This window comes from Chelmon rostratus, chromosome 18 (assembly GCF_017976325.1).
Source record: "Chelmon rostratus isolate fCheRos1 chromosome 18, fCheRos1.pri, whole genome shotgun sequence".
NCBI classification, from domain to species: Eukaryota; Metazoa; Chordata; class Actinopteri; order Chaetodontiformes; family Chaetodontidae; genus Chelmon; species Chelmon rostratus.
Window position 1 is genome coordinate 10,096,710 of NC_055675.1, and position 60,248 is coordinate 10,156,957.

Here is a 60,248-nt window from a genome sequence, read left to right on the forward strand (position 1 = left end):
TGGTGCTTATTTAGAGTATTTTGTGTAATGTTGGGTATCTTCATCTACCTTAGAACACTGGTTCATATACGATCTGTTTGGTATGCAACACCTTAATTTCTCTTATCTTAATTATGTCACATTAATGAGAAAAGAAAAAAGTACAATATTTCTCTCTGGATTGTAGGCCTGGTGGCATAGAAGTGTAAAGCATCAACTGGAAACAGTCAAGTAAAGCACAGGTACCTCAGATTTGTACATAATATAGTACATTCCCTACCACTGCAAAGGAGTTAATGCCATGTTTTGTCCAATTAATCCATCATTTGGGTGTCCACACCTAAAAAATTAAACATTAAAAATAAACAAAACATTAAAACCTTCTACAGATTCAAATTGGTCTCTGCATAAGATGTTGAGCTCATGCTGTATTGTTGTTGAGAAAAAAATAATAATGTGCCTGGCCCTTTAAGAGAACAGTCCTCCTCGCAACCATAAGCTGGTGACACGCAGCGGACCAATCATGTGGTTTGTTTTGGTCCCGCCTTCTGCTTCGTCTATCTTGACACGTGGAGGGGGAAAACACAAACCCAGATAAGACATGTGACTGCTTTCAGCGCTCAGCTCAGCTGATTGGGAGCCGCTGCTAGATAGAGAGATTGCACCCACCCAGTTACCTGGGGTTGGTGGGATGAAGAGTCTGTACTGTCAAGGCAGGAAATAGGTTAACAAATGTAATTGTCATACATGCATGTCAGTGTCCAGCTCTGCCTTTATTGATGTACAATTGTAAATTACACATAACAACATAAGATAGCATAAGATAACATAACATAAAATACATAGTAGGGTTCAAATGTGCTTGAATGCATCCAGGTTTAATTCTGGCTTGACAACAATGTATTGATGAGCATAGAGCAATTTTCTGTTCAGCCCCTGAGGGCATCCATTGTTGAACATGGTGTCCTCGTGTGATAGACACACAGTGACAGTGGAATAAACAGCAGCCGTGGCTGGTGACCCTCATTGCAGGATGAGGGCACGCCTACCCATGGCATCACTAAAAAGGGGAAGGAAAAAAAAAAAGTACAGTGAAATCAAGCCTCATCTGCAAAAAAAGGGGTCACAGAGTGCAAAACAACCAGGCAAGAATAGTGAGACTATTTGATCCTTCGTGTGAGTCAGATTTTTCCCAGGAGACAGTTTCTGGATGAAAGCAGATGCTGTTGCTTTTGCGTGGAGCCTTGGTCAGCCCGTGCAGGATGTTATGTTTTCACACTGTCCCACTCCTTTATTGTACAGCTGGTAACGTGTGAAGTGTGATTTTTCTCAACTTGTCACAAAATTCCCATGCACAGTTTACTGTCGGACCAGCAAAACAACCCCTGCTCAGCCTTTCTTAAGCTGCCGCTTGACGGCTCCCAACCCCCCATCCACACCAACCCCCTCCAACTCCAATCCTGCAGCGAAAGGGACCCCACCCAAAATTTGGAAGAAGACATCAGATGGTGGTTGTTTTTGTGTTGCTCACTCTCTTTTTCTCCCTCTCTTTGTGTGTGCCCATTATTTGCCAATCATTGAACATTCAAGTAGATTGCTGCATAAGAATGAACAAAAACAACATAATTTTGCAGCAATTTAGCACCAAATCTTGACAAACATTAAAAATATTGACTAAAAATGGAAAGGTACACCTACTGACTCGTTGCTCATATAAATATTGCTCTTCCTTCAACTGTATTTTTGACCCAGTGGTACTAGTATTCAAGCAGAACTGATGTTATCTCATAGCTGCAGCATGAAGAGTCATGGAGGTGTCAGTAGTTAATATGTACTGAGTAATTTAAATGAACACAACTTGTATATTGGCAGGAGATTTTATATGATTTCATCTGTTGTTGACTGATGTTTATGTATGTATGATTTGAAGGACACAGCTGTGCTATCTGAATAATTAGCAAAAAATACCTCATCATTAAAGCGCCTTTTGAAGAATAAAAAGCCGAAACAAAACAAAACAAATCCCCACTGGAAATAAAAAGTTTAAAACATCAGTTTTGCAACAGTTTGATGTGGTACTCAGACATTTAACGCAACTTTTCAGAGGTGGAACCTTTCAGAAATTAATTAGTCCACTGTGTGCTGCATTTGAAAAACAAAGAAATGGAAAAAAAAATCAAATCGCCCATAAGCATTTCATCGCTTTTTTTCTCCCCCGAGTTCCCTTTATCAATAACTAATTAATGTTCCCTAAACAACAGCTCCAAGAATAGTGCATTTCAATCACAGTCAGTTATCTCATTGCCAGTGGACTCTGGGGAATACAGTCGTTTTTCATCAGTTTAACTGTGGTTTGGTGGAGTGTTTCTGAAAACAGAGCTGTTAACCACATTTGTGTTGCAAATCGGATTTGTTCTCTGTTTTGGCAGAGAACATAACATGATGCGCTGTCAATGCACGAGATTCAGAAACACAAACGTCACGCATTGTGCAATCTCATCCACTGTTTTAAGTCATTTGCTGTCTTTTACTTTCAAGTGCACAGCTTCAACCCCTTTGAAGAGGGAAAACAGCCTTTTGTGTTGGCGCTGAACTCAGAACTTGTCATCTAAACTGAAACTTCCAGTGCCTCTAATGTGTCAGCTGCGGTGGCAGACAATGTGTCCCAGCCCATTTTTATTCCAGCATTTTTCCCCAGTGAGGCAGTCAAAAATTATCCACAGTGAGTTATTTCTGACTACGCGCTGCCAGCAGAGGTGATAAGGCTCTGGATGTTGAAATTTTTCAAAGTTCACTGCATAATGATACAATTTGCTTTGTGCCTTTTTCCCTAATGGTGCCTGACGTCCAGACGCTTTGTCTTCAATCTTCAATCCGTTCCACACCCAAACAACTCCTTCAGTGTTTGTGCTTGTACTGCGTGCACTTTCGCATCGCAATTTTATGGTTTCGATACCCTTGCCATTTAATTATCTGCCTAAATCCTTGTTTTAGGAGGCTGTTTTTCACGTAAATTGATTGTGAAATTTCATGACAGAGATGCCAAGTTTTCACAGGTTATTGAAAACCTGTGTCCGCCTCCACCCCCTCCTCCTCATGCCTATTCTGTCAACACCTCTTCATTTTAACCACAGGTACAGCAGGGGCTCAGCCAATGAATGTAGCTCTCCCAGAGTTCATCCAAAGGTAACACATTTGAAGCCCAGATCCGCCCCAGGGGAAACACTTCCTTACGATTCTGCAGATTTTGACACATTAATGTCATTAAATGAAACCCAATGCAGAAGTAATACCGGGCATGTTTTGGATGAGGCATTGTATGGAAATGTGTTGCCTTGTGTCTTTCAATTTGTCTTCGCTGTTTGTTTCCAGCTGCGATGGCAAGTAGAAGTAAATGAACACTTAATGATTACTGAGCAGCAGCGGCTCAGGTGGTAAACAAGCCATTTGTCAGGCAGACTGGCAGCCGATGACACCTGTGCAACATCCAAAACAATCCCTAGATCTAATTTGCAGGTGTCCTTTCACTGGCGTCTAGCTGTATATCATCATTGTTCCACTGTTAATGTTTGATATCGCTGGCTGTACCTTTTAATACTTGAAATCTGGTGTGATTTCACTCATCGTTTGTCGTGGTTTGATTGGACCGCATAACACAACGGTCCGATTCATTTATCTGGGTGAGTCAAAGACAATTCAACACTCATCCAACAGGCTTCAACACTTCATCATTTAGAATCCACTCCAAGAAATAGTATGAATTAGATGACGACGACTCCTCGTAGACACACTCATTTGCACAAACTTTTCCGAAACTGCTCCAACTATACTTTTAGGTTGGTCTTGCAGTTACAATGTTGACCACAACAGACAGCTTTTTGCATCCCTAGTGACAAAGTGCTCTTGAACAAACAACCAGACTGTCCAAAATTGTTCCAGTAGCACCTCTGTGCAGAGGCATGTACCTATGTCTGGAAAGTTGATATCACAGGTGCGATCAGCTGACTTTGATACGGTGAAGTATGACAAGACAACCAGACAATCAACCAGACAGTTTTGCCAGTTTCGGAGTGAGCAAACTTGAAATGTCAGTCATGATCCTTGACTGGACGGGAAAGCTCAAGCAATGTGGGTTAAAGTTGAACCAGGAAGTTGTTTCGTAAACTGTGATGATGTTTTTTTTCCGCTCCTTTTTTTAGACCCTCTCCTTTTATTTTAATTACTTGAGTATTGGCTGATTCCACAGCCTGGAATTTAAGTCCAGGGCTGTTACCTTCAGTGGTAATGCAGGAAGTAGTGTTCCCTTTATTTAGCTGGGCTGAAAACGAGGCTGTGGAGGTCAGGCTGGTGGACTGGTGTGTAGCCAGTATGACTTTCATGCAGGTTTGTCTGACTTTGTGAGTATGTGCCACATGACTTGCAATTAACATTTGCATTTTGAAACCACAATCTTCCTCTAAGCTTTACCGAGCCTAACTATAACCTCATGTATTAGCCACAGTCACAATCTTTCCCTAGCCTTGACTTAACCGTACTTGCTATGCACAAATATTGCAAAAAGCAAGATTTTTTTAAACGTTTGCAATAAAAGTTTGGTTTGTTTTGCTGAATAGTCATCTGATGGTCTGAGTTCTTTGGACTTCTCTTTAGCTATATTGCCATCTTCCCAGATCTCAACAATTAACTTGGTGAGTACAATATTATTCATGCCAATAAGAATGATGGCCAAAACGATGATGATAAGAAACCAGAATTATCCTTTTGCAAGAAGAACTAATTCTGGTTGCCATGTGTTACATAGTCATGAAATCAATTATCTTTTTATCTGTTTTGAATAGGAGAATTCGAGTTTTTGACTTTGAGATGCATATTGGTGAGCATGTCGTTTTGAGGTTGCTCAAGCCTTTCTTGTTGTTGTGTGGGAGAATGAAGTGGATGCACGGTGGTCATCTGTCCACTCACTTGCCGCTCTCCAGTTGAATTCTTGTAACTCACTGTGCAGTCAAGTGGCAATAATGGGATTTTGGGAAGCCCGTGTCAGATGTGATGAACTGCTTCCCTCTGTTAACAGGGGGTTCGAGGGGGGCGGAGGGGATGACATCTTGATGAAAGATATGTCTGTGTTTGTTTTTTTGGGGTGGGGGAGAGCAAGTTATTCCACAAAAAAAACTGAGGCAGTTAATCTTGTTACCTCGCAATGTTGACATGTTTTGAGCTCTGACGGAGCTCAAAAGTTCAGGTGCCACCATACAAGATGTACCCCAGCGTGTGCCCCTGCACTTCTTCATCCCTGCTTTTATACAGTTCCTCTTCAGAGATGTCACACAATTTTCTAAATACTTCATTGGCTGCTAAAGTGTTGGTAGGTAGGCGCTGTGCAGTGGATTAAAAAAAGAAAGCAACGATAAATCATTGAAGGAAGGAGACATGGATGGAAATAGAGTTGGAGTTGCTCTTGTTTCTACGGTAACTGTCGATGGGGAGGTACCAGGGATGAAAGTGGAGGGAAAACAAACCTCCCCGCTCCGATGGCAACAGCACAGCAATTGGTTCGCGTTTCCTGCGAGGACAGGAAGAAAAAAAAAACATAACAAGGTCCCCTAGTAGCCCAGGAGACACAGTTCGATGTTGCATCAGAAAGCAAGAGGCAGGGCGAAATGAACACGCGCTCGCAAACATGCACACTCAACGGGCGCGCACGCACGCACACACACACATACACACCAGCTCGCTCTCACACACGCACACACAATCACATGCTCCACTTCACCCTGCAGCAGCCCCTCCCGCCCCTGCTCTCTCACTCTCCCGCCAAAACATCTACAGCACGTGAAACCTGCCTAGAAACCGAGGGGAAACTTCCGCCTTGCTCTGATTGGCGGAGCTCCCTAGCAACCGCTTATGCTCAACCAGCCAGTCAGGCGCGTTGTGTGAGGCACACTGACCCAATGAAACAGATTATTCAGAGGCGCGGGCAGGCACAGTGACCTGGTAACAGTCAGGAGAAGAAGTCAGTGAGACGCTGGAGGGAGAGAAGACAAGCTCCCTGCGATTGGCTCGCAGATTTCCACTTTGTTCTGATTGGCTCGATGCTCCCCTCTTTGCAGTCATTCATACATTTCTCTGCCTGCCTCAGCACTAGCTGCTCCGTTTCCTCCACCCTCAGCCACTTCGTTCAACTTCCAGAGTGGCCACCCTGCCCTCAAGGAAATCCACTGCCCAAGGTCAAGGCAAAGACTGCGCTGCTGAAAAGGGATTGGTTAAGACAAGCAGGAGCAGAACAAGATCCTAGTAACAAGTCTACCTCATCATGTCAGCACGGGATTAAAGCTTGTGATCAACAACTTGTTAAACAACACAAGTGCTCTTCCTGTTGTCGCTGCTGATGAGCTTGTTATTGTGCTGCTTGTAATGGACACGGGCCAGTGAAAGGCGTAATTAGCTTTTCACTTAATAATGCAGCGTTTGACAGGGCTGTTCTCCGGGCAAGATGCAAGATACAAATTAGCAAATGGTTAGTTTGTTTTGAAAAACTTAGCTTTTGAAGACAGCCCAGGCGAGCTTTGCAGAATCTCCTTAAACATTCCAAACTGCTTGCTCCAGTAGTGTGGGGAATTAATGTCAATACCCTGCAGGATCAGGAGTTCATATTGAATAGTTAATGAGTTGGGGGAGAGAAGGACTGAAATAATTCTGCGAATCGAGCATGCCATGCATACTGCCTAATTTAACATAACTGCAGGCAAAATCTCACTCAGGCAGGAACATTGTACTGCTATGATTAGTAAAAACAACATTACCATCCAACGCAGAAATTGCTCATAGCTCCCTAACAAATTAGTTTACTCAGGTTGGAGGATGAATCTATATTAGAGAATTTATGTTCCCTTTCAACAATAAATGCTGCACTGTGTTATTTATTCCGCACTGAATGTTTCATTTTAAATTGTGATTTGGAGCTAATAAGTGTTTTCAAGCTCTTTACCGATGGTGCAATGGACTGTTTGTACTTTATTAAAGCTGGCTGAGAGAGTGCTTTTCCTGTAATGATGTGAAGGAAGTGTCACTCAATGCTTGTGATGCAGGAGTCAAGATATGAATGAGGCAAAGAAAGCTGCAGTCAGGAAGTGTCTCTTTGGTTAGAGGTGATGTCAGAGGATTTATTGACCTCTAATGCTCTCACTTGACAGTTTCTCCAGTGCACCTAGCTAAAAATACTGCTGTTAAGTAATAATAAAATCTACATTGAGGCTGGGGGGAAAAACAGAAAGGACGGGAGTTCCTGAGGAGTTCTAAGATCAGTCAGAGGTTGAGTTTACACCCACAGAAATGACTGATGTGTATGTTAGCTCAAAGCAATTTAAGCAAAAGAAGCTCCACATTTTGAGAAATATGCTCAGTGCCTATAATATTCAGGAAGTCGCTGCTCCTGGCCAATAAACACAGAGAGCTTTATCAGAATTTTCTTACTTTGGATAGAAGCAGACTAGCTGTTTGCCCCCATTTCCAGTATTTGTGCTAAGCTAAGCTAAACGGCTGCTGGCTGTAGCTTCATATTGAATGGGCAAACCTGAGAATTGTATCAATCTTCTCACATAACTCTCGGCAAGAAAGTGAATTCTGCCCAAAATACTGAATTATTTCATTTTCTAGCTCAGTGAAGAGTGTCAACAGTCCCCTGGTAAAAAGAGGACTTTTACCCGCTGTTGTCTGCCCTGCCCCTCTGCATCTTGTACGTGTGCATATGCATTTGAACTGATTCAGTATGCATGCTCTGCTGTATATGATAGATGCTGACTTTGTTCCCCAAATGAATTGCTATTAGTAGTCCCCTGGGTGCTTGCTAGCCTGAGGAATTGCGGGATAAAGATCACACTGCGTTTGCAGTCATCACGGGAGGATTTCTCATAGGACTTTGGTGAAATCTTAGATGTGAGTTTCTACCATATACTAGATGTCAAGATGAATATTGGCTTGTGGGAGCTGAGCACAGTCTACACCGTGTGTGCGCTTGAGATTAAAGGAAGCCTAGAAAGCCTTAACTCATAAAATAAATCTGAAAGTTTGATCTTCAAAGTTGAAATGTGAACCGTCAGCACCCGAGGAGATTTTGCAGACCTTGCTGTAACAGGGTCACCACTAAACTCTTTTATTTCCTGCACAGACTTTTATCTAGCTTGCTAAAGGTCTTAGTTTCTCCCTTTGCCAAGGCCCCATTAATGTCAGAAGGGTTGACTTGAAGACAAACAACCCTTGAGGGCCTTTTCAAATGGCCTGGAGCGTCTGATGACTCACCTAATTTAAAGTTGTGTTGCAGGGGGGCATAAATCCCCCCTTTCAATACGTCTTTCACCAGTCTTGGCTCTTCTCTGAAGCCAATATGTGTCATGATTTTGAAGATTTCCTGTTTTGTATTACGTCATCCCACCAAGCTACAGGGATTTACATTTCCTTGGGTTTCTGGGGGGGATCGGTTCACTGTGCTCATCCGTGAAATGACCTATTCAACTTTTTTTGTTTGGCGTGTAGAGGATCGCCTCTGCTGTCTGTGTGAAGCTAATTGGATACAGCAAAGCACCAAGCCGGGCTTCACAGCCAAGGGGAATAATTCCAGGAAATAAAGCATAAAGGTATTGTCTCCATGAAAAACAGCGTGCGCTCAGCATTTTAAGCACATCGCCATCGCCGGAAAGGACTGCCAGAGAGAGCAGAAAAAAATGAAAGATGTTGGACAGGTCTCTGAATAGGCAGCAAAATCCTCTCTCTTCCCCTAAACACTGACACAGACACTTCCTGAGTGTTGATTCCACAGGGTGTAGTATTATCATGCAAATAATAACTGCAGCAGGAAATGCCATGGAAGGGATTAACATATGCAATATTCATATTCATTAAAAGAAGTCCACAGTGTTTGGCTATAGATCTTCCAAATACTGCTTATCATCTTGACACACTGTGTGCATACTTGCTATAATGGTATAATTAAAAGTTGAATATACTCCTCGTGTAAAGAGAATTTTGAATTATGCAGTACAAATATGGGGAACTTAGCTTTAATTGCATCTCGTTTATTCATTCATCTCTGACCTACATAGCATCTTTTCCCAAAAATCATTTATTAACCAAATCAATTATCCCATCTTGGATTAGCAGACATAAAAGAACCACAACATCACCTCTCTGACATGGTTTAGAGATACAGCAACCAAAACCAATTGAGCAGCTGCTCCTTTCTTTGAAATCTCTGTGTCTTGCGCAGCTTCCTGGGCAGCCCTGGTGTATCTCAGGGGGGTCAGCAGCTCTGAAGGATCTCCACTGCTGAAGATTGCCTGGAGGTGTGACAGCCGCCCTCTGATCTACAGGCGCCTCTGAAGATCTGAGCACAGACTTTGCCCAGATCGTCAGTCGCGAGCACTCCTCACATTAAAGCGGTGGCACTTGAGCGAGCCACGCAGGCACACAGCGTGAGCCCTGATTTCCACCGTCTTCCTGAAAATAAAGAACCGGAGAATATCTTGGAGGGAAAGGCAGATATACTGTAACTAAGTCAGTCCTGGGCATGTTTTGAATAATTTTAAGGCTGTCTTAATTAGACAGCCATTATCCAGTAGCTCAGTCGTCAGTGCACACTAGCTCTCTCTGTGTGCTGGTGCAAAGCATTTTAACTAACACCCACCATGCTTCACACCTCAAATGCTACAATATACTGAATGCAATTTTGTACCCCTCAGCGGCTTTGCTCAAATTTGTCAATTGGTGTTAAGAAATGATCCAGTTACCACACAGGAATTTTATGCTTGCAAGATTCTATTTTCTGGTCAATTTAAGAAGGATGGAGGAGGCTGCATGACTGAGCTGCAAATTAATTCTACTGTCTTTACTCTGGCTTCCTTCCTCTTTTCCCAGAGGCTTTCCTTTTTTGGGTGACTGAGCCTTACACAGCTCTCTGTCACCGCTGCATGTGGCACATGGGCACCAGATGTTTGCAGTCTGTGTCCCGGGATGGTATTGGTACCAGAATACCCCCGGTGTCATGTCGACAGATGTGGCTCCATTGCAGGCAGAAAGTTTGACAAACACACCTGTGGTCGGGACCACCTGCTTTTGACGACCGGCACATTCCTGCAGCTTGCAGTCAGTGGAATTAATGGGTTGTCCTGAATTCACTGTGTGTGTTGGAGGAGTGGCTATACCACACTCCAAATATTGTTCCGACAAAGATTTGGAAAAAGTCCCTACTGCTTTAGACCAAGAGTCTACAGCCACACCAATTGCCGTTTTCCGAATGCTAATATGCTCACAATGACAATGCTAACATATTGATGTTCTGCAGGTATTATGTTAACCATGTTCCCCATTTTAGTTTAGAGTATTCGCATGCTAGCATTACTATTTAGCAAATGGTCATTGGGTAAAAATCAGACATACTAATTTTGTGCTCAGCTGGTTGGAGGGTGGGTTTGTGTCTGGCAGGCTGAGCCCCGGCACTGGCAGGGGAACGAGAGAGGAAGTAAACAAACGCTGTAGTTTTTAATGTGCTTTTAGCTGCTCTATTGAAGAACATGGGTCACGCCAGCATCTAAAGCGGACGAAGACAAACTGGCAAAACTCTTCTCCCCAGAGAATGTTTGTTGGGTTACTTGCTCAACAGCAAGACGTGTATCCATGCAGCAGAAAAGCTAATCCGACTTGTTCAAAGCCTGTGGCTGCTGTGTTGCGTCACAAGCTATTCACTTCCTTCATCGACATAAAGGGAAAGCTAATGGTGTTTTGATGACTTAAGGCAGAAACCAAAAACTCTAAATCTTTGCCTTTTGGTGTGTTATTTGTGTCTCAAAGAAGAACAAATGATTTGCAGATAGATATGTACGCTGCAGCGGACAAAAAAAATTTAATTAATTTCAGTTGGACCACCAAAGTTGTTACGGTTCCACCCGAGGGGCACTTGAGTTCACATCAATCCACCAAGTAGCTGTTGAGATAGTTCAGTCTGAGCCACAGTGGTCCATACCATTAGCCTGGCCATGAATATGCTACCTCAGGCCACGACATATCTGAGAGACACCAAGTGGAGGGATACACGGGAATAAATGTTGAAGATCAGTCTCGAGTTAAGAGAGGACGCCGCTTGTGTTCAGAGCTTGAGCATAAAATATGACGACTTAATGAGCCGTGCTCAGGACCTGTCTTAGGATTTTCAAGAAACGGCATCAAATATGCATGAAGATGTTTCCACGGCAGACGTGTTTAATTGTAAGAGATTCCTCCTCTGCCTCTTTAATAATAGAATACACCAGGTAGGAACCTAACTAGCAGTAATGGCTGGAGACACTGTCTCCTGCTCAGGGCGTTTTTGTGTGGATGAAACGATCATCATGCAGGAGTGCTCACACACTCAGACAGCGTGGTGACAGCCTTGCCTTAAATTCGGGGGTTCACACGGGCGAATATGTCTCTGCCTACTTGTGAGAGGATGCGCAGATTTTGGCATAGTGGATGTGAGCTGCAGCTGGCTGGTCCTCCATAGCCAGCAGTCACAGTCGTTCTCCTCATCTTCCCCCAGCTACCGTCCCAAGGGAAGCAGGAATTGACGTGCCATTAAAGGGGCTTTGAAGAGAAGCAACTGTCAGTGCGACTGCCTCCACTTTTCAGCAGTGAAGGAATGGAAATACAGATCTAGGTGCAATGAGGACAGAGTGAACAGCTTTTGGAAATACATCTCAATGTGTCCGTGTGCAACAGCGAGCGGGAGATAGGTGGAGTTGTCTTGGAGGCAAAAGCTGTGATGGAGAATTTAAAGTGCTTTTCTCAGACAAAAGATAACAAGAACAATATGAGTCATACAGAAAGTATGGCTAGTTACCTCTGATTGTTTTCCAGACATTTTCCATTGAACACAGAGATACAGCTGTAAATAAACCTACAGGAGCAGCAATAAAGAGTATTTTTTTGAAGTCATCTTGTCATAATTTAGGATGTATAACATATAGAGGAGTTTTTGTCCTGTATTTCAGTTTGTCCTTGACCTTTGTGACATCTTAAGGACGGTACTATCTCAAACACACACACACACACGCACTGCAGGGGAGCCAAGCGTAACCAAACCCACAATGATGTCATGTGTTCAGTAGCCGGTTAAGTGACTCGGCAGAGGAGGTGACCTCATTTCCTGCATGGTTAAAGGAGTTTTGGGGACTTTCTCTGTTGTTCTCAATGTTGTCATTCAAATTAAAAGTGCACAAGTACAAAAATTATGCAAATGTAAAAATCAAAAGTTTGATTTGGATTTCTTGAGTCTTCCCACTCACGCTAAACATGAACTGCACAGTATGTTCATGTCAGGCACATTGTGTGTCTGCAAAATGGTATTTATGCAAATGTCAGAGCTGTAGCCCGCGGACCGTAGCATCAACAGATTGGACGTCGTGACGGCATTTTATGCATGTCACAAAAAGTAACACCAAGGCCGATCTTGTCTCTTAAGCAACGGCTTTGAAAATCATGATCCACATCAAGCCAGTTCATGTCATGGTAAGCACTGAAATAAAGACAGTCGCTTAGTAGCATTCACGCTGCAACCTTCACGGCTCATTTTGCATTCTGTCCCCTGAATGATTTTGTTCATTGTTTGTCTGCCGAGTCTCTCTGAATAAGCATGCGCCCCACCCCTCCCTACGAGCGCCACCGCCACGTCTGGTAACACAACTGGTGTGGGATCAAAGGAAGTCTTGTAAACAACCCGTGAAAAGGGTTATGTTACGGATGACACCATCACTTAATTACAGTGTCTTTTACACAAAGCCGGGTCTTGCTTTTCGCCGCCACAGAGGGATATACAGCCGTGGATGCAGATGATGCCAGCCGTTACTAGGCTGCATTATTTATACAGTAAAGCCAGTAAAACATGTTTAATAGAGAATTAAACAAACACGGGTTACCACTGCAGTAAGTAGCTCATCATGAGACCTCTGACTGGATCGAAGATCCTGCCATCAGTTTAGCCTCCTTTGATGCTTTTAAGTCCACGACTTAAGATACAAGCAGGTTTCAAATGCTGAAGGAGGATTGGGAGGTCTGAGGTCACATGCATTATATGACCTTTGACCTTGTTTGTGTGACTGTCCTCTCTTGCAGAGGATGATGTCAGAAGGCTTGGGCCTCACCTAGTTTCTCACAAATCTGCACAAAAACCAAATAGCTTCTGATTTTCCTAACAGCTGCATTTCTTATTCAATCAATTGAAAGTGAAAGTGTACAGGGACATTATTGTATAGCACGTCGTCATGATCCGACAGTCTGAGTGACAAGCTATTGCCTTTGCATTTCCAAACAAATTCTTGTGAGGAAGTGAGAAAAACACACATCTACTCTTGTACTTTCAGAGGTTAATTACAGTACCTGCTGTGAAAACCCTGTTTAAACATTGGAACACGATGTTCCATGTTTTTTTACTTGTTGTCGCTTGGTTGATTTGAGCTTCAACCCCACTGTCATTTGAGAGCCATCTATAACCCTAATCTTTAAGTCAGCTTCTCTTGCAACATTCATGACAAAACCACAGGAGTAGTTGGTCTTTCATTCACAGTCCTCCTCATTTCTTAATTATGTGATGTTATATTTAGTATTGGTTTCATATTTTTAGTCTTAGAGCTGTTACAGGGCAGCTACATTCCCAGAAGTGAAACTCATCTGTCCAGACTGGACATGAAAGGTCGCCACAACCTCCACAGACTGACTTCTTTCTTCCTGAAACCTGCAGGTTGTCAGAGCAGGATGTTTTTTTTCGAGTGCAGCGCCTTTGAAGTCCTCGCCCTGATTTAGCAGGGAAAGTGAATGCTTGCTCAGTAGAAAGTCAAGGGAGAGGCATGCGGGTGGACAGAAATAGCAGCAAACCTCTTTTAGGTGGGTGGACGGGACTTTGGGGCAGCGACCGAGGCAAACAATGACATCAGGATCGCCTCCCACGCACACTTCACACACATTTCAGCACACGGCCTCCGCTCCTGTGGCGATTAAGGCCTCGTCACGTCAGGATTAAATGATGTCATCTCCTAAGCGGCTCTTCTGCGGTGGCCCCAGGGACCCCTTTGACCCCTCGGGAGCCACCTGCAGTTCACAAACATCGCCAGCGTGCATGTATCACAGGAGTTCACAGGAAGGGCCGCAGCCCAGATGGCCAAGAATGATCGTCAGAGGTGCACAGGGCCTGCATCGAGGCATCACAGCATTCCTGGTGTGTGTTGTCAGCCCGGGCAGGGGAAATCCACCACAGGAATGACAGCTACTTTGTTTGTTTGGCGGCTGAGACCAGTCGGGTCACTGAGTACAAGAGCTTTGAGTGCGATTTGACTGCTAATATGGTGGCTGTGGCTCTGAGTTTTATGCTTTGTTTGATTAAGCTAACGGACCAAAAGAGACAAATTCAGTTTTAACTGCGACCAATCAGAGTCTGCCAGAAAGGTTTAATCAAAGCAGCTATTAAAAGTAAGTGCGGAAGCTCAATGTTGAATTTTAGAACAGTAGCTTCACAAATTAATCTCAATTTAAGGTCCACTCACAAGGTTTTTCCAACGAATTAAACTGACAGCTGGGAAAAAATAAGTGGATCTTTGGTCAAAGGAATAGTTTGAAAGACTTTTTGTCAAATACACTTATTTATGCTTTCTTGCCAAGATTAAGATGAGAAGTTTGATACAACTCTCATGTTCAGAGAGTAAATATGAAGCTACCACAAGCAGCTGGTTATCTTAGCTCAACATAAAGACTGGAAACAGGCGGAAACAGCCTCTAAAACTCACTACTTAACATGTCATAGTTGGTTTGTTTAATCTGTCCAAAAACTGAACTGTAAAAACAACACACTGGGCTTTTAGGGGCCGTATGAGTGAGATTATTTCTTGGTCAGAAGCAGTTGAGCCTCTGAGGCAATCTGACAGCAGCAACAAGACTCCAGGAAGTAAAATCCAGCCGAGACATAAAAATACTATGAGCCTATGTAATTTCTGCTGGAGTGGCAATGAGAGTGAGTACAACAAGAAAACATTAGTACAAGTAAAGAAGAGTGGCACACACAGCATGTGAGTAATGTCAGTAAAGCAGAACTATCTATGCAAAATTAGCTCAGTTTAGCCCACATAAGTTACCATAAGCTGCTGGTCATACCAGACCAAGTAAGTGTGTAGCAGCAGCATCCACTGAATTGAGCAAATGTGTGCTTAATTGTTAATGACACGTCACTTTCAAAATGAATGTCTCAAAAACTACGTGGGAAAAAGTGTTTGAGAGCCCAGCTTGTTAAACAGCTAATTTGGCAGGTGTATACCCTCCTCTAGCATAACTTGCTTTGTCTTTTTAGCTCTTGAATGCATCAAATCTGCATTAATGAGCTCAATGTTCGACCACTTGCAGCGCCGAAAAGCACCTCATCCAAAATCTTTTTTTATGAACACTTTATTTATTTATGAACACCATAAACATTTACAACTGCAGGCCTGATGGCTCATGATACGGCGAGAAACTCATCACTATTTGTTAATGACGTGCTCGCTTTCTCAAAAGCCATCAAGTCTGCAGTTAATAATGTTAATAACTCATTAAAAAGGTCATGGTTTTCTCACTTTCTAATAAGCCATCAAGATGAATTAAAAGGCCAATGAAAAAGAGGAGGAGGAGGAGGGTCCACCGCTTAATGGGATTTTCCTCAACCCGAATGGTTATGAATGTCTTACTACTGATCTACAAACCATTAATACAGTAAATGATGTAATAACCATAAATAAAGCCAGTAGTTAAACCTTGATGAATGTCTCTCTCTTCACTGACTGGAATGCCTCGAAAGTTTCCCCAGCAGCTCTGTGCCAGCGCTGCAACTTGAGGAATGAGGAATTAAGTAAAGGAACTCTGAGAGCATTTAGCATTAGGTTCCTCGGGTGCCAGAGGTATCTCTGCATCTTAATTAGTGCTCCTACGATCCATCCAGTGTGCGTTACACACCGCCCAGGGGTGATAGAAACAGGCCCACTCCTGTACAGACATCAACGCGTGTCTAATGAGTCCATCAGCCTGACAGCACGGCATCCCGGGGGACCCTCCGATCATGATTATCAGTGTATCACAGATGAATGTTTCTGGATTGAGAATGCCATCTGTCACCACATCTGAGTGTATGTTTACCAACTAGGGGAGCCAGGTAATTCACGTGCAGGCACACCTGTTTGTTGTTTTTGGTGAATTAAAGCAACTTCCCATCACACGTCTCACCTCTCTCGTTTCCTCCATGTCCTCCGAGTCACATGTGTGTGGTTCAAGTCTGCATATGTCAAAAGCCCCCAAGATATGAATGATTTACATCGCTCACATGCACATGCAGTATATTAAGATGTCAATAATTGATGGTTCATGCCGTTCGTCACCAACACAATTTTCGCACATCAGGTGAGCCAATCATACTGAAAATGATGTATATCAACTTAGCTTTGCGTTTCAGGTTGAAAAGCGGCCCCTGGGGAGGCACAGCGAGGTGCAATTACTCACATAATATAAAAAAGCTGTTGCACGCTACACATCAGAAACCTCTTCTGCACTCACAGCACTTCATGCTGAATGGTTTTAACCCTCGGATTCTGTCAACACTTGTTCCTTTCACCCGGAGTACGGCAAATATTTTCACCGCGTCTGGGTTTTCTGCTGCAAATCCTCAGCCTGAAGATGGAGAGCTTTTCATCAGTCGACGTGACTGCTAGCGTGTAAACATCACATCACGTGTCAGCATCAGTTAGTAATTTGCTTTAATTTTGCACGGTGAACAGGTGCAGCCCTCTCTACAGTGGTGGAAATCTTAAAACCCGATCAAAAAAGCGGTGTGTGCGTGAGGGCGTGTTCGACTGGATGGTTTAACTGAGCACACCTCGCAAATTTCCAACATGTGTCCATTAAAAACTCCTTAAAAATAACAGTTTGTTCTCAACAAACCCGATCCTGCGGCTTTATTAACATATCATTGGCTAAATCCTAATATCACTATGTCATTGTTATGTAACATATAATGTTTCACAACAGTCAAAGGCTTACATGGATGCTAATATTCCCTCAGATACTCAGCATGAAAGTCAAATGTTTGTCCTAACTTTGATTAAAACTTGCCGATGTTGAATGTATTGCACCCAGTCTGAACACATAAAAGATTAAAGAGAGGAATATTAACTGCAGAATTTAAAAAAAAAAAAAACATCATGTATTTTCACAGCTACAGTGTGTTGGAAGGAGTGAATAACAGTGCGCCATGTGTTACATTTCCGCAGAGCTTATCTGCCATGCTGCCTTGTTATTGCTCATGTTCGTATTCTGCACACATTCGTGGACAGTTGTTCTTTCTGCAGTCGAAACATGTGCTCTGGTTTCTGGTCGACTTCCTCTAGGTGCGAAAGGGAAGCCTTCTGCGCCCCGTGATTCAAGTGTGTGACATACGAAAAGCAATCATATGATAAGACAGATGCTTATGGTTTCAGAAAGCTCTTTTTGCCCAGATACAGCCTGAGAGTGTGTGTGCGTGTGTGTGTGTGAGTGAGTGTGTGGCGGTGTGGGTGGGGGGTGGGAACTTGTTTACAGCTCACACACGCTGCTTTGAGTCCTCTCGACAGGGGAAGAAAGACAGCGTACCAGAACTTGGCAGAGTGAAAGTGCAGCACACTAGCGGTGAGTTTTCAGGGATAAAAATACTGCCAGTGAGCAGCCTCGAGCTCAGCGGTGAGACTAGAGGTACAACAGCCTTTGGGCTTTGAAGCATCACTATCTGTGGCAATCGGCCCACTGCACTGAAGTAGGTTAAACCAAATCTCCATAATATGCAAATGCCCGGTAAGTCTTCAGGTTCAACTTTCTGGAAAGTAAGGTTACCATTTTATACCATATAGAAGTGTTTTTGTTGGAGGTATATATGTGTGGCATGTCTTTGAACACATGTCTTCTTTCTGAATCCTCTTTGAACAAAACAGCATCCACATTTTTACAGCCAGCATAAGGCTTAGGGGCGGATAAAAAACGCCAGAACCTAAACCGCTGAGTATAATACATAATATAATGCATTTCTGGAGAGAGAGGGGGTTTGTGTGAAGTCAGGGAAACCTTAAATGAGCAGATCCTCAGGGTGAGGAGCTCAGCGAGGGACTCTGTGCCAACCAGCCCCACAGCCTGGCAGCTCTCTGCTTGATTGGTCTCACTGGGCAACTGGGATAGAGGGCAGAAATCCCATCTACATACACATGCATGCACACAGGCAGCATCGACATGCAGGCCGTATGTGACCTAACATAAAGCGATGTAAGCTCATGCTTTAACAACAAGTTGATATTCTAAAAGGGAAAAAAGCCAGTTAAACAGCACATAAAAGATGGCACAGCCGTATCCAAACGCACACAGACACCCACATATTAAAAGACATAACACCCACATTCAAACGCGTGACACCCACACACATTAAGAGTCTCGCACATCACAGCTATGAGCACAGCGCGGGGGGGCTGGGTTCACATCGCCTGCGTGCTCTGTTCCTATTCAAAAGCTAATTCTTCTGCGCAGTGATTCAAAGCGCCTGGCCAGCCACCTGCGCTGCTGATGATGAGGGAGGGAGGACAGGAGGAGAAAGAAAGGGAGGAGGGGAGGTAGCAGTGGAAGAATGACATCACCTTCCCTGAAATGTCACCATTATCTCAAGCCTCGGCTTAGAGGTGACATCATCCCCTCTTTGCCCCTCCCCACTCGGTTGGTGTGTGTGGCGAGGGAGGATGTTTGTCTGTGCGCGCGAGCGAGTGCAGGAGAGCGTTTTAAAGGGAGGCGTGAGTGGATGTTTGTCTGCGCTCGCTCTTTCATGCCTGTAAACCGACGAGAAGCGCAGCCTTCTTCAATGACACTTAAACGCTGATCACCTCATTTAGCTTAGAAACAATTGCAGGCAGTGTTTAATGCAAACAAAAACTTGATTCAGCTGTGCTTTGCATGTGGATTTGCACATTTTGCTTAGAATCTACAGCATATAAGTCGCACTATTAAGAAATTGTCAATGACAAATTAGCTCAGAAGCTGATCGGCACCTGCGGTTCCAACACAAATAGAAACTGACCAAAGGAAATCACAGATTATGCACAGCCAAGTTGACCTGAAGCAATGCTTTGTTTTAATCTGAAACAAGATAATAAAGCAAGTATAAAACTCTACAAACAAGTCAGAGTCGGTCTATAAAAGCACACAGAGATTTTAACCATGATTTAGTCTTCCAGAGGTTTGCCGTTCTCACAGAAAACGCCGACGGACTATTTTGCTGCATCTGAATGGTGTTCAGCTATACAGATATTTGGGGTTTTCTTCTTTCATCTCAATCCAGATACAGTCTCACTAAAGTCCACAGACCTGGCTGTTTCATAGGGACCATTTCTTTGGTAGAAAGTGGTCAAACTCTCTCTTATTTTGGTGAACTCGCCCTTTAATCACTTCTGAGGCTTCCACGCAGGGCTTTCTCCATGCAGCCTGCCCATATTCCCTCACTGATGGGTTAAGGCGCAAGCTCCTGCATCCTCGAAGATCCTCTATGCTACATATTGAGGTCTCAATAATACAAGTGCCTTATATTAATGTCTCGCAAACCTTCCTTACGACTTAGGGCGGTGCACAGATGCACACACACCACCTAACAACCCCCTGTACCCATCAGGCCGCTGCTCTGAGGATTGACCTCTGTCCTGTTATTACACTATCTGATGGCGTGTGCAGCTGACGCTCGTGAAAGCTGCCAAAGCATGCCAGCCATGCCATCGCTGTGCGCGTCCCAGCACTCTCTCTGGACGACGTCCTTCAAACGCCTCATTCAGAGCGCATCAAAGCAGAACGGGGATGGCAGGTAAATGTGTCATCTCGTATCTAATTGGGAATGAATGGTTTCTCAGGTCTGCCTTGTACTGTCACAACGGACAAAGTCTGCGCAGTTATTTCTGGGTCTCAGTATATCAGGAGGGAAACCACTGACCGCCAGTTCAACTCTCCGCAGACTCTCACCCCGTGGTGTTGCTGGAAAGCAAAATAAAGCCCTGAGGATGGCAACCAGAAAGTTTTAAGTTACCGCCACCAAAAATAACTTATTCAGGCACTTATAACAGGTGTACGACCTGGAATTTAAACCTCATGAGAATCATCCCACAAAAAAAACACATGTTTCAACAAAATCCATTCTTGTCTGTAGAGCAGCGCCATATGATACATCTTACTGGAAGCAGCGGTTAGCTCACAGTCTCTGAATGAAAGCTGCTAATCAATATGCAATATATGTGAACAATAGATGAAATATTCTTTTTTTTATTGCTGTTTTCACTGTCTTGGTTCACTTTCATCAGCAACGTTTCCAGCTGCAGCACTGAAGACACATTCTTTGTCCTGTCACTTCTCTGTTTTGCAAGCACACTTTTTTAGACCCTCTATCTTTGATAGACTTGTGGAAAGTTGCTCTGCACTGGATCAGTAGTAAAGTTCACCTTATGTCAAATTAAATCACCTTTTTTGTTTTCCCGAACACAGTCAGTGATTTTCTGTTTGCTCGTCTACTTTAGACACTTTAAGCGAGCATTTTGCCTGTTCAGCCAAATAAACCTTTAAAAGCTTATCAGTTAACACTACATTTCCACCTCATTTGAAAGTCTGTGTGGACACTGAAACAGTCCTTTGTGAGCTTTCTGACCTGTGCTGTTTACCAGTCTAACCTGTCTTTAATGACCTGCTGTTTTAAGACCCATTTAACCACCACTGCGACCTTTACTCTTTCCTCTAGGAGGCTTAATTGTATATCATTTCAAACAGCGGGTCTCTATTCAAAATAGCCCTTTAAGAATACGAATGGGATATTCTTGTGCACTTTGTCTTGTTTGCTGGGCTTTAACGTGGGGGCCCCTGCTGCTTCTCACCTCTATTGTCATGCAGACCAGGTTTATAATCCTCTCCTGGCCCGGGCCACTTCACACCTCGGTGAGCACCGTGGACTCCCGCTGAGGTTGGATGGGATTCGGTGACCACCCCTTTACGGGACACACACATGCACACTCACACACACACACGTACAAACAAGAGAGGCCTACACACCTGCTACCCAAACCAAACACTCCCCTGCGTTCTGGTGTCCGATCTCTTTGTCTCGCAGGTGTCCGTTCCCCCAGTCAAAAGGTGAACAAACAGAGAAACAGGGACAAGTCGTAGCTAACCATTACTCAGAGAAGTGATGTCAACAGCACTTTGACCTCAGAGGTCACTGCTAGAAGAATGTGGACTTAATGAGCATCGGGGGAAGATAAATATTGCAGACATTATTACACAGACAGAAGGTGGGGCACAGATTTCTATAACGAGCTGGTAAGAGGAGGTGGAGGGGCAGACCTATAAGATCAAAGCATACCATGTCGAGCTCTCAGGGCGTGGACGTGGGCCATTAGGGTGGGACGCTTGGACAGGAGTGGGAGTCATCAGATATTTTCTAACACTTCATCCCTCATAAAAGAGCAGCCTCTAAAAATAGGGGCATGTCCAAATGACGTCTCCGGCAGGTTAAATAACAACATTTGCTCAAGCGCCTTCAGATGTTCTGGGTAAAAGTGTCACGGCGGTAGAATATAAACATTCATTAAGGTTTCTGAACATGACAGACCATGTTTTATGCATCATCAGATAATTTGTGTTATGAATCCTCTTGTGGACAAAGGCAGAACTGCTGCTGAAGCACAGCAACAAGGCCGGGAAATCCAATCCAATAATATACATAAATATGTCTGTAAAAGCCGGTCTATGTTATTCTCATTGTCACTGAATCCCATGAAAAGAACAGAGGCAACAGCAAATTCTTTATACCAACACTGAGCCATTTTCTTGACACTGTAAGTACATTTTGATGATACTTTTGTACTTTTTCTTATGATATTAAGTTGTATAATCGAGCATTTCTACATTCAAGTATTTTTATCCCCACATCTGAATACATCTTCCACTGCTGGTATAACATGGTTTCACACAAATACTCAAATGTTGTACTTAAACGCAGCTTTAAAGCACTTTCACTGCTTTTCACTTAATGCTACTTTATACTTCTACTCCACTTGATTTCAGAGGAAAATATTGTAGTTTTTACTCCACTGCAATTATTTGACAGCTCAAGATACTTTTTACTTTGCAGGATCTAGAGTTTGCATACATTCACAACATCTTAGAAATATGAAACATAATGCCTTCGTAGAGATTAAACATTATAAAGCAATAACGCTGTTTCAGGAGTAATTAAATGAGTTCCAATGCAACCAGCAACACCCCAAAAATGCTGCTTAAATACGATGATAATTGATGTACTTTTACTTTACTTTTTTCAGGACTTTTGCTTGTACTACTCTTATATCACCAGTATGTGATCCCAGTACTTCCTCCACCACTGCCCATGATTTTTACATCCATATGCATGTTCAGTTCATGTGAAATAACGCACAGTTCTCTCAGCACCCGGGTGTAAAATCAGCAAAACATCAGACAAAACATGAACTGTCATCATCACCATGTCATGTACCCACAATGACAGAATGACAGTGAATCATGTTATTAGCTCCTTTGCTGCCATAACATATCTGATACTTCTCCGTCAACACCTCAGGCTCCCTGGAGAAGAGACGCCCTGCACGAGCACGCCACAAAGCCACCTGTGTGTCCCGAGTTTGTCTCTCTAAATACTTTGCACAGCTCCACGCGGGGAGTAGGCACCGGATGAGGGCCCAGATGGAGGAGGAGGGGGTGGCGATGGTGATGATTTAAGATTTTCAGGGCAGGGGGGTCTCAAAAAGTCAGTGTTAATGACCACATAGAGCCCAGTGAACAGTGAAACCATTGTTGCTGCTGAAGCCTGCCATTGCAGAGCCCGTGCCCGCTACTGTCTGAATGCATACAAATCCCAGCTTGACGGGCACCTGTTGCGTGGATTCTTGCCCTTGACGCTGCTGTGCTCTGCTGGATGGTGGGTGTGGTTTTGGTCTCGTTCTGACCCAGACTTGAACTCCCTTACAGCTGTCGCTGTTCCACACAGCTATTCCAAACCCTCTGGCACAGAGAGCAGCACTGGATACTGCAAGGAGGGAAAGAGAGGGCAGAGTGAATAAAAGATAACAAGTCTAAATATTCATGCATAGTGAATATAAGACGGCCAAAGAAATCATTTGCTGCATGATGAATTTTTTTACTAATAATACTTTTAGTCCATTTCGCTAATGATGCTTCCTTACTTTGACTCTGCTGAGATTTTGCTTGTATTTTTTTTATCATATTGTTGCTTTTCCAGCATTAAGAGAGATTTTAATGAACATCACAGCTGCTGCTCCTGTTGCAATGCTGCTAAAAATGTAACAAAAACAAATGTCTGAACAGCCTCTGATGATTATTAATTATTAACTAAAGTATTTTATGAATCACTTTGACACTACGGATAACAGCTATGTCTAAGCCAATGTTTTGTGACACTGACAGTTCTGTTTGCATCACTCATGTTTGTTAAAGTGAATATTCTTGATTGTTAACAAGATTTTATATATCTATCTATCTATCTATCTATCTATCTATCTATCTATCTATCTATCTATCTATCTATCTATCTATATATATATATATATCTATATATATATCTATCTATCTATATACCTCTATAATATATATATATATATTGGTAAAAACTGGACTTGAGTACTTTGTGATTTGTAAAGCATATATACATATAAACAGATTTGGAATACTTGCTTGGTCATAAAAACTGTATATGTATGTGAAAGACTGTCCTTCATATAACTTCAATTTAAACTCTTTTTTTTACTTTCTTCTTCCTTAATTTTTTAATCCTGTAAATTTTGTTCTCTCAATAAAGTTTTGTGAAAATGTTTGTATTTGTGACACTTTTAAAATTGATTCCTCTATGACTATGACTCTATGATTTTACATGAATGTAACTGTGAAGTACATTTAAATATAAAATAAGGGTCTTTAAAGCCAGTTTCTAAGTCCTAGTTCTTTTTTTAAAGCAACAGCGACACCTGCGGTTAAGAGCGCGTAATTACACCATTATAACGTTATAAGTATATACTTGAAGATGGTCTCTAATGAAGACGATTGAAAATACGGATGAATTGTGCACGATAATGTACAGAATAAAGACCAATATTCAAATGAGGTGCGCGCTAAAGGTCATATTCCTCCAGGACAAGAAAGCAAAATAACCCTTCAACATAGTAAAGTCGTTGTTTTTATCTAAATAACTTGCTTAAACGACGTATTTTGAGCGTTTTAACTGGCAAAGTTTTGACCGTGACGTTTTCCTACTTCTGAACGAGTCCACAACTGAGCAGACTCAACACACAAACACAAGAAGCAGACACAAAGTGTTTTTTTATATATATATTGTGAAACTTCATGGGAAAAAATAAGAGGAAGTGCGCCACATGCCCTGACACTGGGGGAATAAGGAAGTTGGCCCACCTTGCTGCAGAATTGCATAGGTGAGGGAGTGGCTACCTGCCGCCTCCCGCTCGGCTGTGAGGGACAAACTGTCAGGCCTGGACTCTCCGAGAGGAATAACACTTTCTGCCAAGCGCTTCTTCTCAGAGGAATTCAATCAGAATCAGGTATGACCCAGGATTAACACGTGTTCAGGTGTATTTTAAGCATAGGGTCTCTAATTTCTGCTGAGGTGGGCTAAAAAGGCCATTACAACTAACACAAGTGCTGCAACAGGCCCACTTTACAGAGGTTGTAAACAGGTGAAGCTTTAACCTGCACTTTTGGTGTTTAACTGGTGGTAAACAACATGTGATTTTCCTTGTTAACAGATTTTATTTGCTTTTTTTTTTGGTGGGACTGTGCAAAACGTGAAACTTGGCTTTGCAGCTTGACTAACTGTGTTTTCCAGGTAATGAACTGGTTACGATGTGAAGCACAAACTGCCATTTTCTCCCAGAGAGAGGAGTTTGTTCATTATCAAAGCAAGTCTGTGCAGGTGGAGCAGCAGCCAGGCACATTCCAGCGCCTGGGGTCATGACGTTGCAGCGTGCAGACCCTCTGCACAACGCTGCTCAGAGAGCAGGCCTGTCTGAAATCCTGCCTGTGTTGACAAGCACCTACCTGGAGAAGAGGCTTCACTACGAGGCCTGTGCGCTCGCATTTCATAGCTGCTATAACTCTCTCTCCATGAGAAACGACGAGCTCTTTCCACCATTTTTAGTTCAGTGATATGTCAACAAAGCCCAGATAGTCCAGCCGATATATGAGTTATACAATCAGCAGATTTTTGCCTGGAAAACATCTTACATTACCTTTGAAGAGATAGTACAGTCTGATAGAGAGCATGAGATGATTTCTCAGAGTTTGTTGCTGACAGTTTTCCTATAATGTTTTCCTATAACACACAAACTGCATGTGATGACACTTGGAATGGGTATTGATACACTCAGAGGTGCATGTCATGACAGATTCTGGCAAAGACAGCGTGTCCTCCATTGCACCACTGTGCAGTTGACTTACACAGACTGTTCAGAGACAGACAGCTCAGAGACACAGTGTTCAGAGACATACTGCTCAGAGATAGACTGCTCAGAGACACAGTGTTCAGAGACACACTGCTCAGAGACACACTGCTCAGAAACAGCCAGAGGTTGGACCTGTGTAGGAACTACAGCCTCATTGATTCTGGATTTTTGAGGCTGGTACTGATATTTGGTAGTTATATATACAGTAGTATATATCTGCTTATCTACATCCCTGCATGGTCATGGTGTGAGTGAGAACAGCGATATTCAGAGAAATCTGTACTACCACTTTCCCACCTCAGGACCTAGTAACAGGGAAAATGGCGGTATGGCTGTTGTGTGAATGAAAGCAGTGACATTGCAGGGACATGCGGATGCGTCTGACGAAAGACGCTTTCACGTGGAGCGAGCGTACCAATCACAAGACACGCTGATACGGTATTTGAGTCCACGACTTTATACTTCTTCTTTTCTTCTTATTTTCTCAATCGTTTGGTCTCTCAAATGTCAGAAAATAGTGAAAAAATGTATTATTGTTTTCTTGGATGCCTGAAGATACTTTGTTTACACTGATGTAAAATAGAGAAAGGCAACAAATCCTCAGTAATGAATGTTTGGCTCTTTTGCTTGAAAAATGACTGAAACAATTGTTTGATTATGAAAATTGCATACGCACAGATATAAAAATATATTTGCAGTAAGCTGATACAGGCCACGATATCGATCTGGCAGGTTTACCGGCCTGGCTCTGGTAGGAACTCTCAGAATGGACTGACTATACAGAAACTAGCAGCGTAGCCTTAGTAGCAAGATAGTCTGGCAGCAAGTACATGAATAATCATGTAGTTATTCTGGTTAAACCTTCTTTCAGGCGTTTCCCGCCTGTGTGCGGTCAGAACAATTTCTCGGACACATGCTGCAGTGCAAAACCGCTCCAGCCTGCCTGCTCAGGTGCAGCCTTGTTGAAGTCTGTTGCTTCTCCACCTGCTGCTGTGGAATCTCGTTCTCATTTGTCACAATCCGTCACCCTGAATCAGCCCCCGTCACTCACCTCCCGCCGTACATACTGTACATTACTAACAGAGCACGACGGCTCAGTAGCGGCAGCTGTGATGAGCAGGAATAACCGTTAATCTAGACAAATGTTTGGGTACTGAATATTCCTATTTATTGTCCCGCTGCAGCGTTTGTTGTGGCTGAGCGTTGAAAGACTTCGCTCACTCCACCTTGGTGTCGGTTCGTGATGAAAATCTCCCTCGGGAACAGTTACAGTTACCATAACAACTCAAGTGCCAGCTTGACAGTGTGTGTGTGTGAGAGAGAGGCAACAACACTGCGAGCCTGGAGAGTGTCGCTTTTGTTCACTTGAAAAACCTGCAGAACTGTTAAAAACAGCTAGAAGAAAGGACTTTATGGCTGTCAGTGATTTGAATCAGGGTTTTTTTTTTTGCATTGCATTGTTAAGTGATGCAGATTTGTTCTTCATCTGCTTTGACTGCCCTGCTTACAAAGTAATAGGTAGACTATGAAATTATAAGAAAAGCTCAGGGTGAGTGGATTGTAACAAAATTATGTGATACAGCCTCATTATATCCATCATCATTTGAAGATTTTCAATGCTAACGGCAATATGATATTTGACTTTTCATACTGATACCAAAACAAGACCTTATTTTAAGAAATATAAACACATCTCTTTTTTTTTTAAGCAAAATAAACCAAAACTCCTCAAATTTGAAATACAAAAACATACATAATAAATACAGTCTATATACAATCTAAATTTAAAATGTGATTTTGAGCTTTAAATAACTAAATAGAGAACAGTCAATAGCTGCAGCTATGATTATTTTCACAAATCATTTAATTAATTGTCAGTAATTGTTTGGAAATAATGAAAAAATGTCCATTACATCTTCCTGAAGTCCAACGTGGCTTCTTCAAATTTTTTGACAAAGAAAAACTGTATTTTCAAGCACAAACGTTTGGCATCTTTGCTCGAACAATGACTTACATGATTGATTTTTGAAATTTAATGTCATTTCACTAATCGGCGAATCACTTAAGCTGTAATTTGATGCCAGGTTTAGGTATCGACAGGCTCATTAAGCACACATTCTGACATGTCGAAGCAGGAATGGCACAGGTGTAACTAATAACATTAGTGATGGCTGCGTTGCGTTTAGGTGAGCCTGGTTTGGTATTGTGCGTGCTGGCCTGCCGGAGAGGCTTCCCGGAACACTTCATGTAGTCAGCTGTGCTTTTTCTGCTATGACAAGTCAAAGTGTGCGCAGTGAAAAAGGTCCATTGAGGTTTGTTATGCTGCCTCGTTTTCACCAGCGTCAATATATCTAGCCCCATTGTTTTGGTTTTTAGTGTTTAAGCATTAGAGACTAAAGTCGAGTCTCACCCACTTGTTAGCTGAAGGAGAGTGGAGGTCACAGGAATTCAGCAGTGACAGAGAAAACATGCCCAAACATTCTCCCGAGTTTTTTTTTTTTTTTTTTGGCTGTTTTTTTGGCTGCAGATTTCACAACGTTGCCCGATCAATCTGTAACATATATACGCCTCTAGGTTTACTCATCGCTTCTTCCACATGAGCCAAGGAAGCGTATTTGTGTATCCACAGCCCCACATGCTCTAATCCAAGCATGTTTTTTTTTTTTTTCTTAGAAGTACTCCTAAACTTCACCCTCTGCCTCCTCAATCCACCCTTATCAGGCCTCCCACACCCAGGTGATGGTGCAACATGCCGGCCAGGCTGCACACTCATCTTCACTCTCTTTCCCTTTCTCTCCTTCTCACGACACACACACACACACACGCATACTTACACACAAACACACCCACACGGCCCTGCTGGGGAATTCATGGCCTCAGGCTAACAAAACACAACCCCGTCCAACAGCGTCGGAAAGCCCTGAGAGGAACTAACAGAGCTCAGCTCCCTCACGGCAGACTGACAGCATGGAGGTTCATTTATGAGAAAACACGCTGTGAATGCCAAAAGGCCCTTTTCTGATGGACACTGTTGTGAGGTGGGTAACTGGCAGAATCTCTCTCTCATAGCCAGGCGTGTTTTCAAGGTTGCTGTCAAGTATTTAGCTCACTCTTTCTCTGTTTGCTGAGTCAACATCCCCTCAGGTTTTTGATTGACAGGGCAGGATATTAATGTGAGGAGCCGAGGTCGAATGTGTTCAGGTTGTTGAGGTGAGAGCAGCTCTGGATGTATTTCGCTCCTTTTTTTTATTTGATGCATCAGTGGGTTTCTGCCCTTCCCAATGTCAGATGTAACCTGAAAGTTCATCCACCGTGTGTGTGCAGTGAGAAGACTTCAGTGGTTTCCAGTCGTGTATTCGTAGCTGTGGTTGTGGCTGTGTGTGGAAGCAGTGGTTGGAGCAGGATCCCCAGCTGCTGGGATGTATTTTGCATGAGCTATATATGTCTTAAAGGAATAGTTTGACATTTTGGGAAATACACGTATCCGTTTTCCGAGAGTAAGATGAGAAGATCAATATCGCTCTCATGTCTGTATGCTAAATATACAGCTGGAGCTAAGAGACAGTTAGCTTAGCTTAGCATAAAAACTAGCCTGGCTAGGCAACAAAATCCACCTTCTAGCACTTAAAGCTTACAAGCTGGCAAACTGTATCTTGTTCGTTTAATCTGTGCTAAAACTGAAGGGTGAAAACGACCTCGCAGCAACTCCAGGAAGTCGCTGCACTTGGCCAAGCAATAGTCTGGTATGTAACCCACCATAAAATCGTAAATTGTCATCTTTGGTTGTCAGTTTTTTTTTACCTACCAGCACAGTGCCCGTTCAAAGTGTGCATGTTTGGTGTTCCTCAAGTATTTCTGAAGACCCGCTCACTTGGGTGCTGGGATGGACACCTTCCGTGAATGTTGTGTCCCCTAGCGTGAGAACATGAGATAATCAGCTACCTTTTTGGGACCAGGCTATTTCTTGGAACAAAGGTGTTCATTCCGAGAGTTCATTTGTTTGAGTTTAGTGAAATGAAATGGCCAGGACACAAATATTAATTGTGATTTCAAACAAAGATAGCATTCAGCTTAATAGGGAACAGGAGATAATCAGCTGGCTGCTGTCATTGCTAACAGCTAGCTTTTTGCGACCAGGCTAACTAGCTATTTAGGCCAGGCTATTCAGGGAACAAAAGCGTTCATTCCAAAAGCTACAACGACAGACTTACAATGTAATATCTCGTCTCTCTGTCTTCACCTGTTCTTGAATGTACTGCAGTACACTACACAGTAGTAACACACTACTAATGAATAAGTCCTGTAGATCTTAAGAGCTGGCTATGGACACTGTACTTCCTTAGGTCCTCAGCAATTCACCTGTGAAGTTGATCGGATGAACAGATGAACGGTTGTTGAGGAAATTGAAGGACAGAAGTACAAACATATGGACCGACAGACTACTTCCATTTTAGTTAGATTAAACAAACGAGATACAGAGTGTTAATTGGTGAGCTTTAAAGGCAGATTTTGTTAACTGTGTACACAGCCAGGCTAGCTGTTTTCAGTCTTTATGCTAAGCTAAGATAACCGTGTCCTGGCTCTACCTTAATATGGACATATATGGGAGTGTTGTCACTCTTGGCAATAAAGCAGGTAAGAGCGATTCCCAAAATGTCAAATCATTGCTTTAAGAAGGACAGATGATCTGCTTCAGTTGGACTTTTTTCACAGCAGATTCTTGCATGTAGGATGAACCAACACAAGTTGCATAAGAGCCAAGAAACTACTACATGGGCTGGTTAGTCATCGCTCTGTTAGTCACTGTTGTTTGGTTTCAGATAAACTTAGGTGTTGTTTGGGTTTCGGACATGTTGCTGTCCCTGTCGGCCTGTTACATGCACGTTCAGGGACAAGGAGGAATTTTCCTCATTGATGTGGACGGTACGTACAAGTCTCCACACTGTCACAGTTTTTCTTCATGAATCACTTGAACTCACGGTTAGGAAGGAATGTAATCTGAGAGTCAAATGATGTGAGTCATAGACACCACATGGCACAAGATCACAGCATCAATGTGAAGCATAGCATGACTGTAGTACTATGATGAAGCAAGTCACAGAACAGTGTGTACTCTTGTGTTTAAGACACAGTATTGTCACTACAGTCTTTCATTCAATATTGCAGTTAGATCTTTCCTTTTCCTGCACCGCAATCTTGAAAACCAGCATCTTATTGCCTAAATCAGGCTGTCCTCCTCCGCCTTTCTAATCTATCTACGGCAGGTTTAAAGATTGCAATTAATCCCAGTCTCTTTCCTCTGTCTGTCAAAAGGATGATGTGGGTATGATGGTGCCGACCCAGCCTTGACAATGTATGAGGTGATGTCCGGTGACACCTTGTCCTGGAAGGTGCCCAGTCCAAGACAAAGTGGCTTAGAGTCTAGCCCCGAATCGCAGTTCACTGGTGACGGAGGGCCCGTCAAGATCCTCAAAGTGTGCTTCTGCACCAACAACAACCTGGGCAAGAACTTTAAGCTGGTTAAATGTGACAGCTCCTGGCAAATAAAGGTGAGAGTAATCGTAAAAATATATGAGAAAGGGAGGTGGGTGATGTGACTGTGATAAAGAAATCTTACTTTATTTTGAGTTGAGATTGCAGGCTGGAAGAGGTGGAAGGAGGTTTTATTTGGCCTCCTGAACATGCAGGAGAGATAATAAATCCTTTATCAGTGCACAAATAATCTCTGAGTGTACAGCAATAAAAGTTATCTCCTGCTCACTCTGTCTCCTTCAGGCCATCATTCGTTCCATTCTGGTCAGTGGCCGACTGGGGCCGAACATCGAACACGGTAGATGCTACGGCCTCCTGCTGAAGCACCTGAAGTCCGACGAACTTCACTGGCTGCATCCGGATCTGACCGTCGGGGAGGTGGAGCAGCGCTACGAGAGCCATCACGTGGAAGCTGAGTGGAGGTACGGACCAGTTGCTCAGACGCTTTTGACCTTGCAGAGTTCGTGTTCGGATGTTATCCGATGAGAGACATCTACAGTGTTTGATAAACCCGCGTTTTGTTTTTTTTTTTAATACAGGTACGACCTTCGTATCAGATACGTTCCTGTCAATTTCCTGGAAAAATTCAAAGATGACAGATCTACGTTAGTCTATTTTTACCAACAGGTAACAAGCTGCAGTGTTGTGTTTACTTTCTACACAGGGAGGAAGTGGGACAATTGTGTAATAGTCCAGCATTAATGAAGTTTATATTGGGGTGTCTGAGTCCTCTGTTTCATTTAACTGTGACAGGTGCGCAGTGATTACATGCAGTATCATGCCAGTAAGGTCAGCGATGGGATGGCGCTGCAGCTCGGCTGTTTGGAGATCAGGTGAGTCACTGCTTTCCTCCTGTTCTTTGGCTCTCACTTGTAATTTCACTCGTTTTATTCCAATGTCCAATGGTGAGAGCTTGACTTACTGTTTGGGATGAAGAACAATTGGTTGTATAGGATTTATTAGTTGCTGAGATGCTTTCTTTTACCCTTTTCACAGGAGGTTCTATAAGGACATGAATTCAAAAGGTCTAGAGAAGAAGTCCAACTTCGAGCTGCTAGAGTGAGTGTTTATTCTCCTTAATGTTGTAACTGTAACTGTGGCGACATTCGGCAGCTTCACTCAGACGATCACTTTGCTCTGTATGGTTAATATAGAGCCTTAGTTACAGTCATCAAAGCCTTTTTAAAGCCGCACTGGATGATGATAGAAATGTCTTGGAGCAGCTTGGCTTTGACTTGTAGTTCACTAATCTGGTGACATATGATGTTTTAATCAGGCTTGGTTTTAATCTTTTTCTAAATTGTGCTTTACAACTGCAGAAAAGAAGTGGGCCTGGACCTTTTCTTTCCTCCGGAGCTGATCAACAGCAAGAAGGTAAACTATCCTCACTACGACTTCAGTTCTTAATGACTTTTATTTTCCTGATTTAGACCATCATCAGATTGTACATTAAATGAGTAAATCAAATCAAATTTCCCTGTTTGTGATCCAGTCAAGGCAGCTACGGAAGTTGATCCAGCAAACATTTCAACAGTACGCAACGCTCAAGGAGGACGACTGTATGGTCAAGTTTTTTGAGACGCTCAAAGATTTCGTCAATTGTGATGAAGAGGTTTTCCCATGTGAACTAGTGGTGAGTGGCAACGTTATGTTCAGATTCTGAGCAACAACTCTCCGACTTTATTTATGGGCCACCTTTCAAAAGCCAAGTTACTAAGTGCTATACAGTAAAAACTTAAAAACTGTGTAATAAAAGCAAATACAAGGTTGGGTCGCTGTAAAACACAAAAAGAAACAGAATGCGATGATTTGCCAAACACTGAAACCTCATATTGAATTGAAACTAGCACAAAGACAACAGTTCAAATATTGAAACAGAAATTTCATTGTTCTTGAAAATGATATCCCCATTTAAGAATTTGATGCCAGCAACACTTCTCAAAAAGAGTTGTGACAGGGTCGTGTTTGCCGCTCTGCTGCATCACCTCCTCTTTTAACAACACTGCTGTGAGCGTTTGGGACCCGAGGAGACCAACTGCTGTCATTTTCAAACTGGAATGTTTTCCCATTTCTGCTTGATCAGAGTCTCCTTTGTTTTCGTAGTCGTAGTTGTCGTAGTCGGGACTGCAGGAAGGTCAGTTCAGCTGCTTTAGAGCGGTGAACCTTACTTCAGGAAGACTCAGCCTCTCTGGAGGCTCTTTTTATGCCCAATCATTATACTCACCTGCTGCCAGTTAACCTGATTAATTGCGAGATGTTCCACCAGCTGTTTTCTTTTAGGATTTCACAACCTTTCCAGTCTTTTGTTGCCACTGTCCCAACTTGTTTGAAACCTGTTGCTGGCACCAACCCTCTAAACTAAATGAGGATATCGTTTTCCACAACATATTTTCAACGTTTGATCTGTTGTCTTTGAGCTAGTTCCAATTAATTATGGGGTCTTAATGGTTTTCAAATCATCGCATTGTGTTTCTATTTCACACAGCATCCCAACTTTTTTGGAAACAGGGTTGTGGGATCCAGAACTTAAGATATAAAAAAAGATAAAACAATGTAAATAATTACAGGAAATACCATCAGTTAAGACAAAGCCATATGATAATAGACTAATGAAGATACAGACAGGAGTCAGACTGCTCAAGGCTTTAAAAACAAGTTGTAAAATCTTGAAATCAATTCCAAAACTCAGGATTGGTGTAACGTGGTCACTTCTCTTAGTATGTGTTGCCTTTGTACCAATTTCAGCTTCTTTGGATGTTACGCCTGCTAATGCTCCAGTGCATTGCAATAGTCAAGTCTGGAAGAGATGAAAGCGTGTGTGACATTTTCCAAGTCTGCAGAGGAAAGGAGCGACCTGATCTTTATTAGCTGTCTCAGTTAAGCAAAGCAATCCTGCACCACTTTAGTCGGCTGAGCATCAAAGGACGCTTGCGGACCTCTTTTTGAACATCATGATAGTCACAGACATGAGGATCTCCAAGCCTCAGTCTGCTCTTCCTCATGTTAACATTACAATCATTTAACCACTCTCACCTGTCAACAGCAAGGCTGGAGTCTGTCGGTGGAGCTGGTCATCGGCGGGAGGGGGATTCGCCAACGCACACAGAAGAATTCAGCGGTAAGCATGTTGAAGGGAAGGGAGGGATTTGACCTTTCATCGTATAGCACATCATGTTGAGTTAAATACCCAATCTGTCTCGCCTGGATCAATGTTGTACGTTAAAGGACATTTTGGAAGATCCGCTTATTCGCTTTCTTGCAGTTAAATGAGAACGGTGATGCCACATGGAGCTACAGCCAGTAGCCTGTTAGCATGGCTTAGCATAAAGAGAGGAAACAGTCCTACATGCAGTATAACCCCATGGAAAATCACAATTTGTCAGTTTCTGCACAGATGAAACAAACTTAGTGAACACCGGAGGTTTCTAGAGGAGTCTTTCCCATTGTTTCAAGTCTTTATGCTAAGCTAAGCTAGCTGGCTACTTCATATTTATCGTGCAGGCACAAGAACTTAAGTGCATGTCCCAAAATGTCCAGCTAGTCCTTTCAAGCAATCCCATAATTTCTTAAAGTAACTGGTCCTGACACAGCCGGCAAATGTAATCGCCTCCATCATAATTGAACTCATTGTGTTCTTTTTTTTGTGCCTCAGCCTGTTTTTCTAGCCGACTTCAAACAGATCAAGAAAATTCAATGCTTATCTCAGGGCGACGGCAAGGCTCTCATGAACCTCGACATAGAGGGGGCCAGACAAGTAAGTACCACAACGCCACTATCTCCCTGTTATACAATATTACTTTGTACAGAATCGGAGCAGCTGAAATTAGTAAGGACACAGGATATTTGATCCGTCTTTGTCATGCCGTCTCTGATAGTGCCTGTCGATCAATGTGGCCACCGTCCCTATGGCAGAGAACATGATGGATCTTATTGATGGGTACTGCCGTTTGGAAAATGACACAGATGACAGTGTTATCTACCGGCAAAATAAAGGTGTGTACGACTCGGCTGCTTCCTCTATTGCTTTCTCAACATCACCGTGGTTACTGCTACAATAAAGGGCAGGAATGTGTTGTTTTTAAGGATGGAGCCTTAAAGTCTGCATAAAGGATAATTAGAATCTATTACTTAAACTTAATTATCATAACCAATTTATATTCTAGATGCCAATGCACGAAGTTCTCTACCTGACATTCCGACAGGGTGAGTGGATTATGGCTGTTTTACGACTTTGATTTAAAACTTCATGCCCTTTCTCAGCTCTCAGAGTCCAATCTGCACTCATCCTCTCCTTGGCTGTGATTTGAAATGAAAAGTTGAGAGTTATTGATGAGAAAGACTGTTTTTATTGAGTCATTCTGTCAGCGCTCTGAGGAGCCATGATTTGAAAACTTATGATCGGGGCTTTCTCTCATTCTGTCTTTTCTGTGGAGCAGCAGAGACACCAGCTCCATCAGACACAGCATGGGTGAGCTGACCTCCTTATATAAGACAATATGTAACATCTTCATATCCAGCTTTTAAACCCAGACCTTTCTGTCGTTACCTTGTAAAAACAAGCAGTGAGGTCATGATCATTTCTTTTGTATTTTCAGGGTCAGATATCTACTGTGAGATTCTCGATGAAAGGCCAAAATCAGGTTTGTTGAGAGTTTGCGTTCACGTCTTTTGCACAGCAGCAACCGTGGGAAGGCCCTGCTGAACTTTCACGTGTTTAAATCTTGTGCAGTAGTTAAATACGGCATCGCCCGAGATGACATTGTTCTCGGCCGAATCCTTGGCGAGGGGTTTTTCGGGGAAGTCTACGATGGAGTTTACAAAAAAGATGTAAGTGTATCTTCCGAGTTGAAGTATATCAATACCAAGAGCAAAAAATGATTTGAAAAAATATCCAACTGGCTACAGGCAAATTCATAAAATATTAATGCTTGCAGGAGTCGCTGCATAAAATATTACAAACCTGACTCCAAAATAGTTGGGATGCTCCAAACAGGTGTTTTTGGAGCATTCCACAACTTTTGAGTAGATTTAAAAACAGTTTTGTGAATATCTGCTTATTCTGAATTTGTTCACATTATGAACAGGCTGCGCATATAATGTGCTGTTTGCATCAATGCTCTTAAACATTTCCAGCATCACTGAGTCTTTTTGGGTTGTTGGCTGAACAGAATGGCGAGCGGGTTAATGTGGCAGTGAAGACCTGCAAAGACTGTTCACCTGATGTGATGGAGAAGTTCATGAGTGAAGCAGGTAATCAGGGAAAAAAAATGTGCAGAAAACAATAAAAGAACTGTGAAAGCAATGACAGCAGCACAGTAAACTTTGTGTGTATTTGCCAGTTATTATGAAGAACCTCGATCATCAGCACATTGTCAAACTGATTGGGATCATCGAGGAGGATCCTGTGTGGATTGTCATGGAGCTCTATCAGTATGGAGAGGTTAGTGTCAATCTTAATGTCGGGGTTTGATTTCCAGTTTTAATGCAGTCATGCTGTGTAATTGAACTTTTTAGAGACTGACATTGCTCGTAAGGATTCACACAGTCAGGCACTGCAGCCCACTGACACCTGGCATGAGTCATGTCTGACCATGTTCATGCAGAACCTCCTCTCTGACTTAAATGCTGATGTTCTTGCAGCTCGGGAACTACCTAACTCAGAACCAGAACAAGCTGACAAAAATAACCCTGGTGCTGTTCAGCCTGCAGATCTGCAAAGCTCTCGTCTACCTCGAGGGGGTCAACATGGTGCACAGGTGAGAGACTCCTTCTGTTCTTTGTGTTATTATCCAGGAAGTGGATCCATCTGCACACAGAACATGTAGATTTAAAGGCACAGTGTGTAACATTTCCATATTAGGATGTCTAGAATTGACAATGTTGTGTACTTGCGTGCTCCCAAATGTTTCCAACAATGTTTAAACCCAGAAAAACCTGCAATTTCATTCAAGGTTATGGTGCCTTTCATTTTCATTTTGACTTTGAAGCATCAGATGATACCTCATGGAGTGAGGAAGGAAGTTGGCGAAACGTAAAGTTTAACACATTATCTCGTCCATGAACTTTTCTGACTGAGTCAGAGAGATTTTCATCGGCCATGGTGGCTGCTTATCAGTGAGGACAACAACTTCCATGATCCCATGCCACCTTACCATATCATCAAACCCCATCTTTTGTTTTCTTTGTGTTGATTGAGAGACCCCTAGTGGCAGAAATTGCATACTGTACATTTAACTGTCTTTAAAAAATGATCACACAACGACCATGAGTCACGATGAGCTTGTCCAATCAACTGACACATCTCCTGTAAAGTGAGTCTGGGATGATGACAAACCCGTCACTTTAACAGCTCTAAGTCAACCTGACCAGCTAACACATGCTGATTTTGTATGAAGTGATAATGTTTGTTCAGTATGTGCCGAAGCTGGAGTCTAATAGGTGTTCTGTATGATAAATTAGGTCCTTTGTTACTGTCATAAGAAAAGAGGCACAACCTGTAATAATCTGGGCTTATCACGCAGAGTCACAGTATGTTCTTGAAAAATTTCTGCTGCACAGTGGTGCTTTACAGGGATGGTGAGGAAAACAACAGTCCTATCAATAGATGTAGCTGGAAAAATAAAGTAAAGGCCAAAACAGCATCTGAATGTAAATGGACTCATATGAGATAGTAAGCTTTTCTATTTTGAATTTATAAATATTTATATGAAGACACAACATTGCCGAAAGTTGATGTGAGACGACAAAAACACGTTTCACTCAGTTGCTCCTGCAGAATGTTATCAACAGGTTTCAGGCAGCAAAGCAGCCACTCGTGGATTCAGTCTCCCGTGAAGAAACAACACAAAGGAAATGATTTTCTGCCTGTGCGGAAAATGCAAACATTCCTCTGGTGTTATCGTCTGCTGCAGTCGCGGCAGCACTCGAGAGGCCGGCACAGGTCACATCAGTGAGGGCTGGAGGTCGTTTAAATCTCTCTGCTCTGTCCATAACAGACTGCTCCTCAAATTCTGCTTGTGTTGTCTGTGTTTTCATCATCTTCATCTCCACCCACATAAACCTTTGGCTTATTCGTGTTCTGTCAGAGACATTGCGGTTCGGAACGTGCTAGTCGCCAGTCCAGACTGTGTGAAGCTCGGAGATTTCGGTCTGTCCAGGTACATTGAGGATGAAGAGTACTACAAAGGTAAGAGATGCACTAAGGAAAATCAAAGCTGATTGGACTGTTGCATGTCTTTGTTCAGAATAGACGGACGAGCAAAGAGGAAACATGAAGTAATATGCTCAACTCTTTATATTCCTGTTCAAAAATGAAATACATTGACCTCAAAATACCGGCGTCTTCCATTTCCTTGCAGCGTCTGTTACTCGGTTGCCGATCAAGTGGATGGCCCCAGAATCCATCAACTTCAGACGCTTCACCTCAGCCAGTGATGTCTGGATGTTCGGTGAGCTTGCGAACAAACAGCGCAAAGACATTTAGGGGGTTCGTTTGGGGGCACAAGGCAGGAAAGCACACTCGCTGGCACACGGCGTCAGGCAGGTGGCTGGTTAATCTCCATCCCAAACAAGCACTGCGTGATTTCACGAAATGGTAAAAAGCTTTCCAAAGACTTTTAATGTGCTGTAGGCACACAGATCGATGTCTTCCTTCAGGGTAAACAGGGGTGATGGGTTGGAAATCACTTTCTATACATACACACGGTCTCCTATTTACAAGATTCAATAATCAGTTACAGATTTTAAACATAAATTAAACTCACTGACTCGGCTAGGTCTCAGGTATTTCCTTATGAACTGAGTTTATTTGATTATATTTAATTAAGTGTAATATACTTTGATGTGTGCATTGATTCAGCTCAATGCTGTTACATATACAAAGTGTGAAGTCTGTGTGGTCCTCCATCTTTGTTTATTCATAGTTTCATTACCAGCAGCACCAGCACATTTAAACTGAGTGCTTCATAATGTAGTCTCTGTGGAAAAAAGTTGTGTTCCTCGCTGTCTTCACTTGTGTTGGCCTTTATGACCACGCCAACCTCCATGCTACCTGACCTCTGCTGAAAACCATCCACTTGTGTCCTTTCTAATGACCTGATTTGCAAACATGGACTCATCCTCACTGCTTAGATTTTCTTTGTCTGTGTTTTTCTGTGTTTGTGCTGCCCGATAGCTGTATGCATGTGGGAGATAATGAGCTTTGGGCAGCAGCCGTTTTTCTGGCTTGAGAACAGAGACGTAATCAACCAACTGGAGCAGGGCATCAGGCTGCCCAAGCCAGACAACTGCCCTCCTGCCCTCTACTCACTCATGACCCGCTGCTGGTCCTACGACCCCAGAGAGAGACCCAACTTCACTGAGCTGGTAGTGAAGATCAGGTATTTCTTTATGAAATATTAAAAAGGCAAGCTCCAAGATCTAACTACCTTCTCAAAAGAAGTGATTTGAAATGATTTAGTGCAGCATGTAGCCCATTAGGTGTATTGTTGTACCTCTTTGCTAAGACAAGATAATAACTTTAATTTCTCAGTGATGTCCACAAGATGGAGAAGGAGCAGGAAGTGGAGAGAGAGAGGGACAGAGCGCGCTCCACAAAGTTTTTCGATGGCAAGTTCAACTTTAACGAGCCTCCACCCAAGGTGTGAATCTCTTCAGTCACTGTCACATGTTCCAAAAACAGCACTTATATGGAGCTACTTCCCTGACAAAACTTAACAAACAGAAAATGTCAACATATTTATAATGCGTCATGCAACAGAAACAAATACAACATGTCTTACAAGTACAAAAAATATACCCCGCAAAGACAAAAAAAAATATGACATGACTTTGGGCTCAGGTGTGCTGAGGAATTTCTCACAAGTGTCCTGATTAATTCACACTCCACAACAACAGGTGTCGCTGTGAGTGCATTTAAACATGTGAAGCGTGTATTCATTTTCCAAAAGCAGAAACCTCCAGGCCTGAAAAATATAATTATGGGCAATATGGCCACTTTGAGTGACAGCTAGCCGCTAGGTTCTGCAAACAGGCTTCCTGTGGCCCTCCTCAGCTCCACCCATGCTCCGCCTCTTTTCCCATTTTTGGGTTAACCAGGAGTTTGGCAGAGTCAGGCACTCTGTTTGGGGCCACCATCACTGAGCTTCACAATGGCTCTTTAGAAACCTGTGGGTGACGTCACAGACACTACATCCATGTTTTATACAGTCTACGGTTTTCCAACCTATTTTTAGATGAAGCCGTGCCCACTTCCGTATGACGAAAAACACAACATTATTCAATGATTTTGGCGAAACTGGATTTTACAAATTCAATCTATTTTTCAACCTGCTGTAGCTGTCAGCGCATGTTTTCACCCAAAGTAGGTTGGAAAAACGATAGACACCTCCCAGTGCTTTCAAATTGACCCATAGGGCCACCTGCTGTTGTGGAGGGTGAATTACTCAGGACATCTGTAAGAAAAATCAATACAATCATGGCGCAACGATTGTGACAAAAGTCATGCAGCATTTTTTGTCTGTGTAGGATAGGATGTTGTATTTGTTTCTGATGCCTGATGCATTAGAAACACGTTGTGTTTTGTATTTTTAAAAGAGAATTCATGAGCTTGTTAATGATGTTAGTCAGTGAATTGTAGGGCATTTGTAAAACATGCTTCATTCGTTTGTTAAGTCATGACAGGAAATTGGCTCCATACACATTATTCAGATTTAATGCATGTGTTTTAATGTTTTAATACATCTTTTTGATATTTGCTGTAGCCTTCAAGAATGAAACCAGGGAGGTTTGGGAACACGCTCAGTATTGGTCTGCACATTCAGGTACAGTAGTGAACCCAGGTAACCTCTAACGATGCCTGTTTCCTCTGAGATGACAGGCTTTACTTAACAAGCTTTATTTCTATCTAAGTGATGTGTGTGTGTGCGTGTGTGTGTGTGCGTGCAGCTGAACGAGGCTTTGTGTGCCAGCTCACCCGACCTGGCCAGCCCATCTGAATATCAGTCCCCTGTCGACTCCATGAACACTCTTACGTTGCCGGTCAGGTCCCCTCGGCGTCGAAGCATGGGGGTAAGAAAGACTCAACGGTGTGTGTGTGTGTGTGTCAGTTTGTTACATTAGAAGTCACGTGTTTAAATGCTGGTAAACCTGCGCACTAAAGCATTACACCTAAGTTAAAATGAATGCATTAAGAGAATTTCTGCGCTGTGAACCATCGTGCTTCTTGTTATGCTTCTGATACCAGGAGAGCGAGTTTCTCAGAGTGGAAGCAAACAGCAGGGAGGACGCTCAGCGCCTGTGGCAGAGGGAGAGGCAGCACATGCAGGACACCCTCCGTCGGCAGAAAGAGCAGATGATGGAGGATAAAAAGTGGCTGGAGAAGGAGGAGAGACTCCTGGTGGGAAGCAGAGCATCATTAACTTTTGTCAACCCCCTCTCTGTGACTCTGTGTCCCTCCACTTCTGAATTCAATGTGGCCCTGGAGGCCACGCTCGACGAGGTGTCGTTAAACAATATCAGCCCACTCGTTCACTCTCGACGCCCCGCTAGTCTTAAATTGAATGCTCCCCTGATAACAGTCCCAAAGAGGGAGTCCATGTTCATATGCTATAAAATGAACCTGCCTGTTCTTTTGCAGGACCCCATGGGACCAGAGGACGCTGCTAGCACAGTGGTACGTCACTGCATGCGCAAACTATGATTTCAGAGTCAGATTAAAGGACCACCTCTAAAACGTGCTTGTTCTCTGTGGCAACATAATAACCAAATATAGTCAGCATGATGTCACACAACATGCAGGAGTTTGCGTAGTCTGCATGATGTGTTCGAGTGCAGGTACAAGGAGACAGAAAACATTGTTTTCAGCTACCTGAAACCTCTGCAGCAGCAGTAACATAAGCTTGATTATTTGGAAATTAGTGAAAGTGCAATGATGACAGTTTGTGATCACTTTGTGTGTGAGTGTATGTTACGCAACATATACATTCTTACAGTAAGACATATAATATTGATGTATATTAATACACATATTTAAATATATATTTAAGTAATAAAATAACATAAGGAAGGTCACATAAAAATAGATGTTTTCTATGCTACTTCAGTGATCACCTTCATTTTAATGCAAAAAACTTCATATTTTATTCATTGGGGATTATCAACAGGCATTCTGGGAAATATAGGACACCATCAGTTGAAGTACAGGAGGTGCATTTAGTGAAAGTTGATGCTACTAGTTTGTAAGATTTAATCATAAGGAATTGAGTGACACAGATCGGGGATATACAACAATGTAAATGAAAACCAGGGGAACTTTTCGTTTAACTTTGGTATTTCTGTTGCTGAATTCTATTCTGCTGTTTACTTGGATTACCTTTGTGCATTATTGTCTATAGTGTTTGAGAGCTGTTGGATATGTTGACAGTGACATTACAGAGAGGATGTTTGGATTTTCTTCTCCTCATGAGATTCATCTCTTATTCTTTCTAGTCCCCTGAAGCTGACGCTGAGAATGGTGAGTGCTTAGAGGAAATCCACAAATCCTCACTTCGTCTGGATTCATTCTGAATATAATCACTCCTCTCTCTATCCTCCCTTCTGTCTTTTCTTTCTCTGTCTCTCATGTTGTCCTCTGTCTGCCCTGCAGCACCTCCAGAGAAGCCCCCACGGCTCACAGCACAGGTAATTATACCGATTCAGTTTTGAATTGGAATATCCTTAAAACACACTCAAAAGGAAATTTAATTATGTTAGCTTGGACTAAAATAAGAATTTATAATGAACTCAATCATCTCAAAAATGTAAAATTACCCCTTAATTGAAAGGGCACTGATGCCACCTTGCATTTAAATGAGTGTCAGTGATCCTTATAAGGTGTCTAATAAGGATTTTCAGTATTAAAGCACATTATTCCCTCTTCCTTAGCCTGCACCCACAGCTGAGCTGGACCGCTCTGACGACAAGGTGTATCACTCCGTCATGGGTCTGGTCAAAGTTGTTGTCCAGCTCAAGAATGACATCACCGAGCTGCGTCCGGAACAATACATCACCATTGTCCAGGTTCACTGAGACACATCTGTTTTTCACTTTGAATTTAAGAAGTATGACTTGCAACTGAAGTCCAACCCACAGCTGATAAATTCCCCTCTCTGATCTCTGCCCACAGTCTGTTGGGATGGCTTTACGAGACCTGATCCGCAATGTGGATGACATACTGCCCACCCTGCACGAGTCAGTCAGGACCGAGGTACTGTATAGTGTCTGCAGCTTGTTTTCTGTACTCTCTCATCTCTTTACTTCCTTTCTTTATTGATTCCTGCCCCAAGCTGCTTCTGCTGCTTGTCCCCGAAATAAAAAGTGACAAGAAGCAAAGAGGAAATGCTTCCATTACTTCAAAAACACCTGCTGATATGCACACAGGGGGTCAACAAAATGTACATAAGGGACATTATGCTGTCCTGTATGTGCTGTCTGCACAAAGCACTGGTGTTTCTAATAATATTAGCATGTCTCCATTCTATTCAAGTGTCCCAGTAATTCATCATACTGACAGTGAGCCAGCATGTGCACCACGAGGACCCTGAAAGTGAAGCAGCTAAATGGAATTCAGCCTTTACTGATGTTATTCACACCTGTGCCTTTCCCACTGTGACATATCAACACGTCTCCCATGACATAGCGCCCGTCCCAAAAAATACAACACATCATCCATTGTGTTTGCAGATCGAGGGCACCCAGAAGCTGCTGAACAACGACATGGCAGAGCTGATCAGCAAGATGCGGCTGGCCCAGCAGAACGCCATCACCTCTTTGAAGGAGGAGTGTAAGAAACAGATGCTGGCCGCAGCACACACTCTGGCCGTGGACAGCAAGAACATGTTGGATGCTGTGGACCAAGCCAGAGTCAGGGCCAATTTAGCCAAGCCTGTGGCCCCCTAGTGGACTATAAACTCTGTTATTCAGTTCGTACATCAAGCTTAAATCAGACTTCTTCACATTTATCGGCCAGAAATAACATATGCACACAGTCGTTTTTTGTAATCAGACTGCTTAAATCAAGGTTGTGGCAGTTCCTTAGAGTCGTATTGTTGACTTTAAATATGATGCAACAACTCGGGAAAACGTGGATGTGTATGCTCACCGAGTTCAAACACTGAAACTGATGATGGCCTCTTTGTCTAGGATGCCGTCATTTCAGACATGGACACGTGTTCTCATTTGTGATTGGTGCGTTATTGACTTATCTGCTCAGAAACAGAATCATCCTTGTACATATAAAATGTGTCGTAAGACAAGTACAACAGACTTCAAATGTTTGAAATGACTCTAAATGTTTCCTCTTCCAAACCTGTGTGTTGTAGCCTGAGTGAAACGTAAAGAAGATGAAACCAAAAAATTCATTCTTGATATATACAGAACATAGTTTCAAGTAAAATTATGAGAGGAGGACTGCAGTGGTGTGGATAGTCAGATATGTCTCAGGTTCAGTTTGGAAGAGTCAAAGGTTTTCATGTTATGTCCAATTAATTATTATAAAATATGACATTCTAGCATGTAAATCAAGTGATACAAAATAAATACCACGATGCATACGGCCGCACATTAATGCCTGTTCATTGATACATATCTCTTGCTGTGGTTGAGTATTGAAATATAGATGCTATATAGATTATCCTCTCACAGTGAAATCTGTGATCACATTCAGTGCTAGCACATACTGTCGATGTCAAGTGCTGATAATGATCCTTCTGTACTCAGTTTTTATAAGTTTGAGACCCAATGGTGACAACACCTGTACAATGTAAAGCAAATGCAAATGTCGAGTCGACACCTATCTGATGCTGTCTATCAAAGACTGTAGAAGCTGTACAAAATCAATGAGTTTGCATTATATTGAACAGTTGTTGCCTGCAGCACTATGGCATTGTGTTTCAGTACAGAGTATATAAACATATCTACATAGCTAATTACGTGCCTGCAAAGTTAAGTATACTTGTTTGTTCCTTTCATGTCTCACTGTGTTGTGGACTCTGAAACTATATTTAGGATGGACAGCTGCCCTCATACCACTCAATAAATGTATATAGATGGATTTTTAAAGGTTTTCAGGTGGGTATTTATTACATAGTATGATCATTCAAAAATAAGTATAATCATGGCTGCATGGCCAGAAAGAAAACCCTGACATAGAACAAAAAGGAAATGATTTCCCAAAGTTCAGTATACTACAGATTCCTAGTACAGCATGCCACTGTTTGTCACAACCAAAGAAGGTTTTTTCCCATTTTCTTCTACTGTGTCAGTCCAACATTTGACAGCTTAGGTGGATTTCAATTAAGTTTGGTACATGAATTGTCCCCAGAAGATGAATCCTAATGATTCTGGTGATCCCCTTACAACGCCTATCAAGCATCACCAAATTTCCACTTCAGTTCATGACTGGATACCTCAAAGCACTGAATGCATACCTTTCAGCATCAGAGATGAAGAACAAGCTAACATTACACATGTGAACATGTCTCTCCACTGAGGGCCAGGCATGAAAAACTGATGTGGATCATCCCTTTGGTTAAAACAGCAAGATTACTAACAGCTGTTACTGATCCCACTCTTACTAGTAAATGTCATGTAATTTGGTTACTGAATTTAAATTGCAATTCATCAAACTACAGAAAAAAGTAATTACATACCCAAGACTGATGCTGGCACCACACTAGCATGTTACACTAACCGACATGCTAAAGAGACAATACTCTAAACATGGGCATGTTAATATAGTAATATTAGCATGCTAACATGCCAAATCTTATGTGCTAAATATTAGCATATTAACACCCAATAGTTTGTTAACTTAAGGTAAAAATGGCCGATTCTGAGCATGTTGACGTGCTAATGTTAGCATTCAGGTTAACCGCAAACAGGTGAGGCTGAGGAAGTACACCTGAGGCTGCCAAAGTGCAGCTTAGACAGATGAAAGCTGAGCTTAGTCTGGACAGCTGAGCCTGACAAGCTGATTCTGTATATCTGAGATAGAGGTCTGCAGAGGATACACCATTTTGAGTTCTGCCCCAGTAGTTAGAAGGATCTGAAAATAGCTACATTTTGGTTTTGTGATCTATAAAAGAGCATTATAGGTTCATGAGGTCGCTAACGTAGCATGTTACACAAACTTGAGTCACATTCCCAGTCCTGATGTCGAGTTCAGCTACATTTTCCGTGTCAAACTTCACTAACTAGCCATGATTATGGATTTTTCACACTTTCTCACGAGAGCTAGATCATGCCAGCTAGCCAGGGGGGTAAGAAGAGGCCTATGGTCCCGAGCAGGCACACAATAATGAACATCCACAGGAAGATGCGGTCAATCACCATGGCGACATACTTCCAATCCTCTTTCACCTGTGTAGAATTAAGAGCGACAGGAAGAAAACAAGAAGTGAAATTGTTACAGTTGTGAACTTCTTATGTTGTCGTCTGCTTTGTAAAAACTGATCTCATGAGCTCACTGAGGATGACAACCATTCATACACATGCTGTCTCCACAGTCATACATATTTAATGGGTGAGTATGGAGACAGCATGTAGAGCATGATGGCCGATGTGTTCCCTCCACTCACTTCAGCCAATTTACTTATGATCTCTTTCGGAGCAGTCATCATGGTCCAGTCATGCTTAAAGTGTTTCGTAATCTGCCTCCCTTTCACTCATCATCTGACCCAAAATGCTCCAGGTTCAGTCCACTGAACTCATCAAGACTACTGGTCCAGGTAGCTTCTATCCAGCTCCTCAGAACAGGATTTGTCTCCCTGAAACCTGCTGCAATAACTGATTTTTCTGACCACTTGGGGGCAGCAGAAACAAGTTGTGTAAAAACATTACCATTTAATGTTGTTGCCTTTTAAGTTGATGTTGTGAACTGTCAGCCAACAGTAGCTCATTTGTACATCCAGCAGTGACAGAGCAACATTATCTTTCATTTGCAGATGTGTTTTTAACCACATGGCAAATATAAGCCCAATATTTACTCGGTTTTAGCTCTTATTGGTCTCTACCAACACATAAAATGTTGGAATATGGGTTTTTAAAGCTTTTTCACTGCTGCTGAAACTTGTTATAAATGCTATAAATCGATAAAGTGGGAGCTGCAGATTCAAATGATAATTCTCTGGAGGTTCAGTATGAGGTTGGTAACAGTTTTCCTTCCTGTTGTGAGAGTACAACAACACTACAGGTACAGGTGTTTGTCACAGGGGTGTCTGTAAACTACACTATGTTTAGACTTCACATAGGAGGAGTAATGACTTAACAGGTGCTATAACACAGTCAGTTTTTGGCAGTTCATCCACATGGGCACATAATTCATATACTACGAGGAAGTAGACCAAAGTAAGTCATGAACCTTTGCAGGCGAACAGTGATTCAAATGAGTGATAATAATAGATGTGGTACTTCGCTGATACTCACGCTGAAGTCAGCATCCTCAGCCCTCAGATGGTCTGCAATGTAGTGCACCCCTTCCAGAGCTCGTATAACACTTGGCGAGAGCAGGAATGTAGAGTCTGACACGGTATTATCAACTTTAGTTGGCCTCTGAGTGGGATTGACCCTGGCCCCCGTTAACTGTCTGTTGGTCCCTGCAGCCCCCTCCGATCGGTTCTGGCTGTTCTGTGGGTTTTTCTGTTGTGGTGGAGGAGTGGACCCTGGAGGTCTGGGCGAAGGAGGACGGAAGGAGAAATATGAGGTCAGTGTCCCCAGCTCTAAATCCTCATAACTGGTCCTCTCAAGGTCTCCTGATGCCGTCCCATCTCTTAACCAGTTAGCCGAGGTGCTGAGGCAGTTGCTAGATTTGAACCCGGCTATCCGGCCCTGCCGCCGCTCCACCACTGCTTCCTGCTGGAGCAGCAGCAGCCGTCGACGCCGGCCGTCTGGAGCGGGCCGACGCATGAAAAGCCAGCGTGGGATCAGGTCCAGGAACACGGAGTGGACCCAGCGGGGCATCTTGTGAGTGCTGGGAGAGCGGTGGTGCACGTTGAGCACAAAGACGGTGATGACGATGGAGAGGGTGACGAAAATCATGGTGAAGAGGAGGTACTCGCCGATGAGCGGGATAACGAGGGATGTGGATGGGATGATCTCCGTGATGAGGAGAAGGAAAACAGTGAGGGACAGCAGCACGGAGATGCACAGGGTGATCTTCTCACCACAGTCTGAGGGCAGATAGAAAACCAAAACAGTGAGGCAAGAGATCAGCAAACAGGGGATGATGAGGTTGATAGTGTAAAACAAGGGAAGCCTTCGAATGATGAAGAAGTATGTTATGTCTGGGTAGATCTCATGGCAGCAGTCGTATTTCTTTGTATTGTATGTCCCCACAGCGTTGATGATGGCCCATTCACCGCTCTCCCAGTAGTTGTTCAGGTCCACGGTGTTTTCAATCCGCTCCAGGTCAATCTTGGCCTTGTCGTACGTCCAGGAGCCGAATTTCATTTTGCAGTTCTGCTGATCGAAGGGGAAGAAGGTGACGTCGATGCTGCAGGAGCTCTTGTAAATGGCAGGCGGGACCCAGCGAACTTTACCAGTGTGGAACAGGTGAGCTTTGGTCATGTGGGTCACAGCGAACTCACCGTCAGCACTGGAGAAGCAAAAGTTTCAGATGAGTGACGCTGATACTGTATGAGACCTCGTTATCTGAGAATGACGCAGATAAACAAGTATATCCTGCATTGTGAGACGTTCAAATACCCCTTTTTGCTGAGAAGAATGTATTTTCTTTCACTTTAGAAACTATGCACTGAAAAAGTGTTATGATATACCAATTATAATCTTCTCCAGCTATCTCCCCTCCATTCATCGCTTTAATGGCCTTAATAGCTTCAGCTGAAAACCTAATGATGAGTCCTTATCATTTCATCAGTTTCACACCTTTTTTAATTTCACTTATAGATTGTGATTACACTGGCTCGGTGGAGCAGAACTCCATCATCAGCCCTCTTGATTTAATCTCCATGAGGTGAATTTAGGACAAAGGAAAGCTTGTCTTCATTTTCAAATAAATACTGTGTGTCAACAGAGAAGCTAAATACAAATAAAGTTAAGAAAATTACATAGTTTACAGTTTGACAAAGGAAGAAATATTCAAGTTTTATCATTATTTGTTCTCAAGAGGCGCAGAAAATGTTTTATAACATCCACTAGATGGCGCCATCTTCATACCGTACACCGTCCAGCAAAGAGGCTTCAATTTGAACCAATTTATCACTGTGTAAGTGTAGCTGTTAGACTTTTAAGATTGTCTGCAACTCTGCAGACATGAATAGATTGCTCAATGAATCAGTTAGCTGATGGACAGAAAACTAATCTGCAATAACTCAAATAATACATTTATCATTTAAGTGATCTTTTAAAGCTGAAATGCCCTAGATAATTGTGGTTCAGTCTTTTCAAATTTGAATATTTGATGGTTTTCTTTGTCCTGTATGACAGTAAACTGAATGGCTTTGGGTTCTGGACTGTTGGCTGGACATTAACAGGCAGCATCAACTCCAGGAAATTGTGATTGCCATTGCTCACAATTTTCTGATATTCTATAAACAATAGTGGAAACACCTTCTTGTTTACTGTCACTGTTATGTTAGGCTCATATCACACTTACTTGTTGTAGAGGACGATGTCTGGTACCCATATGAGCTCTGACGGCACTCTTATGGACGTCACATTGTCATAGTCCGACGGTCTCCAGCGTAGTTTGTAGTCATTCCACTCCTGGGAGACACAAACAACAGAGATGTTTGGGTGCTTTGATGCTTAACTGTCATATACGTCATTCAGTTCTTCATAAACATTGCCACTTTGGCAATGTAGAGGTAGGTTTTCATGTTCTTTACATTGTGTATCACCCAGAACAATAAATCTTATTAATAAATCAACACAGACACAAATGTTTCTGACCTGTTTAAGCCACACATTGGTTGTCATCATTTGGTTCTTCTCATCCTGGCAGACAGACAGACAGACAGAGACATAAAGACTTAAGAAGAGTTAAGAAGAGTTAAGGCTGTCAACTGCGGGTTCAGGCCAGAAGAATACACAGTATGTGAGAGGTTCTTGGAGGTTTTTTCAGAGCAGATCCAAATATAGCTTGCAGCAACTTTACTTCAATAGCTTGATGCATGTAAAGTTTTCTGTAGCAGTTTTTTTTTTCAGTCACAGGGCAGAGGGTCTGTTTTTGCTACTGTATATAAGAATGCTAAAACACACTGCTGAAAAACAACATATAGTGTAAAACTTTAACGGTAAAAAAGGTTAAAAGTCTCAGTGCCTTAAAAAGAGGAAGGAATATGGTGTATTAATAATACCAAAACTCTGGGAGTTCTTGCACTTAAAAATAGACTAAACGTCTTCTACTCAGTCTGACTTTGAAACTTGTTCACATGTAACCAAAGTCCTCTATAAATGTCTTCAGAAAAACTTCTGTCAACAGTCCACGTGTGACGACTCACCACGTCGATGAGCTGCGCTATGGACAGGCCAAACTTGACAATGACCACATCCGAGATGTTTGGCACGGGTCTCGACCACTTGTTGTAACCCTCAAACAGCGTCTTGAAGAGATCGTCTTCAGCGTGTGAGTGGGTCTTCTCGTCACAAAGAACTGCAGATACATCATTTCTTTTCATTTAAAAAGTCTTCTTTTAAGTGTTATACAGATACAATATGAGAGTAATGGAATTTATAAATTGGTCACACACACTGTACATATAAAATTCCAGATTTTATTACATTTCACACCCATGTTTTTCCTTATATTTAAAGGTATGTTATAGAGGATTTGTTATTATTGTTTGTAAACTATTTTCGGTGCTGTGTCTGCCATCTTTGTAGCTTCCTCTTGAACGCATGCTGCTCTGGCACATGGTAGCTACCTTTTTATGAAGTCCCGCCCTCACCTGCACACTTTATTGTTATTGGCTGGGGGCTGTGCACCTAGTGTCCAAAGGTTGCAGCCCAAAAATGTCCCGAACACAGCAAAAGAGAACACAGAAAACACAGGGAGAGGGCAAGGTCTCTGCAGATAAATGGACTGTCACACACTTCTAGTGGGTCACAAGTGATGATTGAGAGGGATTACATTTAAGTCTATGTGTAGTTTTTTGAGGAAAATCATGTAAAGTGTATATTTAAATATGAATATGTACTCATGGAGCTGCAATACACTGTAGAGTTTTTCAACAGTTAAATAATCTAATGTGATACCGTTAAAACTAAAGGAACTGATGTCCTGCTCTCATTTTGACATCAAGGTCATTTGGACAGTTTTAACCAGTGACTTTGCTTTGTTGCCATTCAGAAGTTAATATTTAACTGTATGATATATAGAAAACAGGAGTGAGTGGCACAGGGAATGCTGGGATCATATCCATGATTTGTCACCCACATCTCCCTTGATCCTCTCTTACCAAACAGTGCTAAATCAGGCCGGCATCATGTTGTGGCTCTTGGGAGTGAGCATCTAGTGTTGTGAACATCTCATGTTTCAGCACAGAAGCCAACTCTACACATCTAAGGCTTTTCTTAGTAAAGTCTTATTGACATTTCCACATCTTAGCAAATCTTTTGATCTCTTGATCCGAGCTCCCCGTGTGGGTCGCCGGCTAGAATCTCTTGGGGTGAGCAGGGCGAGACTGAGGAAGCATCTCTCCTCCCTCGACAGCGTACTTATCTCCAAAGAGTTATTATTATGTATGTGTGGCTTCACAATGAGAGGCGGCTTAACCAAATTGATTTTGAATATGCAGTCTAGACAGATTTTTGTACAATTTCAGACTGAGTCACTGTATTATTTTTCTGCAGAATGAATAGCATGGAAACAGACAGAAATCCCGTCCCTCAGGGATTACCGCTTCCACCTCCATCAGTGAAGTCAGAGTCAATTACACACATCATTACTTGCTTGTGTTAAGTGGAGGTGAGCTAATTTCTCACTAGTGAAGGGTGTTTATTGTCGATCTGTCTGTCACTCTGTGTTACAACTGATGCAGAAAACAATTAACTGACAGTTGAAGCAGAGGGTGACGTAGTGTGTGTGTGTATGTGTGTGTTTGTGTGTACTATTTCCTGAAAGATGTAGATGATTTTTTAAATATTTGATATTTCAGTGATGGGCGTTTTTTGTTTTTTTTTAGATAAATACAGAACTAAAACAAAAACTTTTGTTACATTTAACAATAAAAGCCCCTCCCGTTGGCAAACTCAGCACTAAACCATGTAGTAAATAATGTGATGGCGGTAGTGTTTCTAAGCTACCTAGAACATATCTTTGGCATATTTGTTACCTATATTTTATTAATGATAACAATATATCAGTCATAATCTTCTATGTTTCTATCTTTGTACAGTTAATATGAAGCTGGTTAGCTTAGCTTAGCATTATGCTTGGACACAAGAGGAAATAGCGAGCCTGTGTCACGATCCGTTCTTGACACGCCTGTTTTTTGTTTCTCCTCTTGTGTTGTCATAGTCTGTTTCTTGTCACATTCTGTTTTATTTTGAAGGTTTGCGTTATGCTTCTTCTTTCACTTTACTTCCTGTGTTTTCCCGCCCTTGTACTTGTGTGATTTGTTTCATCTGTGTGTCATTAGTTGTCCTCCTGTGTGTATTTAAGCCTGTGTCTTCCCCTCAGTCTTTGTCAGGTTGTTGTCTGAGAAACCTTGTCATTGCCCTGTGCCACGAGTGAGTGTTTTCCTTGTGTTGTCTTTGTTTATGTCAATGCCATGTTTTATGTAAGTGTTCCTTAGAGTTGTCTTTGTTCGTTTACCATGCAATGTATCGTGTAAGGGTGTTTCTAGTGTTGTCTTTGCCTTTAGCCATGCCATGTTCCATAATAAGTGTTTGTCCAGTGTCTTTTTCTTTTCTCCATAGTACCTAGTTCGTGCTTTAAGTTTTGGATTTTTTTCTTTTGGTGGATGTTTTTTTTTTTCTTTTTTGACTTTTTTCTTTTATTTCTCTTTATGGACTCAGGCTCGTTCATGGATTATTGTAACTTCCTTGAACTTTTGGTTAAATACTAACCTGCCCACCTGCTTTTTCATTTCCTTTAGTTAAAAAAACTGTTAAATTGAATCAGCTCCCCCTCGTGTCTGCATCTGGGTTCCATCCTTGTTCCCTTGAAACCCCACTTCCTGACAACCTGGCTCTGTCTGGTGCAACAAAATCCTTTAAAGCTCACCAATTAACCATTTTTTATCTTGTTTTTATTCATCTGTACAACAAAGTGTAAAACGTGTGCCAGCCAAGAAATAGTCTGTATATTAAGCTAAGCTAGCTAGCTGCTGGCTAAAGCTTCATTTTTATTTTACAGACATGACAGTGGTCTCAATCTTATCATTTCCTAAAATGGTTAGCTAAAGAATTGTGGCATATGCACTGTACTAAGATAAAAAAATAAGCTATAATTGTCAAATTAATCAGTCCTGCTCTAGTGTATACAATATGTGTGAACCCACGTTAATCCTTAACTGAACTTAAAACACAGATAATTGTGGAAGGACATTTAAAGCATTACACCAGAGCCAAACGTCAAGAATCAGTATTAAAAAATCAATTGAGACTGGGTTAACATGCCATTAACACCCACTCCCCCTGGATCTTTGTTTGACAGTGTGAAGGTATAATGCGACCCAATGGAGTGTGCTTCCATCAAGGATCCTAAAAATAACGAGACCTTGGACCACCTACATCTGGCAGCAGTCACGGTCCCTCAGCCGAGGTCACCTGTCCATGGGTTAGTTGTGGCTCTGATGACCGCCTTGACAAGTATTTACATCCCATAACTGGAGGACAGTCCAGTGGAGGATAACTAGGTGAGGGGACTTAATTGCATAGAACTAACCTGAGGGATACATACAAATCCACTTAAATGATTTATTGCCCATGCTAATTTTTAGCTAGAGGGTCTTTAACAGAGAGAGACGACATAGATGCAAAGCCCAACATGTCTCAATGCAACACTTTGTCTAACAAATGTGGTCTGTGGATATCAACTGAAGTGAATATGTAGGTAAATACTAAATAGTAGTATATATTAATAGTTAATTTGCCCATGGTTCTCTTGGGCTCCTCTCCTGCCATCATGAGCTCATTTCATCCTGGCAAACAAGCAGGCACCAGAGACTTCTTATCTGTTCTCCTGACAGTCAGGGCGGCACATGTTCATCTGTCCGTGCATCTGGGAAGGACCAGATGTGGGGCTTGAAAAAAAAAAGGCTCTTGGGTGCCATAGATCAAAGCCTCCTGCCAGCGGAGACTTGAAATGAGATGACACCTCCAACATCCAGCACACTGGCCCGTGGATGTTGGACCGTGGCCAAGCCCCTTGGCGAGAGGTGTATGAAACACTGACCAGTTTGCGCGATCGAGTCAGCAGCTTCTCAGGCCAGAGAGGCGCTCTTGTGAAATTGGCCTGTCAAACACTTAAGAGTACAAAAGTTCAATTAAAAGATAATAAAAGGTAGCGATTTTGTGCAAGTTGACGGACATGGAGCTGTACTGTCATAATCAAGTATGTTGGCACGAGATCAAGCACCTGCACATCTGATTGCTGGAGCATGTCAAGATGGAGGGAGGGGGTGGAGAAGGTATGGTACATTTCATATCACAGCTCCGGCTGTGTTTTTAGACCCTCTCTCATGTATGTCACAAGAAGACATATGGTATCTCAGATCTCTCAGTGAGCACTTGTTTGTGTACACAATTATGCTCACATTTGAGTGAAGAGAGAAGCCTTTAATGCCAAATAGAGCTGCCACGAGTTCTACTGTCAAGCCTGATAGATTTAAAGTCCAACTGAAATGAACTAGACTATTATTATCTCAGTGAGTTTCCACATATGTCCACAAAAAGGACTTATCCTCTTCAACAACCTGTGCAATAGATGCAGGATTGATGATTTTTTTATTTTCTAAAGCAAGTAGTGAGAATTAAATTCCAAATTCTGACTATAAATATGCACCTTTATCTTGCCTAAGGCTGTTTTTGAGAATACAAATCTATAACCATTAACATGAGTATGAGTAAACAGCTGTAGCATATTAATTGAAATGTTTTCCTGCAGTATTATTCTACACTGTTACTTGAATTTGCATGGTTAATGATCCCAAACTCTCTGACGGTAGCTAACAGAGAGAAGCTAGCTACTCCATTGTATTTTGCTAACATTAGCTTTGTGTCATATATTTCATTAAAAGTGAAAATTAGTGAACAGAGAGCTGTGAAAGTGACAGACTGAACGCTCCAGACTTAACCCAATTTATCAGCCAGAGGGTTGGACATTTTATCACATTGTGAAGTTGTGGGAAAAAAAAAAAACACAAACTGTACTGTAGCAGGAGGCGAGATGAGGGAAGGTGCAGCAGAGTGGCGCGAGGCGACTATTTCTCTAAATATGAGAAATGCATTATGGGAGTTGTTATTGGAAAGCGCGCAGTGGTGTCAAGATTGAGGGGTAAGCTAGCGTTAAGCTACTTTTAAACCTTGTTGCCTTTTATTAATTTGAAGTTCATCACTTCCTAAGGCTTTAACGTGACAATTTAGCTTTTTAAGCGGCATGTTTGTCCACTTTGGCACGTGGCTACCGCGAGAACATATTTAAAAAGTGCTTACCCGACTGACACAGGAGCAGCGAGCAGAGGAAAGCCGTCCTCGCAGAGAACAGGTGGTCGTGTCCCATTTTGTACTCTGGTGGCAAGAAGTCCAACTTCACCGGAGAGCACGGAGGTGTTTCCGTCCGCTGTCAAAACGTTATCTTGAAACCGTGGCGGGAGAGCAAAATGTGTCATCTTCGCAGCCGGGAGGCATATCAGGACAACTTCCCCGCTGCTGTTACTACAGCTGTGTTTCTATCTGTGGGCGGGGGGGGGGTGAGTGTGACGATACCCCGGCTGAGTAACTTTACTAAAGCTCAGCATCGACAGACGCGTCACCTCCTCTCACGTAAGCCGCGTTTAGTCCGGATGAGGGCGACCGAGGTACCGTTTGTCTCTGCGCTCCTGAAGCCTGTCCGCGCGCTAAGTCGGTAAGCTATCCATCACCCGGTGCTGAATCAGGGAGCGGCACTGTAACACTGGTGCGGACCTCTGCTGTGTTTGCAGACTTAAGTACCAGTTCATAGTCCTGCCTTCACAAATCTGGCCTCAAGAAACTACTTCCCAATAATAAAATAAAGAGTCCGGGTTGTTGCTGTGGATATATGATCCAAATCGCGTTTTTACGCACGGTGCCAAGAATTTACGCGTCCTTGATGACCTGATCTAAGACCTTGATATTCATTTTGAATTTTAAACTAGTTTTTTTTTCCATGATTAGGGTCATTGTTAGTGGCAAAGCAGCATCTTCCACTGTGAGAAGACAGGACACATCTGAGCACCTCTTTCATCTAGTGCCTAGAACAGTCCCTCCTCCTCTCTCTCTCTCTCTCCATCTCTCTCTCTCTCTCTCTCTCTCTCTCTCTCTCTCTCAAACACACACATACATACATACACATGCACCCACAGGATCTACCATAAAAGCGGTAACTTGCATGAAATTGGTTGACCAGTAACTCCAAGTTTAGATCTGGTTTTCTTGTAAAACATTTCAGGATATGTAAATAAGTGACACATGTAGCTGAACAAGGGTCCACAGGATATTTCAGTTGGAAACAGCTAGAGGGCAGAATAGGTGAATTAATATGCTCTGTGAAGTTTTAGTTCTCCTGCAATATTGGTAAAAGATATGAAAGGATGGCAACAGATGCAGAAAACATGTAATCCTTCAAATTAAATATATCTAAAGGCTAATTTATTGTTTGTTGCTTTTTACTGAATTAATCACTGCATAACATATATTGTACAAAATCATATTATTACATATTTTATGATTGCAAACATGAAAGCGTTCTCTCTCTAGAGTCCTGGCCAGGTAAAAGAGAGAATACAATGGAGCTGGACACATGACTAAAGTATGACTCTCATGTTTGAATGGATAAAAACAACTGATACACATAAATATTTTTTTCTCATCCTAACGTTTACATTGGGTGTAAATCCTGTCATCAAACCTTTAAACAATGTGCAGTTTTTCTGTTCTGAGAGCTTTATCAAGTTTTCTTATGGTGTGTTTCTTGCTTAATTTCTTCCTAAACACAGAAATTGTCTAACTGCCCATACAATTAAAACTACTGCATAGCTTCTACAAACAGCAGATAATAATCCAGTCCCAATTGCAGTCTTCTCCTGTTTTTGTTGCAATAACAAAATCTCCATTGGAGCACACGAGCCATCCTATCCTGGCCTCCATCCTCACCCTGGAACCAGATGGCCGATGCATAGCTTCCTCTGGAGAAGACTAACAGAGCCATTATGTTTGCACTCTGAGGGCCAATCTAGTTTGATCCATAAACACTCGACTTGGCTTAAACCCGCACCACATACTGTTGCCACATCTGACATCACCAAATTCCAGGAATAATGCCTGGATGGAAAATAATATTTAACGGGTTATGGGGCTATAACTTAACTGAAAAGAAAACATGTTTTTTTTGCTGTGTTCTTGCATCATTATTCCCTGTCTTGTTTGAACCATGTTGATTCCTACAGCTGATGTAATGGCTGACCTTGACACACTGTTGTATCTTAGTGTTGTAAAGTACACATAGTTGAAATAGTGGAGAATATAGACCTGCAGGAAGGGCTCTAATTTTCTCACACAGGATACCAAACACCATTTACAAGTCGGAGGGCGATGTAAGCGGCCTGCAAAATCTTTTCAGCACCTCCTTAGCGATGAATTTTGCCAACGTCTTTCAGCTGCTTGGTGAATGAAGCATGCAGGGCTTGTGATGAGATCTCCAGCCTGTTGGCGATGTCTGCTGCAGCACGGCGCATGGCTTCGAAGGCCAAGGACTCTTCTCTGATTCTGCTCCGGAAGACAAATGATGCGGGTCACCAGGTGGAGTGAAGGGGAGGAAGAAACAGGCGCAGATGTGAAGAGAGACAGAGTGAGTGAAAGAGGAGCTGAGGCCACTGTATAACCCTATAAGGGGAGTGATACATATGGTTGCTGCTCAGCTGATTATGTAATGGAAAAGGTTGTGTAAAGGGAAAGAATCATAGACAGAGCTTAAGAAGTTGCAAACATTGAAACATGTCAAAGACAAAAAGTAGGTAATGTTGTACACAGCATGTAAGAAATAGTCATCTTAGAGGGGAACCACACCATATATGATAATCTATATGTGTCAACATGAATGTCCTTTAGTAGGGTACTTTGTGCTCAGCATGCATATGAAACTTTTTAATACCTCAGCCTCCTTTAGAGAACATGCTGCTTCATATCAGGTGAATTATTGGATTCAGATTTATTCACCTCCAGGGCTGCAGCTCACGATTACTTTCGTTAATTAATCTGTTAATTGTTTTCCAGTTCATTGTTAAGCTCATTAAATGTCGGAAAATAGTGAAAGGTGGCTATCAAAATTTCCCAATTTACAATGACATAAACCAGAGATACACATTTGAGAGGTGGGAACCAGTGAGTGTTTGGCATTTTACGCTTATAAACCTCTTAAAGAGTTCACATTGTGAGCAGTGTTTTTGTTTGTGATTACATTAAATGGTGACCAGGTGAATAGTGAATAGAAACCTCAGAACCAGTCTAGACTACAAGCAGAGAGACATTGCAGGAGGGTGATATGTTTGATTGACATGTGCATCGTGAAAAACAGGATGAAACAGAAGTAACTTCTGATAAGAGGCAGAAAATTGCCTGTTTCTGCTATCATTTCAACACGTCTTCACTTACAATATCCGCAGTTTCTGTGTGACCGCCATTAATTTGTTCACGTTTTCAGCACACAACACACATGGACTGATCTTTTCTCAGCTGCTCTCTGTAGGTTTCAACCTTAATGGAGCTTAGAACAAACACATTCATCTTTACTTGTTGAAAAACTGATTTCACTCACTTCTGCATCCCAGTGAGGGCGCCCGACACTTCCCCCTCCAGCTGCTTTTCTAGATCATCCTCAGCTTTCTCCACCACCCCATGGCAATTCTTCTGGTCCTCTTGAATGCCAATTATGTTTTCCTTAATCACATCTTCATAGCGCTGATCTCCCAGCTCTGCCCCCACAAACTGCACCAAGCTCTCCATCACCGCTTTGTTTCCATGCTGGATGGCCTGCAGATAGGCCAGCTCCTCCTCCTGGGCCTTCAGCCTTCGAGCTGAAGCGGTGTTTGTGCTGAAGTGGACTGAGCACTTGTCTGGTTGAGGCTCATATTGCAGAGTAGGTGAGGGTGATGGTGAGAAAGCTGCTGATGTGATCCAGTCTTGTTTGCCTCTCATCCTCTCAGGTTCATCTCCAATTGCCTGCAGCGTGTCGTTGGTGGCCATTACCGCAGAGTAGATGTCAAAGCCTGAGCCCCAGTCTCCACTTTGGCAGAGCGTAAGGGTTGCCATGGATAACCAGGCCAAGATGAAGGGCATCCAACAACGCCACATGGTAACCTGGAAAGAGGAGGAGGTGAGTGACTGTGGATAACTTTTGTGAGCTTGATCAAAATGTAAAGTGACACCTTCAAGGAGTCGTCTGACTGACGCTCTTGTGTTGTAAATCCAGCGCCCCCCTTGCCTTCCTTTGCGCCTTTGCCCCTTCCTAAAAGCTCAGACTCACTGTCAGCCAGGCTGAGGCATGTTTTGTTCAGTTCACTGTCATCAAGTCAGCCATCGTTTGCCAACACCCAGTCAAGCCAGCAGCTGCGTTGAATCTAACGTGTTTCCAAAGTCACCGAGTAATCATGTTAATAATATTGATCTCAATATTGGCAAAATAATTGGGATAATGATTTTTGCCATAATCGAGCTGCCCTAGTGGAAAGAGCTGTCCTGGCTCTGACCAAAAACAACTAAATCTGCCAAGCAGCACCTTCAAAGATCCACAACTTTTATTGCTCCCAGACAAGAACAAAAAACTGTGAACAAGCCATAGTTTTTACTTCTAGTGAAATGCACATTTTGGGGTCCTGATGTAGCCCAGATGTAGTGTCCTTGCAAGCAAAACTTTTGCATAATTTTTTACATCCTTCAAAATGATCATTCAATCAATGTCTGTAGCAGTAATTGTCAAATATGTTG

The 60,248-nt window shown here is 42.5% G+C and overlaps 2 protein-coding genes across 6 annotated transcripts; one reads left to right on the top strand and one right to left on the bottom strand.

The window, feature by feature from the left end:
- Positions 1-24,527: 24,527 nt before the first annotated feature.
- On the top strand, positions 24,528-45,112 carry ptk2bb (protein tyrosine kinase 2 beta, b). 5 transcript variants are annotated; one of them, XM_041959312.1, is made up of 31 exons: positions 24,528-24,653; positions 30,867-31,102; positions 31,329-31,507; positions 31,625-31,712; positions 31,839-31,918; positions 32,082-32,144; positions 32,405-32,459; positions 32,578-32,718; positions 34,129-34,203; positions 34,738-34,839; positions 34,961-35,078; positions 35,249-35,288; positions 35,522-35,553; positions 35,681-35,725; positions 35,815-35,912; positions 36,254-36,335; positions 36,425-36,525; positions 36,726-36,841; positions 38,171-38,271; positions 38,444-38,533; positions 39,259-39,463; positions 39,616-39,724; positions 40,847-40,906; positions 41,031-41,153; positions 41,329-41,481; positions 41,722-41,757; positions 42,573-42,597; positions 42,730-42,764; positions 43,008-43,142; positions 43,249-43,329; positions 43,806-45,108. In XM_041959312.1, the coding sequence occupies exons 2-31, from the start codon at positions 30,905-30,907 to the stop codon at positions 44,019-44,021; spliced, it is 2,982 nt and encodes a 993-aa protein (XP_041815246.1). In that variant the 5' UTR covers positions 24,528-24,653; positions 30,867-30,904; the 3' UTR covers positions 44,022-45,108. The 5 variants fall into 5 exon arrangements, with proteins under 5 accessions (XP_041815246.1, XP_041815245.1, XP_041815241.1 ...); XM_041959311.1 differs by having other exon boundaries at positions 35,818-35,912; positions 41,329-41,757; positions 43,806-45,112; XM_041959307.1 differs by having other exon boundaries at positions 41,329-41,757; positions 43,806-45,110.
- A 762-nt stretch (positions 45,113-45,874) lies between these two features.
- Positions 45,875-55,806, bottom strand: chrna2b (cholinergic receptor, nicotinic, alpha 2b (neuronal)). Its single transcript, XM_041958232.1, has 6 exons — positions 55,740-55,806; positions 50,582-50,733; positions 50,031-50,075; positions 49,735-49,844; positions 47,547-48,714; positions 45,875-46,481 (listed from the first exon to the last, which is right to left on the bottom strand). Exons 1-6 carry the CDS (start codon positions 55,804-55,806, stop codon positions 46,356-46,358), a joined length of 1,668 nt encoding a protein of 555 aa, XP_041814166.1. The 3' UTR covers positions 45,875-46,355.
- Positions 55,807-60,248: the final 4,442 nt, after the last annotated feature.

What these genes read in the sequence shown, in the direction of transcription:
- ptk2bb (XM_041959307.1), top strand. Translation starts at nt 30,905, where the DNA reads ATGTATGAGGTGATGTCCGGTGACACCTTGTCCTGGAAGGTGCCCAGT. An exon ending in CTCGGCTGTTTGGAGATCAG is followed by an intron (nt 31,919 to 32,081) that starts GTGAGTCACTGC and finishes CCCTTTTCACAG; the next exon opens with GAGGTTCTATAAGGACATGA. An exon ending in GGGGTCAACATGGTGCACAG is followed by an intron (nt 36,842 to 38,170) that starts GTGAGAGACTCC and finishes GTGTTCTGTCAG; the next exon opens with AGACATTGCGGTTCGGAACG.
- chrna2b (XM_041958232.1), bottom strand. Translation starts at nt 55,806, where the DNA reads ATGGGACACGACCACCTGTTCTCTGCGAGGACGGCTTTCCTCTGCTCG. An exon ending in CCAATGTGTGGCTTAAACAG is followed by an intron (nt 49,845 to 50,030) that starts GTCAGAAACATT and finishes TGTGTCTCCCAG; the next exon opens with GAGTGGAATGACTACAAACT. An exon ending in CTGAGGATGCTGACTTCAGC is followed by an intron (nt 46,482 to 47,546) that starts GTGAGTATCAGC and finishes AATTCTACACAG; the next exon opens with GTGAAAGAGGATTGGAAGTA.